The sequence below is a fragment of the Oncorhynchus tshawytscha genome, linkage group LG13 (assembly GCF_018296145.1).
Source record: "Oncorhynchus tshawytscha isolate Ot180627B linkage group LG13, Otsh_v2.0, whole genome shotgun sequence".
NCBI classification, from domain to species: domain Eukaryota; kingdom Metazoa; phylum Chordata; class Actinopteri; order Salmoniformes; family Salmonidae; genus Oncorhynchus; species Oncorhynchus tshawytscha.
The window spans coordinates 44555998-44628086 of NC_056441.1; the positions used below are offsets into that span (position 1 = coordinate 44555998).

At 42.2% G+C, this 72089-nt stretch overlaps 2 protein-coding genes across 5 annotated transcripts; both read right to left on the reverse strand.

The window, feature by feature from the left end:
- Positions 1-15066: 15066 nt before the first annotated feature.
- rffl (ring finger and FYVE-like domain containing E3 ubiquitin protein ligase) lies at positions 15067-28286 on the reverse strand. Of its 2 annotated transcripts, XM_024441943.2 has the most exons (7): positions 28071-28286; positions 25752-25937; positions 24676-25098; positions 24360-24446; positions 19797-20007; positions 18005-18028; positions 15067-16091 (listed from the first exon to the last, which is right to left on the reverse strand). In XM_024441943.2, exons 2-7 carry the CDS (start codon positions 25926-25928, stop codon positions 15910-15912), a joined length of 1104 nt encoding a protein of 367 aa, XP_024297711.1. In that variant the 5' UTR covers positions 25929-25937; positions 28071-28286; the 3' UTR covers positions 15067-15909. The 2 variants fall into 2 exon arrangements, with proteins under 2 accessions (XP_024297711.1, XP_024297712.1); XM_024441944.2 differs by lacking the exon at positions 24360-24446.
- A 10374-nt stretch (positions 28287-38660) lies between these two features.
- On the reverse strand, positions 38661-47505 carry eif4h (eukaryotic translation initiation factor 4h). Of its 3 annotated transcripts, none has more exons than XM_024441945.2 (8): positions 47352-47505; positions 44993-45180; positions 44841-44905; positions 43874-43970; positions 42923-42982; positions 42212-42367; positions 41661-41776; positions 38661-40641 (listed from the first exon to the last, which is right to left on the reverse strand). In XM_024441945.2, exons 1-8 carry the CDS (start codon positions 47414-47416, stop codon positions 40615-40617), a joined length of 774 nt encoding a protein of 257 aa, XP_024297713.1. In that variant the 5' UTR covers positions 47417-47505; the 3' UTR covers positions 38661-40614. The 3 variants fall into 3 exon arrangements, with proteins under 3 accessions (XP_024297713.1, XP_024297714.1, XP_024297715.1); XM_024441946.2 differs by having other exon boundaries at positions 44993-45174; positions 47352-47483; XM_024441947.2 differs by lacking the exon at positions 42923-42982.
- Positions 47506-72089: the final 24584 nt, after the last annotated feature.

Consider the following 72089-nt stretch of genomic DNA (forward strand, 5'->3'; position numbering starts at 1 on the left):
ACTCTCTCGGGATTGCGCATGAAAAAGCTCTGTGACACGTCAGGGTCCACTCATTCAGACTGCTCTTACTCCCTCATCTTACTCCCTCATTTATAAGAATACAAGCCTGAAACAATTTCTAAAGACTGTTGACATCTAGTGGAAGGCCTAGGAACTGCAAATTGAGTCCCAAGTCAATGGATACTGTAATGGCATTGAATAGAAGACTAAAAGAAAAACTTTTAAAAAAAACGTTTTCTCAGGTTTTCGCATGCCAAATCAGTTCTGTTATACTCACAGATACTATTTTAACAGTTTTGGAAATGTTAGAGTGTTTTCTATGCAAATCTACCAGTTATATGCATATCATATCTTCTGGGGCCGAGTAGCAGGCCGTTTAATATAGGCATGCTTTTCATCCAAAATTCCAAATGCTGTCCCCTACCCTGGAGAAGTTAACTCATGCTCTGGAATGTGGTCTCTTTAGGTTTTATCACCCAAAAGACAATGTAAACCTCCCGTCAGTGTTATCTCCCAGAGTCTCATCCTCAGTAGAACACGCACACAATAGTTATCAGAATCCTCTATTCTGTTGCATAAAACAACCATTTGATGCAATAAAAGTATTATAACATAATCTTGCAATTTTCCACCATAGGTGTTAAACGGGTGTCTTGATTCTCTTTGGTCACTAAAGATCCCATGGCAGTGTATTGGTGTTAACCGTGGTGTCCTGTCTAAATTCGCAATCTGGCCCTCATACCATCGTGGCCACCTAATCATCCCCAGCTTCCAATTGGGTCATTTATCCCCCTCCTCTTCCCCAGTAACTATTCCTCAGGGTGTTGCTGGAAATGAGAATGTGTTCTCAGTTAACTTACCTGGTAAAATAAAAAATGTGTGGTTATTACTGACAGTCGATATTGGCTAATATTGAACATAGTAATAGTAAGAAACAGAGAAAGTTGGGCACATAATTAAAACATTAGAGAGTGCCAAAATGAAAAATTTGGTTGGGCTGCCATTGCGCAATGCATTGCATTGCCATCACATGCTCCAGGCTGCAGTAGCCTACCCATTGTGCTTGCGTCTCCAAGTTTCATCATTGCAAGTTAAAAGGCCATACAATTAAAATGACGAATAAGGTTACAGCATTGTATACTTCACTGTGGGAAAGGGACGGAAATGTTTGTCATATTGATATGCTTTTCAGTTTGCTTCCATGACTGGTTTCACAATAGTGGAAGAGTGGAAACGTTTACTAGTTATGATATCACTGGTGAGAAGTCAGTAATTGTGGTATAGTGTATCGGAGGCCATGTGACCACTTAGTGGATGCGCAGCCCACACAGAGGAGTGGGAGAGTGGGAGATCTCAGCTCAATGCACAATAATTGTACGGCTCCGGTTAACTTGAATAAAGAAAGACTTGTGTTTCAAAGAACAGTTGATTTCTTTAGTATTTCTTAGACAAGAAGATACAACGGTAATGAACTTTCTGTTGAACGTGTAATGAGGGAGATCTCAGTTTGTTGTTTTGGAAAATCTGAAAAAGTGTTAAATTGAAAGTTTCGCTACTAGCTAGCTACTTATTTTTTGAGTAAGGATTCCGTGACACGGTTGGCATCAGTTGCTGGGACCGCTGCTATTTGTCCAGGTATCCTGCTGACCTAGGGTTGTCTGGTGAGCTGCTTGGCATAGCACCTAGACTAGCTGCCTATCAAGCTAGCAGGGTTTCCTTGAGGGCTTGAACGCAGCCCGTGATTTGGTTAGCCCTTGTGGCTGGGACCGTGGATTGTCCCGGGCTTGTAACTGTCTAGATCCCAGCTGTTTGTTGCTTTTTCCATCTTCCCTACGATCAGCATTCTAGAATTCTATTGGGGTCTAAATGGTTAAGAATAGTCTGATGGGTAAGAATATTATTATATTAAGTGCTTGTCAAATTGTGAATGAAAGACTGATGACGTGTGCAGCCTGCACAAGAAACAGAGCAGAGCTCATGCCTTTCTAAAGATGCATAAATAACTCTAAATTAAGCATATATGAGGATCTGTTTATTTGTTAACCACTAAACATAGAATAGCCGCATGTGTGCACTCCCTCAGAAATCTTTTGGAGAGTTCCTGAAAAAAATTGCAGAATGGCGCAAACCCACTCTTCATTCAAGGTGAATAGACTAAAAGGGAAACGTGTAACTCTCCTAGTCGATAAACGGTACATTGATAACCAACTTTACGAGACACTAAGAATTCTCTATGGCTATTCTAAATAATACAAAGTTCCCATAGAGGAGTCAAATAATGGAACACCCAATACTATCCATGGTAGGGATTGTAATTTTAAAAAACTGGGAAAAAACAAAAACAATTGATAAAGAAATAAATTACAAATACACTATACAATTCAAGATAGGGAATGTTTTAAAGTAAATTGTATTCAACTTTTATTTATAGTATTTATAAATAGATAAAAGACAGCATGAGAAGAAAGGATCATTATTGAAATAATATTTCTTCAAATATAAGGAACTGGAACAAAAATGAGGTAGGAATCAACATGGTAGGGATAAAAACACAGCAAACAGAGGACATAGAAGACACAGTATGTGGGTATGTGCAGGTGTATCTTGATGGAAGGTGGGGTGTGTGTTTGGAAAAGTGAGCGCAAATTGTTGCAAGTGCCAGTGCCCGTGTGTCTGCAAGCAGGTGTTGTGACAGAGAGAGCTTTCAATTTTGCAGATATGGTATATAAACTCAGCAAAAAAAAGAAACGTCCCTTTTTCAGGACCCTGTCTTTCAAAGATAATTCGTAAAAATCCAAATAACTTCACAGATCTTCATTGTAAAGGGTTTAAACACTGTTTCCCATGCTTGTACAATGACCAATAAACAATTCATTTACATGCACCTCTGGAACGGTCGTTAAGACACTAACAGCTTACAGACGGTAGGCAATTAAGGTCACAGTTAGGAAAACAAAAGAGGCCTTTCTATTGACTCTGAAAAACACCAGAAGAAAGATGCCCAGGGTCCCTGCTCACCTGTGTGAACGTGCCTTAGGCATGCTGCAAGAAAGCATAAGGACTGCAGATGTGGCCAGGGCAATAAATTGCAATGTCCGTACTATGAAACGCCTAAGACAGCGCTACAGGGAGACAGGACGGACAGCTGATCGTCCTCGCAGTGGCAAACCACATGTAACAACACCTGCACAGGATCGGTACATCCGAACATCACAACTGCGGGACAGGTACAGGATGGCAACATCAACTGCCCGAGATACACCAGGAACACACAATCCCTCCATCAGTGCTCAGACTGTCTGCAATAGACTGAGAGAGGCTGGACTGAGGCCTTGTATGCCTGTTGTAAGGCAGGTCCTCACCAGACATCATCTACAACAACTGTGGGCACAAACCCACCGTCACTGGACCAGACAGGACTGGCAAAAATGGTTCTTCACTGACGAGTTGCAGTTTTGTCTCACCAGGGGTGATGGTCGGATTCGTGTTTATCATCGAAGGAATGAACGTTACACCGAGGCCTGTACTCTGGAGCGGGATCGATTTGGAGGTGGAGGGTCCGTCATGGTCTGGGGCGATGTGTCACAGCATCATCGGACTGAGCTTGTTGTCATTGCAGGCAATCTCAACGCTGTGCGTTTACAGGGAAGATATCCGCCTCCCTCATGTGGTACCCTTCCTGCAGGCTCATCCTGACATGACCCTCCAGCATGATAGTGCCACCAGCCATACTGCTCGTTCTGTGCCTGATTTCTTGCAAGACAGGAATGTCAGTGTTCTGCCATGGCCAGCGAAGAGCCTGGGTCTCAATCCCATTTAGCACGTCTGGGACCTGTTGGATTGGAGCGTGAGGGCTTGGGCCATTCCCCCCAGAAATGTCCGGGAACTTGCAGGTGCCTTGGTGGAAGAGTGGGGTAACATCTCACAGCAAGTACTGGGAAATCTGGTGCAGTCCATGAAGAGGAGATGCACTGCAGTATTTAATGCAGCTGGTGGCCACACCAGATACTGACTGTTACTTTTGATTTTAACCCCCCCCCCTTTGTTCAGGGACACATTATTCCATTTCTGTTAGTCACATGTCTGTGGAACTTGTTCAGATTATGTCTCATTGTTTAATCTTGTTATGTTCATACAAATATTTACACATGTTAAGTTTGTTGAAAATAAATGTATTTGACAGTGAGAGGACATTTCTTTTTTTGCTGAGTTTACTTGGTAAAATAAATTATAATTATTTATTTATCATGGTGGAACGGTACCCAACCCTATACCCTAGACACCCACCTGAGCGATGCATACACTAAGAAGTCCGTATCTGTTTTATAGGCCTACTGAAAGTAGCCTATACACAGCCAAGACAGATAGATAAACGCGGTCAGAGATGTTAGGGACAATATAGGATGAATCACAATAATTGTCTGCCAAAATAATAATTGCTTGCAAAAATGTAATTCATGGAATGCAATCCTGGTTATAGGTAACAGTCCTTTGTATGAATTGCCTACATTATTACGCATATTATTTGTTAATTGTGGAAATAAATTAAGATATGCACAATTTTTTAAATATATATTGTTTTAAATGACTATGCAATACAATCGAGGTGAGGGCATTGGAAATGCTTTTGGCGGTAATCTGCTTCTGTTCTGTGGGTGGCACTGTGTGCTTTTTCTAAAGGATGGGTCACAATCTCTCAAAAGCCCTAGGATCCAGGTGGACAAGGGTGGTCTTCCAGTCACTGGTATGACAATCCAAATTGAGATGGGGGGAGGTTTTAGCGGGTGGAATAGTGGAGAACAATTGGAGGTTTACTTAGTAGCAGTGCAAATATCATGGTACAGCAATATGGACACTGAATCATTATGGTACTTTTTAATGGTAAGTTTACAAAAATATATTATGACAATTATATTTGAAACTTGTATCTCATTATGGTAAATGGTGAAATAAGTATAGCCAGTTAAAAATGTAATGGCTTAGCAGATAAAAACAAAAGAAGATTAGTATTTACCTGGCTAAAAGAGAAGGAATATTATATCTATTGTTTACAGGAAACTCATTCAACAATTTTAGATAGTTTTGTGGAAGGGACTGGGTGGCCAAATATACACAGATCAGTCGTCCTGGTCCCTTTGCAGAGAAACAGCCCCAACGCATGATGTTTCCACCCCCATGCTTCACAGTAGGTATGGTGTTCTTTGGATGCAACTCAGCATTCTTTGTCCTCCAAACACGACGAGTTGAGTTTTCACCAAAAAGTTATATTTTGGTTTCATCTGACCATATGACATTCTCCCAATCTTCTTCTGGATCATCCAAATGCTCTCTAGCAAACTTCAGACGGGCCTGGACATGTACTGGCTTAAGCAGGGGGACACGTCTGGCACTGCAGGATTTGAGTCCCTGGCAGCGTAGTGTGTTACTGATGGTAGGCTTTGTTACTTTGTTCCCAGCTCTCTGCAGGTCATTCACTCGGTCCCCCCGTGTGGTTCTAGGATTTTTGCTCACCGTTCTTGTGATCATTTTGACCCCACGGGGTGAGATCTTGCGTGGAGCCCCAGATCGAGGGAGATTATCAGTGGTCTTGTATGTCTTCCATTTCCTAATAATTGCTCCCACAGTTGATTTCTTCAAACCAAGCTGCTTACCTATTGCAGATTCAGTCTTCCCAGCCTGGTGCAGGTCTACAATTTTGTTTCTGGTGTCCTTTGACAGCTCTTTGGTCTTGACCATAGTGGAGTTTGGAGTGTGACTGTTTGAGGTTGTGGACAGGTGTATTTTATACTGATAACAAGTTCAAACAGGTGCCATTAATACAGGTAACGAGTGGAGGACAGAGTGAAAATAAATAAAAGTAGAATAAAATACTTGGGGTTATGGTTTTGTGTATGTATAACACTGTTCTCTTGATGAAGAAGTTACAGGTCTGTGAGAGCCAGAAATCTTGCTTGTTTGTAGGTGACCAAATACTTATTTTCCACCATAATTTGCAAATAAATTCATTAAAAATCCTACAATGTGATTTTCTGGATTTCTGTTTCTCATTTTGTCTGTCATTGTTGAAGTGTACCTATGATCAAAATTACAGGCCTCTCTCATCTTTTTAAGTGGGAGAACTTGCACAATTGGTGGCTGACTAAATACTTTTTTGCCCCACTGTACAATGCTCTACTATGCAAAGTAGTAATGGTTTCAAAACATCTCCTGCCATGTCACTGATGCATCGTGAAATAGTGTTGTTTGATGAAGTCATTGTCTGTATAGTTTTTTTTTGCCTTTTCCCCCAGCAGGAAGAATTAAGTCCTCCACAATAGTATGGGGCTTGCCTGTCCTAGCCACTAGGTAGCTCACCATATAAGACGCTTCTAGCCCCTTCTTATTAATGGTATCTGTTGCTTTTATACATGGGTTACTACTCAAAAGTCATCTTTATTCTCGCTCAAAAACTCCTGTGGCTTATTGGTCAAATTGTCATGTTACGTTTCTTAATGTCTGCTCAAGAGTGGTTTCCCGTGAGAGAGTAACAGTTAATGTGATTGGATGTTAATTATTTGACTAGGCTACCTGTATTTGACATTGTGCTGTTATTTTGCTGAACACCAGATGGTTTATTTTTTTATTTTTTTTTTTAAATTAAATTTGAATCATATTTTTATTTGACAGGCCCCGATGGCATCGTGCGTATCCCCAGTTTGGGAATACCTGGCATAGTCAACTTACCCCACCAGACATTACACCAGGGGTCTTTTCACAGTCCAGAACAAACCAATGTGGTCCAGAACAAATTCAAGAAAATGTAAAGTATTATACAGAGCAATGATTGCATGGAACTTCCATCCATCTCATATAGCGCAAGTCAACGCAAACCTGGTTTCAAAAAACAAATAAAGCAACACCTCACAGCACAACCTCTCTCCACCAAGTGACTGACTTTTGGTGCGTATGTACTGACAAGTATGTGTAACTGATAGATACATGTTTTTAAATATATGTGAATTGTAAAGTATTTTGTATGTAATGTATTTTTCGTTGTGTCAGACCACAGTAAGACTAGCTGTCGCCATAGGCATCGACTAATGGGGATCCTAATAAAATCATATTAAAAAAAATCAAACAGCACCTCCCCTCCCCCAAAAAACACCTTTGCCTTTCCTTTTATGCAACTCTCACTCGTCTTACTAGTACTGACTATACTGAGGAAAGGTTTTACTTACTATGATTGTGATATGTGGTTGTCTCACCTAGCTACCTTAAGATGAATGCACTAACTGTTAGTCACTGGAAAAGAGTGTCTGCCAAATGACTAAAATGTTTATGTAAATCATTGTTACCATAAGGTGGCACTAGTGTCTATTGGCTTAAATGCCCCCCATGTACCAGGATGTGGTTTGCTCACTGTAACCTTGCATTCATTGTAGATTGAAAGTAGAACATATGGCTGTCTACAAAATTATTAGTCTTTACACCAAATTGATAGTCTTACATTGTGTTGAAAATGCAGATACTGTTTGAATGAGTGAAAATGAAACCAGTTGCTGTCTGTCAAATCAGACAAAATACAAGTATATCAAATGATGTATGGTTACTCCGGCATGTGCTTGAGGGGTATAATAATGTGCATGACGCACTTCAGATTTGTAATAATCTATTGCATATTCAAATACAAAAACACTACATCCCTACAATTAGTTTGAAGGCATTCCCAGAAAAAGGATAATTCAAACTGTAAAACACTAGGACCAAATAATTTATTGAAGGCATACCATGAGTCCATTTTAAATACTTGGACTGCTTAGTTTAATTACTGATTGACAAACGTTTCACTATGGAGCAGAAAGCAACCATCTGTAACAAAATACAGCTGCTCCATCCTCTCAAAGAGCACTACATTATAGTCGAGGTCATTATAGGAATCTGAGAAGTTCCCTTTAAGTGAGGTGAACTCATGGGATTCCATCTTACCGTACATGCACACACACCCCAACCCGAGTCATCAGACTGGAAAAACCAGTTATCACCATTCAGTCTACTGTGACAATCTCTGGGTAAACAATAGGCCTAAGACAAAGAAAATGTGGAAATATTTTTATTAGAAGAAATTCAGAAGAATATACCTACAATTATTTGGTAGTTTTTATATTAAAGAGTCTTTCAGAGATGTATCAAAGCAGTTAAGAAAATATGTTTGGCTCAAAATGCTGTTAAGAGATCTGGTGGAAAATAAAGACAAGTCACATATGTAAATTCAAGGCCCGTAAATTCAATGGTATTTATGAACTCTTTTGCAGATGCTAAAAATCTAAATCGCAACCTAAAAATCAAAGTCAAGTAAATATAAATTCAAAAGGCCTCATTTATCAGTAAGAAAAATATGGTACCAGTCAAAATTTGACACACCTACTCATTCATAGGCTTTTCTTTATTTTTACTATTATTTTCTACATTGTACAATAATAGTGAAGACATCAAAACTATGAAATAGTTTTTGTAGTAACCAAAAAAGGGTTAAACAAATCCAAATATATTTCAGATTCTTCAAAGTACCCACGCTTTGCCAGCTTTGCACACTCTTGAAATTTTCTCAACCAGCTTCATGAGGTAGTCATCTGGAACGCATTTCAATTAATTAAACAGGTGTACCTTGTTAAAGCATTTGAGCCAATCAGTTGTGTTGTGACATGGTAGGGGTGGTATACAGAAGATAGCCCTATTTGGTAAATGACCAAGTCCATATTATGGCAATAACAGCTCAAATAAGCAAAGAGAAATGAGTCCATCATTACTTTAAGACATGAAGGTCAGTAAATCCAGATCATTTCAAGAACTGAAAGGTTCTTCAAGTGCAGTCGCAAAAACAATCAAGCGCTATGATGAAACTGGCTCCATTCATTAGAGTTCATTAGTTACCAGCCTCAGAAATTGCAGCCCAAATAAATGCTTCACAGAGTTCAAGCAACAGACATCTAATCATCAACTGTTCAGCGGAGACTGCGTGAATCAAGCCTTCATGGTCGAATTGCTGCAAAGAAACCACCACTAAAGGAGTAAGAAGACCTGCTTGGGCTAAGAAACATGAGCAATGGAACATTAGACCGGTGGAAGTCTGTCCTTTGATCTGATGAGTCAAAATTTGACATTTTTGATTCCAACCGCCGTGTCTTTGTGAGACGCAGAGTAGGTGAACGGATGATCTACACATGTCGTTTCCACCATGAAGCATAGAGGAGGTGTGATGGTGACAATGTCAGTGATTTATTTAGAATTCAAAGCACACTTAACCAGTATGGCCACAGCATTCTGCAGCAAAACACCATCCCATCTGGTTTGCACTTAGTGGGACTATCATTTGTTTTTCAACAAGACAATGACCCAACACACCTCCAGGCTGTGTAAGGGCTATTTGACCAAGAAGGAGAGTGATGGAGTGCTGCTTTAGATGACCTGGCCTCCACAATCACACAACCTCAACCCAATTGAGATGGTTTGGGATGACGAGGACAACTGCAGAGTAAAGGAAAAGCAGCCAACAAGTGCTCAGCATGTGGGAACTCCTTCTAGACGGTTGGAATAGCATTCTATGTTAAGCTAGTTGAGAGAATGCCAAGAGTGTGCAAAGCTGTCATCAAGGCAAAGGATGGCTACTCAGAATAATCTTTGTTTAACACTTTTTTGGTTACTACATGATGCCATGTGTTAGTTCATAGATTATTTTTTACTATTTTCTACATTGTCTTCACTACAAAGAAAAATCCTTGAATAAGTAGGTGTCCAAACTTGACTGGTACTGTAGGTCAAGTACACTTCTTTTCATCAAGCAATGCCGGTGTCCCAAATTGCACCCCATCCCCTATATATAGTGCACTATTTTGGGGAGAGGGTGAAATTTGGGACAAAAAGGAGCCATCTTAATTCCAGACTCCTTCCTTATGCTATACAGAGCTTAATTGATTTAATGTAGCTTAGTGCTCTATCATCTTGACAATACACATTCCATTCCATCTAACCGATCAAGCACACGATTTCACAACGTTGCATTCTTTTCAAAAGTACATTGTGTGCTCACTGTCATGAATAAAGGTGCTGGTTTTTGAAAGCCACTTATTAAGAGTATCTTTCATTATGGTCAGTAGGGATAGGGAGGGACTGGAGGTCTAGCACTGGAGTATGCAAACCACTCAACTACCTGTCATTAAATCAGAGTGTTATACCTATAGCTGGTCATGGACAATGCATTTGTTCAAGACACTTTCACCATTGTTGAACCTTTAGACTCATGCCAAACGGTAGCCAAGTTCCTCAACTCAAAGTTGAGCACAGACTAGTTTAATTGAACCTCCCAACTCACTATGCAGTCGATTCTTCAAAAATGTAAATTCTTAAACCCTTACCGTGTACCTATCTTTGTTGTTTCAGGCCTTTGTTTGCAAAAATGCCTACTTTTTAATTACACGTTAATCAAAATACAACCGACTGTTTTTTCATTGCTGTTGTTCTAAGATGGCAACTCAGCATGAATGCGCATGTGTCAATTAAATCTCAAAAAGGAAACAGTCAGTGGTTGTATTTGACTAAGTTTTATTAAAAAGTATGGATTTCAGCAAAGAAAGGCATGCAAACAGAGGACAAACATGGTACGGGATTTAAGAATTTGAAAAAAATGTAAGTATCAACTGCACAGCGACTTGAAGGAGTTGGAGGTTCGTAAATATATATATATTTTTTTTCTAAATAACTCTAGTCTGCACTCAACTCCATTAATTAAATCATCTTGGAGTTAAGGTACTTAACCAAACAGCCAAACAGATGAGATGTCTTTAAGAGTTAACCTTCATCTTGGGCAATGCCAAATATCTGCTTGTACTTTTGACAACTCATCTTTCATGTACATGTGTCAGGAAAACACATTATGCACAACTAGATCTAGCTATACACCAGGCTATCCTGACATGGTTGGATTTATCTCAATTCTAAATACTATAGTATGGGTAAGGGCCTTTGGTCAATGTTGAAAGATATCAATACAGTCAACGAGCGGTTGAGTATTGGAAGGATAAAGCACTTGGATATAGTTGGAGTAGAAGGACCACTGATCCACATATTCTCTCCCACTGTCAGAATAAGTAGCCAGGTCCCCGGATTTGTTTGTGCTTTATAGCCAACTCCTATGGTCGTTGTCATGCAAACCCCTTAGGTCAGAAGCTTCTTAAGTAATTCTGCCTCATTAGTTTGTTGCGCTGGTCAGGATGTCTCTGGTCCTTGTCACCTTCATGGTCCGCTCTCCTCGTTGGTGCATGGCACCCGTAGTGTGTACGTACAAAGTATGGTGGGTAGTGCCGTTTGCATGGGGAAAAAAGGCCTCTCCTTCAGGGTACTCTCGGTTTGACATGACAATAACCATAGGAGTTGGCAATTCAGCATAAACAGATCTGGGACCAGGCTAACGTGTAAGCACTAAAACCGTGTGTCCACCTGATTCCACAGCAGAGGGATTGAGTGAACGTCTGTCAACTTTGCTTATGTCAACTGGCTTAATTGAGAAACAATGTATGCAGTGTCTATGGGTTACAGAACAAGCACGCATTTCATTTCTGGCACACAGCAACACACTTTTGAGTTGGAGGCCCCAGGCACAAGCGGCACGCTGGGAGAATGTTAGCCAGCCAGCCCCAATCTGCAGGTATTTCCCTGGCCGCTGTAACTTATCAAGCTCTGAACCCTTAACAGACTTAAGGCTTTTAAACTCGACCACCACAGGGGACGTTGCTGCTTTTCCAAATGCAGAGAAACGACAGACACAGAGAAATCCTATGGATGTGTTCTCAGCTCAACCACTAATGTAACTGCTTTCCCTTTTACTGGGGTTCAACTCTAACAGTTACATGAATCCAATCTATTATTAAGGGCACTTGGGGCTTATACAATGCATTCGGAAAGTATTCAGGCCCTGTCCCCTTTTCCATATTTTGTTACGTTACAGCCTTATTCTAAAATGGATTAAATGAAATGTTTCTCATCAATCTATACACAATACCCAATAATGACAAAGCTAATTTATTAAAAACAGAAATACCTTATTTACATAAGTATTCAGACCCTTTGCTATGAGATTCGAAATTGATCTCAGGTGCATTTTGTTTCCATTGATTAATCCTATTCCTAAAACTTGATTGGAGTCCACCTTTGGCAAATTCAAGTTATTGGACATGATTTGGAAAGGCACACACCTGTCTATATAAGGTCCAACAGTTGACAGTGCATGTCAAAGCAAAAAACAAGCAATGAGATCGAAGGAATTGTCAGTAGAGCTCTGAGACAGGATTGTGTCGAGTCACCGATCTTGAGAAGGGTACAACATGTTTTTTTCTCAGCATTGAAGGTCCCCAAGAACACAGTGGCCTCCATCATTCTTAAATGGAAGAAGATTGGAACCACCAAGACTCTTCCTAGAGCTGGCCGCTCTGCCAAACTGAGAAATCGGTGGAGAAGGGCCTTGGTCAGGGAGGTGCCCAAGAACCTGATGGTCACTCTGACAGAGCTCCTCTGTGGAGATGGGAGAACCTTCCAGAAGGACAACCATCTCTGGAGCACTCCACCAATTAGGCCTTTATGGTAGAGTGGCCAGATGGAAGCCACTCCTCAGTAAAAAGCACATGACAGCCTGCTTGGAGTTTGCCAAAAGGCACCAAAGGACTCTCAGACCATGAGAAACAAGATTCTCTGGACTAATGAAACCAAGATTGAACTCTTTGGCATGAATGCCAAGCGTCACGTCTGGAGGAAACCTGGCACCATCTCTACGGTGAAGCATGGTGGCAGCATCATGATGTGGGGATGTTTTTCAGCAGCATGGACTGGGAGACCAGTCAGGATCGAGGGAAAGATGAACGGTGCAAAATAGAGAGAGATCCTTGATGAAAACCTGCTCCAGAGTGCTCAGGATCACAGACTGGGGAGAAGGGTCACCTTTCAACATGACAACAACCTTAAGCACACAGCCAAGACAACACAGGAGTGGCTTTGGGACAAGTCTCTGAATGTCCTTGAGTACCCCCAGCCAGAGCCCAGACATGAACCCGATCGAACATCTCTGGAGACCTGAAAATAGCTGTGCTGTAACGCTCCCCATCCAACTTGACAGAGCTTGAGAGGATCTGCAGGATCTGCTTGTAGAGTCATACACATGAAGACTCGAGGCTGTATTCACTGCCAAAAGGTGCTTCAACAAAGTACTGAGTCTGAATACTTGTGATATTTCAGTTTTATATTTTTAATAAATTAGCAAACTTTTTTTTTTTAAAGAAACCGTTTTTGCTTGGTCATTATGGGGTAGTGTGTGTAGTTTGATGAGGGGGAAAAAATAACTGAATACATTTTAGAATAAGGCTGTAACGTAGCAAAATGTGGGAAAAGTCTAGGGTTCTGAATACTTTCCGAAGGAACTGTGTGTGTGTGTGTGTATGTATATACACAGTTCCTTCATACATACAGTGCCTTGCGAAAGTATTCGGCCCCCTTGAACTTTGCGACCTTTTGCCACATTTCAGGCTTCAAACATAAAGATATAAAACTGTATTTTTTTGTGAAGAATCAACAACAAGTGGGACACAATCATGAAGTGGAACGACATTTATTGGATATTTCAAACGTTTTTAACAAATCAAAAACTGAAAAATTGGGCGTGCAAAATTATTCAGCCCCTTTACTTTCAGTGCAGCAAACTCTCTCCAGAAGTTCAGTGAGGATCTCTGAATGATCCAATGTTGACCTAAATGACTAATGATGATAAATACAATCCACCTGTGTGTAATCAAGTCTCCGTATAAATGCACCTGCACTGTGATAGTCTCAGAGGTCCGTTAAAAGCGCAGAGAGCATCATGAAGAACAAGGAACACACCAGGCAGGTCCGAGATACTGTTGTGAAGAAGTTTAAAGCCGGATTTGGATACAAAAAGATTTCCCAAGCTTTAAACATCCCAAGGAGCACTGTGCAAGCGATAATATTGAAATGGAAGGAGTATCAGACCACTGCAAATCTACCAAGACCTGGCCGTCCCTCTAAACTTTCAGCTCATACAAGGAGAAGACTGATCAGAGATGCAGCCAAGAGGCCCATGATCACTCTGGATGAACTGCAGAGATCTACAGCTGAGGTGGGAGACTCTGTCCATAGGACAACAATCAGTCGTATATTGCACAAATCTGGCCTTTATGGAAGAGTGGCAAGAAGAAAGCCATTTCTTAAAGATATCCATAAAAAGTGTTGTTTAACGTTTGCCACAAGCCACCTGGGAGACACACCAAACATGTGGAAGAAGGTGCTCTGGTCAGATGAAACCAAAATTGAACTTTTTGGCAACAACGCAAAACGTTATGTTTGGCGTAAAAGCAACACAGCTCATCACCCTGAACACACCATCCCCATTGTCAAACATGGTGGTGGCAGCATCATGGTTTGGGCCTGCTTTTCTTCAGCAGGGACAGGGAAGATGGTTCAAATTGATGGGAAGATGGATGGAGCCAAATACAGGACCATTCTGGAAGAAAACCTGATGGAGTCTGCAAAAGACCTGAGACTGGGACGGAGATTTGTCTTCCAACAAGACAATGATCCAAAACATAAAGCAAAATCTACAATGGAATGGTTCAAAAATAAACATATCCAGGTGTTAGAATGGCCAAGTCAAAGTCCAGACCTGAATCCAATTGAGAATCTGTGGAAAGAACTGAAAACTGCTGTTCACAAATGCTCTCCATCCAACCTCACTGAGCTCGAGCTGTTTTGCAAGGAGGAATGGGAAAGAATTTCAGTCTCTCGATGTGCAAAACTGATAGAGACATACCCCAAGCGACTTACAGCTGTAATCGCAGCAAAAGGTGGCGCTACAAAGTATTAACTTAAGGGGGCTGAATAATTTTGCACGCCCAATTTTTCAGTTTTTGATTTGTTAAAAAAAGTTTGAAATATCCAATAAATGTCGTTCTACTTCATGATTGTGTCCCAGTTGTTGTTGATTCTTCACAAAAAAATACAGTTTTATATCTTTATGTTTGAAGCCTGAAATGTGGCAAAAGGTCGCAAAGTTCAAGGGGGCCGAATACTTTCGCAAGGCACTATACATACATACATACATACATACATATATACATATACAGTAAGGGGTCATATATGTATTTACTAGTAGTAGGTCTCCAAAGGAAAAATACATATTTGTTATTAGGCACTCTTATTCTAATAATATGACATAATATCCTTATCGGCTTTAAGATATGAGCTGTAGGAGTCCAGTCAATAAAAGGAGGAAGTGCCCATGTCCAGTCATTGGGTTTGTGTGGTTTCTTGAAGGTATAACCTCCCCTGGTCATCCCTCCAGCAGGGGGAACCAGTACTCTGGGTCTCCAGGACCATCAGAGCAGTGGAGAACTGGAGGGAGAGGAGGTTAGTCCCCTCAAACTCAACTCTGGACCTCAAAAGCCATTTCCAATGCTTTCCCCTCTAATCACAGACTGGACACCAGGTAGATGCAAATATGTATCAGGTAGAACAGAAAACCAACAGCCTCCGGACCTCATATGGTAAGAGTTGAATACCCCTGGTCTAGCCTATTTTGTTTAATATAATTTTTTATTTTAATTTAACTAGGCAAGTCAGTTAAGAACAAATTCTTATTTTCAATGACGGCCTAGGAACAGTGGGTTAACTGCCTGTTCAGGGGCAGAACAACAGATTTGTACCTTGTCAGCTCGGGGGTTCGAACTTGCAACCTTCCGGTTACTAGTCCAATGTTCTAACCACTAGGCTACCCTGCCGCCCTATGGGTGGTAAGGCCACATGTAGCAAGTCCCTTGTTAATTTACGGGAGGTAGGTGGGGGGGAAGTGGGGGGGTTCCCAAGGCTTAGTAGGTCTCAGGCTCTAAAGATGTGAACGGCGCGCACCACATACTGCCTGCAGATGGGGCACTCGTTCATCCTCTTGCCACACTTGGTGCAGGTGACCATGTGGCCGCACTCCAGCAGGACACAGTCAATAGGAGAGTCCATGCAGATCTTACACAGGTTCTCTTCCTGGCCAGGGGTACCACTGGGGTCTGGGAGAAAGAAACAAGGGAAAAAACACCCTTACACAGAAACACATTTCATTAAATACTAGCTTGTACTCAGTTGACCAAAGACAGCTTGTTAAAACTTCTTAGGGCTGCAATCTCGTTAACGGGATGATATGACAACAGCCAGTGAAAGTGCAGGGCGCCAAATTCAAAACAGAAATCTCAAATTAAATTCCTCAAACATACATGTATCTTATACCGTTTTAAAAGGGTAATCTTGTTGTTAATTCCGCCACAGTGTCCGATTTCAAATAGGCTTTACAGCAAAAGCACCACAAACGATTGTTAGGTCACCACCACCAAGCCACAGAAAAACACAGCCATTTTTCCAGCCAAAGAGAGGAGTCACAAAAAGCACAAATAAAGATAAAAATGAATCACTAACCTTTGATGATCTTTCATCAGATGACACTCATAGGACTTCATGTTACACAATACATGTATGTTTTGTTTGATAAAGTTCATATTTATATAAAGAAATCTGAGTTTACATTGGTGCGTTACGTTCACTAGTTCCAAAAACATTCAGTGATTTTGCATAGCCACATCGATTCAACAGAAATACTCATCATAAATGTAGATGATAATACAAGTTATACACATGGAATTATAGATATACAGTGGGGCAAGAAAGTATTTAGTCAGCCACCAATTGTGCAAGTTCTCCCACTTAAAAAGATGAGGCCTGTAATTTTCATCATAGGTATATGATACTTATTTTCCACCATAATTTGCAAATAAATTCATAAAAATCCTACAATGTGATTTTCTGGAATTTTTTCTCATTTTGTCTGTCATAGTTGAAGTGTACCTATGATGAAAATTACAGGCTTCTCATCTTTTTAAGTGGGAGAACTAGCACAATTGGTGGCTGACTAAATACTTTTTTGCCCCACTGTACCTCTCCTTAATGCAACCGATGTGTCAGATTTTAAAATTGTTTTTACAGAAAAAGCAAACCATGCAATAATCTGAGACGGCGCTCAGAAAAATAATAAAATTAGCAGCCATGTTGTAGTCAACAGAACCCAGAAATCACATTATAAATATTCCCTTACCTTTGATGTTCTTCATCAGAATGCACTCCCAGGAATCGCAGTTCCACAATAAATGCTTGATTTGTTCGATAATGTGCGTTATTTATGTTCAAGTAGCTACTTTTGTACACATAGGTACACATATCCAAACGCTCGTGCAGGTCGAGCATTACTTCGGACAAAAACTTCAAAAAGTTATATTACAGGTCGAAGAAACATTTCAAACTAAGTATAGAATCAATCATTAGGATGTTTTTAATCATAAATCTTCAATAAAGTTCCAACCGGAGAATTCCTTTGTGTCTAGAGGAGCAATCATGTGCAGGTCGATATCATGTGGAATACGCGTGACCAGGAAATGGCTCTCTGCCAGTAACCTGACTCATTCAGCTCTTATTCAGTCCCACAACACAGCCTCATTCAAGTTTCTAAAGACGGTTGACATCTAGTGGAAGCCCTAGGAAGTGCAACTTCATACCCCACTGTGAATTCAATCGGGCCTGGGTTAAAAATCGACCAACCTCAGATTTCTCACTTCCTGTTTGGATTTCGTCTCAGGTTTTTGCCTGCCATATGAGTTCTGTTATACTCACAGACATCATTCAAACAGTTTTAGAAACAGTGTTTACTATCCAATACTATTAATAATAATATGCATATTTTAGCAACAGACTGAGGCCCCTGCAGCCATAAGAAGTTAACACTCAACCAACTTATTAAATCGGAGAGTTATAATACCTAAAGCTCATAATTGATTGTTCAAGGCACTTTCACCATTGTCATGCCAAGCGGAAGAGTTTCAGCTTTCATCTCGGGGAGCTTTGCATTGCCTTAAATGCGCGGGGGGGGGGGGCTCACCTGTGCCGTCATTTGTACTTGAAACTGGAGGATACAGGAAAGAATAAAATAAAAAAAAAGCATGTTAAACACTTCCTTGAATGATGCAATTCATTTTCAAAAATGGAATAATAAAACCAAAAAATGTCAATTAACAAATTCCCTGTTGTTTTACAAGATATAAACTTCAGTAATAGTAAAACATTTAATTTGAGAGGTATTTCATGTTGCATGTGTCAAGCCTCAAATCAGACAAACAAATGCACATGCCATATCATTAGCTGCCTTTCCATAATTTGTGAATTTTCACAACAATTTGTGAAACTACAAACATATTGGGGTGGAAGATGCAACACCTGCAGTGTTGCTGCCTCAGTTTAAGTGGGAATCGGAGGTTCTAATAATTATATACAGCGGATTTGGAAAGTATTCAGACCACTTCACTTTTTCCACATTTTGTCATATTACAGCCTTATTCTAAAATGATTATAATTGTCGTCCCCCCACCTCAATTTACAAACAATACCCCATAATGACAAAGCAAAAACAGGATTTTAGAAATGTTTGCAAATTTACACGGGAATATCACATCACGTATTCAGACACTTTACTCAGTATTTTGTTGAAGCACCTTTGGCAGCGATTACAGCCTTGAGTCTTCTTGGTTATGACGCTACAAGCTTGGCACACCTCTATTTGGGGAGTTTCTCCCATTCTTCTCTGCAGATCCTCTCAACCTCTGTCAAGTTGGATGGGGAGCGTAGCTGCACATCTATTTTGAGGTCTCTCCAGAGATGTTAGATCGGGTTCAAGTCCAGGCTCTGGCTGGGCCACTCACGACATTCAGAGACTTGTCCCGAAGCCACTCCTGTGTTGTCTTGGATGCGTTCTTAGGGTCATTGCCCTGCTGAAAGGTGAACCTTCACCCCAACTCTGGAGCAGGTCTTCATCAAGGATCTCTGTACTTTGATCCGTTTATCTTTCCCTCGATCCTGACTAATCTCCCAGTCCATGCTGCTGAAAAACATCCCCACATCATGATGCTGCCACCACCACACTTCACTGTAGGGATGGTGCCAGGTTTCCTCCAGACGTGACGCTTGGCATTCAGGCCAAAGTGTGCAATCTTGGTTTAATTAGACCAGAGAATCTCGTTTCTCGTGGTCAGAGTCCTTTAGGTACCTTTTGGCAAACTCCAAGCGGGCTGTCATGTGCCTTTTACGGAGGAGTGGCATCCGTCTGGCCACTCTACCATAAAGCCTGATTGGTGGAGTGCTTCAGAGATGGATGTCCTTCTGGAAGGTTCTCCCATCTCCACAGAATAACTCTGGAGCTCTGTCAGAGTGACTATTGTTATTTATTCTAAAATACATTTTAGAATAAGGCTGTAACGTAACAAAATATGGAAAAAGTCGAGGGGTTTGCACTGTATATTAGCCTTACAGTAACCTAGCTAAGTGAGTAAGCGAAAACAGTGAGCTTCTGTAATAGAAGTTCAAACAGGATGTCTCATATTACAGTCCTCTAAATTTGAGTAATTTAGCATACACTCTTATCCAGAACAACTTACTATCCGGGGTGTATTTATTAGTGCACATCGTAGTAAACTGCTTTGCAACAATCTTTTTTTCAACAAAAACAAGGTTCTTATTGGACAAATTCAGAATGTCCCGAACAGCTTCGTCCTATGTCCCTCCCAGTTACGTCCTGTTTGATTCCGTTTCATTCCTAGTAAATACACCCCAGTTCAACTATGATGCCGGTAGGGAAAACAACCATATATCACAATCATTAAAGGTAAAACTTCCTTTACCCAGATTCTGGAGGTCCTTCTGGTCATGGTAGAGGCGGGTGACCCTCTCCATTAGCTCCCACTTCTCGCAGCAGCCCTTGTAGTTGACAAAGTTACGGGCTAGGATCTCCTTGAGCTGCCGGACGCTGAGGGCCTCGATGTCATCTGCCGTGGCCAGGTCTGACAGCGACGCCCTGCGGCCTGGTGCCAGCACCTCATCTGTGTCTGAGGACTGAGCAACAGCATAACAAAATCAGAGTTGCATTCAATAGTGAACAATGTTGTGGAACGTTCAGATACATTGTGTTAAGGGCCTGTAAAACGGACATGCATTGATCTATAACCAACTCGTGTATTTAAGAGTCAGGTATCAATTCAGCTCGATTCCTGACATTTAACAGCCATGTTCAGTACGTTGCACCCTCCTTAACGCGCGCTTGATTGGCATAAAATAAAAATCTAGTGAAAAAGGTTACAGGTTCATTAGAAAGGAATGACACAAATGATAGGCTATTCCTGATTTTCTAAAGTCAGACAGAAATCGTGAACAATCACATCACATTGACAGCCATCATGTTTGAATGTCAGAATTATTGATTAAAGGGATCCATCCATACACTAACTGTGAACAGGGCCCATATTCATAAAGAATTTCAAAGTAGTGCTGATCTAGGATCAGTTTAGCCTTTTTGGAACCTTATTATTAACAACACGGGGGAACTGATCCTAGATCAGTACTACTGCTCTTAGACACTGAAGACGGGCCTAGAACCTACACCACAAGATGGATTTTGGTTCTTTGAGATCTATTTCTAGGTCGACAATTTGCGAACATCAACTATCTTGTTTAGCTACCCCAACCCAAACTGTATTAAGAGGAACAGTGTCAGTCACATGGGGCATTCACAGCCACAGTGCAGGAAATGGCAACACGCCACATTATATGCCAAAGCTGAAATCCATCAGTGGGGATAAGAATAGATTACTGCTTGGCTACAAGGGCCTACATTTCTGACAGACATGTGAATAATGGGGCACACCATGCAAACATGGAGAGCCAGCCATCAAACAACAAAACACTGCTCTACAATGGGACTCTGTTTGAGCACAATGGCACTGGAGGGTCTAAAACAGTCATACAGTATGAGTAAACTAAATATATCTAAACTCACCATATGTCAAGATGAAAAAATAATTTGAAAGGGTCTCAAAAGTCTGAAATTACACTTGTCCTTCAGCAAACGCAGAGCATATCTTGACCCCAACCCTTACTCTATCCCAGCCGTATCTTAACACTTTCAATCCTCCTATAGCCTAATGGCATGTGCCAAAGTTTAATACATTAAAACATGTGGTGTAATACATTTGTAATGCATGTTGGCAAAAATTTACAAAAATATGGTAACCTCTTAAAATGACATTTTAAATTAAAATGATCAATTAAAAAAGGTAAAATTGTTTTGAAACCATTATCCTTGGTCTATCTCCACCTCGTATTTTACCAAAACCTAACCAACCCTGGCCTTCTGACACCCATTCAAAACCCTTACCCCATCACCACCAACATAACAGGCGAGAATGATAGATTAACAATGAACAGACGGCAGACTGGCACAGAAGCCAAGAACAATAAACACATACAATACCAGTTAAAAGTTTGGACACACCTACTCATTCAAGAATAATAGTGAATACATCAAAACTATTAAAATAACACATATGAAATCATGTAGTAACCAAAAAGTGTTAGACAAATCAAAATATTGTATATATTTGAGACTCTTCAAAGCAGCCACCCTTTGCCTCGGTGACACCTTCGCACACTCTTGGCATTCTCTCAACCAGCAACACTTTCCCAACAGTCTTGAAGGAGTTCCCACATATGCTAAGCACTTGTTGGCTGCTTTTCCTTCACCCTGCAGTCGTCCAACTCATCCCAAACCATTTCAATTGGGTTGAGGTCAGGTGATTGTGGAGTCCAGGTCATCTGTAAATAAGGATTTTTCTTAACAGACTTGCCTAGTTAAATAAAGGTTAAATAAAAAAATGATGCAGCACTCCATCACTCTCCTTCTTGGTCAAATAGCCCTTGCACAGCCTGGAGGTGTGTTTGGTCATTGTCTTATTGAAAAACAAATGATAGTCCCACTAAGTGCAAACCAGATGGGATGGCATTTTGCTGCAGAATGCTGTGGTAGCCATAATGGTTAAGTGTGCATTGAATTTTAAATAAATCACTGACAGTGTCCCCAACAAAGCATCCGTGGATCCTCCTCTATGATTCACGGTGGCAACCACACTTGCAGAGTTCATCCACTCACCTACTCTGCGTCTCACAAGACACAGCGGTTGGAACCAAAAATCTCAAATTTGGACTCATCAGACCAAAGGACAGACTTCCGCCGGTCTCATGTCATTGCTCGTCTTTCTTGGCCCAAGCAAGTCTCTTCTTCTTATTGGTGTCCTTAGTGGTTTCTTTGCAGCAATTCAACCATGAAGGCCTGATTCACACAGTCTCCTCTGAACAGTTGATGTTGAGATGTCTTTTACTTGAACTCTGTGAATCTTTTAATTGGGCTGCAATCTGAGGTGCAGATATTCTAATGAACTCATCCTCTGCAGCAGCGGTAACTCTGGGTTTTCCTTTCCTGTGGCGGTCCCCATGTGAGACAATTTCATCATAGCACTTGATTGTTTTTGTGACTGCACTTGAAGAAACTTTCAGTTCTTGAAATGAAATGAATTCTTCCAGATTTACTGACCTTCATGTCTTAAAGTAATGATGGACTGTCGTTTCTCTTTGCTTATTTCAGTTCTTGCCATAATATGGACTTAGTCATTTACCAAATAGGGCTATCTTCTGTATACTGGCCCTACCTTGTCACAACACAACTGACTGGCCCAAATACATTAAGGAAAGAAATTCCACAAATTAACAGGGCACACCGGTTAATTGGAATGCGTTCATGAAGATGGTTGAGAGAATTCCAATAGTGTGCAAAGCTGTTAAAGGCAAAGGGTGGCTATTTTGAAGAATCTCAAATATATTTTGATTTGTTCAACAATTCTTTGGGTTACTACACGATTCCATGTGTTATTTCATAATTTTGATGTCTTCACTATTATTCTACAATGTATAAAATAGTAAAAATAAAGAAAAACCCTGGAATGAGTAGGTGTGTTTTGACTGGCACTATAGGACACCTCTTTCTAATATTTACAATGATCCAACAAACAGTTTCAATTCCAGTTTCCACCATTAACCAGAGAGGTTGTGCGGATTTGCTAACAAATAATACAACGGTCAACTTCCTTAATTGAGTTAATATTTAACATAGTAAGTCGTAGTAAATCCGTCATATCAACCTTTACCCTTTCTGAGAATGCTAGCCTTCAATAACTTCCTGCCAAAGCAGGTTCTAGCCATCACAGTTAAAAGCTTCTAGGAAGGAAACCCATCTTGCGTCAATGGAGGTCAAATCTGGGAAATGTCACAGGCCTCTATTTCACAGAATGTTTGTTCTCATTCTGTATAGGGCACACATAGTAAAAACAAAAATATATCTAGCAACCTAAGCAGGTTCTGAGACCCATATGAGATCAGGGCCTGTATTCATGAAGTGTCTCAGAGTATGAGCCAAGAACTGAAATACTTTTCTAGACAAAGGGACCATGAAAACCCTTTTAGCAGCATCAGTGTAGCCTCACTTTGATTTTTGGTTGTGTGCACTACCTGGTACTGTAGAGTGGTTCCCCAAGTTCATCAAGAACAACCTACAGACAGCTCAGAATAAAATGTCAAGGGTCATTCTGAATCTTAGACCTTGGGCTCATGTTGTACATCCTCAGCTCTGTGAACTACAGCGGCTATCAGTTGATAAAAGGGTCATTCAGTTGAAGTTGGCCCATAAAATTGTGTAGGGTACAGTCCCCCCCCCCCAATATCTGAAAAACTATTTTTATGTGGTTAGGGACTAATTCCTACACCACCAGAGGCAGTGCCACAGACTTTGTGCCATATAGATTCAAGAACTTTACTGGTCAGAACACATTTTTATATACAGCAGTGGTAGAGTGAAACAAACTCCCATCAGATTTTTGTTTTAAACTGTTTCTGCCAGTCGTAGGTTCAAACACTCCTGCAAGACATGGTTAATGTTGAGATAGCCTTTATATTTTGTACACATTTAAATATTTGGCCACTGTATGATTGAATGAATCTATGGCAGTGCCCATGTCACTTGTTTTTTTAACTGCAGCCCTTGCCTCCCAATAGAGGACCACAATGGAAACAAGTATTTAGACTGTGTTTATAATCCTCTGAAATGTTGGTATATGTATCTGGTGCCTGGTGTAACATTTTGATGTATTTTAAAATAAAATCAAGCACTGATCTAAAAATCATATAATTGTTTTGTCTTTTAGACTAATGAATCAGGCGGGAGCTGATCCTAGATCAGCACTCCTACTCTGACATGCTTTATGAATAAAGGCCCAGGGCTAAGGAGAGGATTCCCATCGCTGCTATAGTAGTACCATGGCTAGGGCCATCAGTACTACTATAGCAGGGTCAGGCTGTAGTACCTGCAGCTCCTGCTCTCCCTGCAGCTCTGTATCTCCCTCAGTGTCCAGTGGCTCCTCAGGACCCAAGGGCAACAACACAGACGGGGTCTACGAGCAAAAACCCACCACACACCAAAAACACTTAATTAGCAAGCTAGAGTTAGCCATGCTCTAACTGAAGGGGCCATACAGAAGGTTAGTAATCTATTCTCAAGCTATTGTTAATGCTACATAACACAAAAGGTGAGGCGATGGACAAAATTGTAAATTAATGGTTGACAGACAAACAAGGGTAAGGGGTTAGTCGTGTGTAGGTTCTCTTGGGTTCGGGCCTCACCTGACTGCCCTCCTGAGTGGGTGGCAGCTGTGAAGGGACATTGTCTGTGGAGGTGGGGTCAGGGTGTGTGGAGGGTGCGGTGGTGGTGGTAGTAGTAGTGGGGGCTGGAAGAGGAGTTGTCTCATGCTGGGTCACGGTGGGGGTCTGTGTTTGGGTCAGAGGGTTTATGATTGGGCCAGAGGATGATGGTGTCTGCTGTCCCAGGACCAGCTCCACCAGTTCCTCTTTCTCACGGCACATCTGTGTTGAGACCTCGTGCAGGTGGAGGTAGTCGCGCAGGTCCTTCACCTTGAGCTTCATCAGCTCGGTGCGCTCGAAAAGCGTGCCGTGAAACCGCTGGCAAGTGTGGCAAAGGCGTTGCCGGGGCTCAAGCTGGGCCGAACAACTGCCGCAGTAGTTCTTCTTGCAGTCCACGCAGACATGCTGCGGGGGAGAGACGACCGACACACAATCACGTGTCTGTTAGCATATTTTCCCTCCCTGGCTGTTATAATTCAGTAAAGTATGGGACCAAAAGAGTTCCTTTTAAAACTTGTCCCAGGCTTTGCTCCAACCGGACACTGACAACGTAATGTCTAAATATTGAAGACCATGAAGCATAAATGCTCGTCTTGTTCAAATCTTGCCCTGAGGCTAGTTCCGGTACATTAAAGTACATAACCATTGCAATTGGTTTTTACCCTTTTCATGCCTCCACTAGATAATGGAGGTATTGTAGAGTGTAGAAAAAAGCTAAGAGCAGCATGGATAGTCAAGAGTCGAGCCTTGAGGTCTGCAGTATTGCTGGTTCTCTTTTCTCAGCAAGCTAGCCGTTCCGGTAGACTTCCGGTCATTGCACTAACACTAGTTAGTATGGGCTCACGAAACTACCTCTAACTTCATTCATACTGGACAGATACATAAAAATGATATCCATGAGTTCACCTGTCTCTGGATAAGTATTTTATCAATGTTGATCAATTTCTAATTGGCCAGGTCTGAATTAACCACTGATTAGAGAGAATGGATGAAAAACCTGCCGTTCTACAGATCTCAAAGGCCGGATTTGGGAAAGGGTTGGGCTGAGAGTGTTTTACCTTTCTGGCAAGGGTGACGAAGCGGCTTCCGCAGGCTTTGCATGTGTGTTCCGGGAGTGGGGGCGATGGGTAGCTGCTGTAACCTGAGTTAGTATAGGCCTGGTGACGCATGCTGCTGTTGCTCTCCTCCACCGTGGCAGTGTCCAGACAGAACCAGTTACAGCAGGACGTCCACATGCTCCACACCTGGAAACACACCAACTCTTAAATGGTCTCACCACCTGGACACACCCGTGTTAATATTGAGAGTGGGTTAGTGAAGACAGACCACTGAGTTAAGAGTTTGTGGGAGAAAAAGAAAAGAGTAAGGATTGTGGATGTGTTGAATGGGCAAGATCATGAACAGAGTGAGTAGTGAGTGACTAAAGAGGCAGGGTATGTATGAGTGGGGCAAACTTTAGAGCTATTTGAAGGGCATGAGCAAGGGCTGGGGTAATGCAGTGGAGAAAGAGCTGTAAGAGAGGTTGAGTAGGTAGGCTAGGATATATCAAAAATAACTGAAGTGCTGATGTTACAGTGCATTGGTGGTATTATGTTCGGACGTGCAATGTCATATACAGCTCAATCAATGACACTGGGATTGCAATTGAAATGAGAGATGTGAAGTGAATGGCGTTGGCCTCAAACTTTTGTCAGTAAGGAGAGCAGGTAGCTGGCTTTTGGCTACCAGAAGTAAGGCTCCCATCATTAATTCAGAGCTTGTTTTCAGTCAGAGCTGCAGGAGCACAGGCTGGTGGGGCGGTATGTGAATTGGAGTGGGTCCAGGGGGTCTGGGATAATGGCATTGATGTGAGCCATGACCTGCATTTCAAAGCATTTCACAGCTACAGATGTGAGTGCTACGGGGTGATAGTCATTTAGACAGGTTACCTTGGCATTCAGTAGGAGTGCTGATCTGGGATCAAGTCCCCCTGTCCAAGCAATATTTAAGTAATAAGGCCTGAGGCAGTGTGGTATATGACTACACGTGCCTGGATACAGCCATTATCCGTGGTATACTGGTCATATACCACAAACCCCAGAGGTGCCTTATAAACTGGTTAGCAACGTAATTAGAACAGTAAAAATACATTTGTCATATACCAAAGCTTTTCAGCAAATATGCATTCAGGGCACAAACCATCCGGTTTATAATATTCATTATGATCAAAAAGGTCAAAAGGATCCTAGATCAGCAATCTTACTCTGAGACGCTTTATGAATACATACAGGCCTTACAGCATGTAAGGTGAGGTCTACTAACTAACTTTAGGCTACACCCTCAATCTCTCAAGAATTGACAATAGGATTGATCAGTTTTCAACTACTGCAGGGCCAATTCTCAGTCACTTGTTTTATTCTCTGGTTCCACTGTGGAACTTAATAGCTAGGCTACACACAAACACACTGCCATAGAGACCAAAACAAGACAGAACTAACAGCGCCTACCAAACAGCAAGGCAGATCCACAACAGCTGCTGCTAAGGAAATGCCTGCCACCAGGCTGCATCAAGTGGAGAACAGCTGAGGGAAAAGGGACTTGGTGCCTCAGGCATCCAGGGGCCAACTGCAAAGGTTTCACACCTGAATGCAGTGCAGAGTTAAGGAAGCCTAGTTGTACAATGAAGGAATCACTTGTAAAACTAACATTAGTCTGACCATGTCCATGTAATGTTACATTTTCTGATTGATAATAATACAAAGTGAAAGACAGCCTGAGAACTGAGAAACCAGAGTAGACTACTCAAAACCCCACACAGCAAGTGTGTCTCAATTGTCACCGTTTGCACTACAATAGGCTTTACGTATACCTAGTTAGTTAGGTTTAGTGGACATTAATTCAACTTCTGTAACTTACATTACACTGTGACAGCAATAGTTGCAGGGTCGCAAAGTCCAAAACAAAGACATAGGGTCCACAATCAAACAGATATAGCCACCCATATATACGGTATGTAGTTAGCCACCACACTCAGAACGAGGCACAGAACCAAAACAATTGTGGGGGATGTCCCCGTACAGATGGACACGCCATCATCCTCCCAAATAAATATTTAGTAAGACCGGAAAGAAAGCTGTAACGTTAAGACTCGAAATCAATGTAGCTAGCTTTTTTTCATAATACGTGTTCCCATTAATCTGCTGTTGTCAGTCACTTGTTTGCCTACTAACAGACCACAAAAAGTAAATTCACTACGTTGAGTTACCAATACATTTGAGCTGTTCAGATACTAGCGAACGCAGACCATCTGCCCATACTAGCTGGCAAGTAAACTAACGTTAGAAGCTAGCTAGCTCCTGCTGCTAACTTTATCGAGTTGAAATGATCGACATAGCTACCTCGACACGAAGCCCGGGGTCGTGAAACGCGTGCTAGCAGCAGCTGGCAAGTAGCTCGCGAGCTAAGGATGACTTTTGTGGAGCTAATGTTCTCCGACACTCACAAAATGACAAGGAATAAATCGAAGTTAGCTAGTTGGAGTGAAACAGGAAGAAAGTGCTTCTAGCCAGTGACACTCCCCCGGCCAGTTTCTATCGCCCCAGAGAGTTGCTGATGCGTGTGCACGTACATTTCGACTCGCTAGTTGAATGCAGACACGCACGAAAGTTTTCATAAATTTTGCAAGCATTTTATTTCCAGGGAAGTAGTGTCCTCTGGTGGACACTAATAAAACGACGCGATTAATGAATAGAGTCTTCAACAATTTAAAGTTATTACATGCCATCAATTACATTGCAAATAAATATCACACATTGTAAACCCATTGGTTTATCCAGAATGTCTCTGCCACTATTTGGTTGTAAAAGCAGTAAAACATAGTACTGCAAAGGATGATTATCACGGGTATCATATATCCCCATCATACAGTGCCTTCAGAAAGTATTCATACCCCTCGATTTATTCCACATTTTTTGTTACAGCATGAATTCAAAAACCATCTACACCCAATACCCCATAATGACAAATTTAAATTGTTAAGATACATTTTTGCATTTACAAAAATATCAAATTTACATAAATATTCACACATTTGGCAGCGATTACATATGTGAGCAATGTTCTCTCTAAAGGTAGCCCCGAGACTGCCGCGCAGAAATATCTCTCATCCAACAGAGAGAAGCACGAGATTAAACTTTTACTCAATTTTCTAGAGCAGTGGACACCAACCGGTCGATCTGCAAACCATTCCTAGTTGATCGCCAAACATTTATGTAAAAAACCCAACGAAAAAGCCATGTGCTTCTATATATATATATTTTTTTCTTCTCTGCCTGTTGACGCTAGGTGCACGGGATTCAGCTGCCCTGAACTGTTGACATTTTGAACCATTTCATGTCTGAAGGTACAAACGTTGCCTTCCCGGCGGGCCCAGAGAGCAAGTCAAGTTCACTATAGTGCAACCGCTGGCCAAACCGATGGCTCAGAAGACGGTGTCTGCAGTAACGTAGCAGGCATAAAATAAAGCTACAGCAAAGTTGTTACTGTGAGATTTCCAAACGTTTAAAAACATGACTAGAGGGAGACTGTCATGGACTACAGCAAAGAGATTGTGTATTTCTAAGTGAGTTTATGTTTAAGTTCTTACTCAGCACTGTCAACACTTTTTATTCAACACTTTTATAAGCCATAAAATGTACATTCTTACTATTTCCACTCAGCGCTACAACAAGCACTGCAGCAGTAATGAATGAGTAGTAAAGTGTATCTATAGGCTTGCATTGTTGTTATTATTAGCGGCTTGGTTCTTTTTTAATATCAAGGAATATTTCACTTTCTCTGTTCATAGGAGTAAACAGCATGAATTTGTGCATGATGCATATATAATTTGGTGCGACTCGAGTTATGCCATCAGCTGGAAGTCGGTGTCCCTTTTTGGTCAGTGGAGGAAAAGGAGAGTGGAGGGATGTTGAGTGGCAGACCCTTAGTCTGCTGCTCTCTCCCTCCACTGAGACTGACCAAGCACCACCAGCCCAGTAACATAAAAAATATTTAAATGTATACTCACTCAGCTGTGCTTCACAAGTAATACAACAAAAAATATGTTACCGGTGTGATCATAGAGCCTACCTCAAATTTTGAAATATAATTTAAAAACATGTCCGTAATTCAACAATTCAAGCAAAGCCAATATGTGGGGATAATGTGTTGGGCCTGTAGCTTACTTCACAAACCTAATTGCTACAGTACTGTTTTTAATTGGTTCATGTTGAATACGTTTTAAGTCAAGTCAAAACTAAATCTGAGCGGTAGATCTTGGCATGCATTTGACTCAGTTTGTTTACAACTGTTCTAGAGTTTTCCTTGTTAACACTATCAACGTTTCCCTTTACAGTGGTAATTGCGATTCAATCAATGAAATATTAGCCACTGCAACATACCGAAACATAACAAAGTATGCAAGAGATTTTGTTGTAGGCAGAACGCATCTGTGTTTTGAGCTTCCTATACAAAAGCACAAAACATTTTTAGATATCTTTGAAAAGTGAGTCAGGTAAAGAGCTTTTTAATTAAAAAAAAAAATAGTCTTGAATAAGCTAAATAGCCAATAGGCAGGGGGTAGCATAATTTGTCTGATTCTCTGTAATAATTTTATGGGAATAATAATGCATTTTATTTTGTAAAGTGATTTCTTGCACCACACAACACAACATTTTCAATCACTTACTTGTCTAAAGGACAAGTTGATAAACAGGTTAATGTCAAGCCCTGCATGTTTTTTTCAAAAGTGTCATGGAACGTAGGCCTACATTGAAAACCACACATTGGCTGCTACTGTAGGCAGAATGATAGAACAGCTATATCCATGTTAAAATGTTATGCAATGCATTTTCTCCATTGTTTTTAATGGTAGGCCACTCTGGTAGGCCTGCATTATGATCAAATTGCCACAGTAGTGTTATATCTAGCTTAGCTGTAGAAGAACGCACATCTACACGGTTTCACATTGTACATCACTCTGACATTTAATGACATGTGCCACTCATTCTGACAACCCATTAGTACGTAAAGCAGCACACTGTCGTAAACCATAACAACGTACAGTACGACGTACAGCACGTCATACCATACATAACATTTCCCCCCTTTTCCAAAACCAGGGACTGATACCATATATAAAAAATTCCATAGGGAAAGAACCTAGAGTGATACCTGTGAGAAAAACATTAACCCTTAAATGGAAGAGGTAAACAATGACTCTCCAAACTAGACAGGCTAAGTTACCTAACGGAGCCTAAGAATGGAAAGAGGTTAAGTAGTCCTCCAGATGAGCAGGGCGAGTTCGTGCCCGCATAGGCCGTTCTTCAGCCACCACCGCTTTTGGCTCTGGCCCTTGGGGAGCCCACAGAGGCTGGCGCTTGGGTGGTAGTAGTGGGTGTATGTACAAAAACTGTATGCACTCACTACTGTAAGTCGCTCTGGATAAGAGCATCTGCTAAATTACAAAAATGTAAATGTGAAATGTACTGGAGGAGATCCATCAAGGGCTGTCCTTGGCCTGTATGTCTGTTTTTTACTGGCCTGTGAAAGAGGAGTGGGAATTTGTATTCCTTGAGGGCCAGGGACTTTCCTGAGGCGGCTGGCGTGCCAGCGCAATCCATTGCTTAGCATGAAGGTGGCGGACCCCAGTTGTCGACTGACCTGCAAGGGGTCCGACCAGAATGAGACCATTTTGTTGCACCGCTGAGGCAGTTGGGCCCAAACCCAGTCTGACACTTGGATGATCGGATTCTTCACCCTGTGTGCCTTGTCGAAACGCTGTTTCATTGCTCTTTGGTGCCTGGTTACTACCTGCTTTGCTTGGGAGACCTAGTCGCCGGTGCAGCCATGCTCTGTGTTCTGAGTCTGTACAGTGGAAGTTCCATCTCCCAATCTAGCATTAGAGATGCCGGGGAGACCTGTGTTGCTGTGTGTTTGCTTGCTCTGTAGTGCATTAGCGTTTGGTTTAAGGCAGTTTGGAACGTGCACCCCTGGACCAGGTGCACTTTGATACCATTCTTCAGTGTTTGGTTGAAGCGTTCCACCCCTCCGTTAGCTTGTGGGCTGTAGTAGGCAGTGCAGATCTGTTGTTGCTGAGATAGGAGGAGAACTCGGCAGAGGTTAGTTGGGGCCCATTGTTCATGGTGAGGGTGAGGGGTAGGCCCCACCCTGTGAACAGGCTGTCTAGGATGTCCACGATGGCCTGTGCTGTGACAGTTCCAACACAACTTCTGGCCACTTAGAGTGGCGGTCATACGCCACCACCAGGAAGCGCTGATAGTGAGGGACTGCGCGTCCATGGATCTTGCCAAAGATGTTCAGCTGTATGTGTTTATAGCCATGGAACAGCTTTGTGAGAGGCTGCATGGGGGGAGGGGGACTTTCCTGTATTTCCACTGAGGAGACATACAGCACAATCCCCGACCAGGGCTTCAATGTCGTGGTTGATGCTTGGCCACCACACAAGGTCTCAACATTGCTGCTTGACCTTCACCATGCCCAAGTGGCCTTTGTGCGCCATGGATAGAACATGCGCACGCTGGCCACTCGGAACTACAGTGCAAAACCCTCAAGAGACACAGAACTCTTCCCAGCAAGAAAAATCATGCTTCACCCTGGCGAAAGGTGCCAGGGAAATAGTGCAAGCTGTACAAGCTCTGTTTCGTTGTCGTCTGGCAAGACGGTTGGAGTAGGAGTGTCGATTGAGCGTGAGAGATGGTCTGCAGCCGTGCTATCCCTCCCCGGAGTGAACTTCAGCTGATAGTCATACTGTCTGAGGCGGTCATCCCATCTGTGCAGCTGAAGTGGCTTGTGGGCCAGTTCATGAGGCTGACAGTAGCGTCGTGAGGGACAGGTGGTCGGTTCGGAGCGTGAACAGCCAGCTATACAGGTAGAGGTGCCACCTTTTGCACGCCCAGACACAGGCCAGTGCTTCTCGTTCACCAACAGGGTACTGTTGCTCAGTGGGGCTCAGGGCCTCGAGGCGAAGGTGACGGGCCTCTCAATGACATTCTGCAGCTGTGAGAGGACAGCTCCTAGTGCTCCAGCTGAGGAATCACAGGTGGCATTGGTGGGACAGACGGGGTCAAAGTGAGCCAAGACTGGGGCTATGGTGAGCTGGCTCTTCAGTGAGCAGGCCGCAGTCCAAGCCCATGGCTCGTCCTTCTTGAAGAGCTGGCGAATGGGAGCTGTGGCCTGAGAGTAGTGGGGCAGAAACCGGAGGTGGTAGGCTGTCATGCCCAAGAATGAGGCCACCTGAGAGGCTGAGGTAGGTTCCAGGATGTGGTGAACTGCTTCAATGTTCGGCATGAGTGGGGCCGACAGGCGGAACCACACAAACTCGACGGCTGGAGCTGCAAGGGTGCACTTGCACCATTCAGGGTCAGGTTGTTCTGCAGTAGAGTACTGAATACTCTGTGGAGTCGATGGTCATGTGGAGGTCGGGGCCATGGAACACGGTGTCGTCCAGATAGACTGCCACCCCGGGTATTCCAGCGAGGATGATACTCATCACCTTCTGGAAGCAGTTGGGGGCGAAGCTAAGTCCAAAAGTCATGTGTGTGTATCTGGACACACCAGCGTGTGTGACGAAGATCTCTGCGGGCTGGGTGGAGGGGTACCTGACATCATCACACAGTGCAAAGGCGATACACCGCAGTGGCTGCATGACTGGGGTCACGTCCAGGTTTAGTAGGGGCCTGTGAGTAAAGGTTGTGATGCAGCCCAGTCCATCAAACAGAGCTGGCCAGTTCTGTTGCCAGGTGCAGGTAGCCTGGTCGATAGCAGACCCACTGTCATCTCTCAGTCATCTCCAAGCCTGTGAAGTGGTCGAGGCCCAGGAGTTTGGCACTATGCTTTGCAATGTAAAATGTGAATGGAGGTAGATGCTTGGCACCGTAGTACACTGGGATATGGAGGGTGCCTGCAATGTCTATCTTGGAGCTACAGTACCCACACAGGGAAGTGGAGAGCTGTTGGAGTGGTAGGTTACTGAAAAACTTGTAGTAAGTGGCAAGGTTGAGCAATATCCAGTAGCAAAGGCAAACCCACCTCGCTCAGCTGCACAGTGCATGTCTTGAATGACACATGATTGGTGGAGACAGTTCGGATTTCTGTGTGTTCATATTGAGAGCGAGTGGAGAATATGAACCTGTTCTGAGTGGAGCTAGTACCTGGGGCAGAACAACACACTTTTGTAATGATGGTATTTTGAACAGTTCTTGCATATCTTTCCATGGGCTGGGCAGTTTGGTAATCCATCCGTCTGGCCCAGTAGCCTTGTGAATGTTGACCTGTTTAAAGGTCTTACTCACGTCGGCTACGGAGAACGTGATCACACAGTCGTCCAGAACAGCTGCTCTCATTGCATGCCTCAGTGTTGCCTCAGTGTTGCTTGCCTCGAAGCGAGCGTAGAAGTGATTTAGCTCGTCTGGTAGGCTCGTGTCACTGGACAGCTTGGCTGTGCTTCCTTTCGTAGTCTGTAGTAGTTTGCAGGCCCTGCCACATTCGACGGATGTCGGAGCCGGTGTAGTACGATTCAATCTTAGTTCTGTATTAGCACTTTCCTTGTTTGATGGTTCGTCGGAGGGTATAGTAGGATTTCTTATAAGCTTCCGGGTTTGAGTGCCGCACCTTGAAAGCGGCAGCTCTACCCTTTAGCTCAGTGCGAATGTTGCCTCTAATCCATGGCTTCTGGTTGGGGTATGTACGTACAGTCACTGTGGGGACGATGTCCTCAATGCACTTATTGATAAAGCCAGTGACTGATGTGGTGTACTCCTCAATGCCATTGGAAGAATCCCAGGACATATTCCAGTCTGTGCTAGCCAAACAGTCCTGTAGTTTCGCATCTGCTTCATCTGACCACTTTTTTTTATAGACCGAGTCACTGGTGCTTCCTGCTTTAATTTTTGCTTGTAAGCAGGAATCAGGAGGATAGAATTATGGTCAGATTTGCCAAATGGAGGGTGAGGCAGAGCTTTGTGCTCATCTCTGTGTGTAAAGGTGATCTATACTTTTTTCCCCCCCTGGTTGCGCATTTAACATGCTGATAGAAATGAGGTAAAACTGATTTCCCTGCATTAAAATCCCCGGCCACTAGGAGCACCGCCTCTGGGTGAGCGGTTTCCTGTTTGCTTATTTCCTTATACAGCTGACTGAGTGTGGTCTTACGGATTCAGTCAACAATCATTCGTCATTGACTGAAACCCTCTGGAATAGACAAACACATACATTTTATAGGCCTATTATGAAAGCCACCGCTATTTAACATAGAACAGATCAGTAACTCAAATATTTTACATATTGGTGTGTAAAAGAAATGGGGACAGAATGAATTAAGTAAGTAAAGTAAATTATTTTTCAGTCAGATAAAGTGAATATTCGTTTGGGTGAGCTGATGCCTAGTTGAAGTCCAGACACTGAGAAGAAGAGTGTTGGTTTGGGCCCTTGCTCACAAGTTACAGAGATTAGTGTCTAACAGCATTAGCAGCCTACTGGTACCTGTATTATGACACCATCAGAAATAGTAGAAAAACATTTAAACATTTAACTTACCCACAAACGATGGCACTACAGAACCTATTCTTTCATTGTTGCTGAAAAAGCTAAAGCAAATCTGGTTTTGTTTGTAATTATTTATTTATTTTACCTTTATTTAACCAGGTAGGCAAGTTGAGAACCAGTTCTCATTTACAATTGCGACCTGGCCAAGATATAGCAAAGCAGTTCGACACATACAACAACACAGAGTTACACATGGAGTAAAATAAACATACAGTCAATACTACAGTAGAAAAATAAATCTATATACAATGTGAGCAAATGAGCAAATAAGGGAGGTAAAGGCAACAAAAAAAGGTCATGGTGGCGAAGTAAATACAATATAGCAAGTAAAACTCTGGAATGGTAGATTTGCAGTGGAAGAATGTGCAAGGTAGAGATAGAAATATTGGGGTGCAAAGGAGCAAAATAAACAAATAAATAAATAAATACAGTAGGGGAGAGGTAGTTTATAGATGGGCTATGTACAGGTGCAGTAATCTGTGAGCTGCTCTGCCAGCTGGTGCTATAAGCTAGTGAGAGAGATAAGTGTATCCAGTTTCAGAGATTTTTGTGTTAAACAAATTAAAATAGATTTTATATAGTAGCCACCCTTTGCCTTGATGACACCTTTGCACACTCTTGGCATTCTCTCAACTAGCTTAACATGGAATGCTATTCCAACAGTCTTGAAGGAGTTCCTTCCTCAAATTTGGACTCAACAGATTTGCACCGGTCTAATGTCCATTGCTCGTGTTTCTTGGCCCAAGCAAGTTTCTTCTTCTAAGGGGTCTTTTGGTAGTGGTTTCTTTGCAGCAATTCAACCATGAAGGCCTGATTCACACATTCTCCTCTGAAAAGTTGATGTTGAGATGTCTTTTACTTGAACTCTGTGAATCTTTTAATTGGGCTGCAATCTGAGGTGCAGATATTCTAATGAACTCATCCTCTGCAGCAGCGGTAACTCTGCGGTAACTTTCCTGTGGCGGTCCTCATGCGGTCCTCATGTGAGACAATTTCATCATAGCACTTGATTGTTTTTGTGACTGCACTTGAAGAAACTTTCAGTTCTTGAAATGTTCCAGATTTACTGACCTTTGTGTCTTAAAGTAATGATGGACTGTCGTTTCTCTTTGCTTATTTGAGCTGTTCTTGCCATAATATGGACTTAGTCATTTACCAAATAGGGCCATTTTCTGTATACCACCCCTACCATGTCACAATACAACTGACTGGCTCAAACACATTAAGAAGGAAAGAAATTCCACAAATTAACTTTTAACAAGGCACACCTGTTAATTGAAATGCATTCCAGGTAACTACCTCATGAAGCTGGTTGAGAGAATGCCAAGAGTGTGCAAAGCTGTCATCAAGGCAAAGGGTGGCTACTTTGAAGAATCTCAAATATAAAATATATTGCTTAACACTTTTTTGGATACTACATAGTTGGATACTATGGATACTACATAGTCATAGTTTTGATGTCTTCACTACTATTGTACAATGTAGAAAATAGTAAAAATAAAGAAAAACCCTTGAATGAGTAGATGTGTCCAAACTTTTGACTTGTACTCTATGTATACTGTAGCTAAAAAAGTAATACTAAGTGTATGTTGTGTAGTAAGCTGTTAGTAGCCCATGTGCCTCACCCTAATAATTTGCTCCTTTTTAATTTAGCCTACTGTTCTGACTTGGTGTTGCACATGTAGCCAATAGCATGTTTTAGAGAAATGTCATTGAATATTGTCAGAGCTTTCTTTCTCTGCTTATATAGCCCCTTTATTTATCCTATGGTTCTTACTTGGTGTGCAGGAAGAATACTGTAAGAACGGCCCATGTTCTGAATTCTGTCACTGTACATTTCAAAAGTGTTGAACAAATAGTTATATTGACAAATCGAAATTGCGTATTGCCTCTTATCCGATCATTGTCTAGTTATGCCATAGTTTGTACATCTCAATTGTCAGTAGATTAAGCCATATCAGCTATGGTTTTTTAAAGGCAGTAAATGAGACTGAATGAACTGTTTCGATGCCAGTTAAGGCTCTGCTGATAACAAGGTGTAACAGTGGTAAGTTGTTGGGACTGCTATTGGGACAGCTTTATGTAGGCCCTAACAGTTTGTGCACACTTTTTGTCACCGTTATAGTCCAATTAATATGTTATGTAGTGGCTTTTCTGGCATGCATTTAAAAAAAAGACTGCTCAATAAATAATTTCTATTGAACGTGCTATATCCAGGAGTATTTACTCTAGGTACAGGAAACCGTGCACCAAAACGTTTGGGTTAAAATAAAGTTATGTGGTCATATAGTCTTGCTTACCTCCGTTTCCACTGGCTGGATCTGGGTCCACCTCTGTATCCATGCCTGGCTGACCAAAGTGACTGAGCCAAAGAAGCAGAACACTTCCTCTTTCACATTGAACTCCACGCTACATCTGTGGTCCACTACAGAGCAGTCTCTCTCAGATACATCATCAACTGTATGTGTACCTGCCTAGTTTGATTACCAAAGGACCTGCAAATTGATCACTGCACCAGCAGGCTATAAAACTCCCTGCACTTTTATTCAAACACACTGTTGTGGGGTTTACCTAGAGGTTGCGATGCATCCCCATACATCTCATTGGAAGTGTGGAGTCTGCCTTTTATGGCAATTTCAATTCCAGGCTGTCCACCATAGCCGATGACAACCGGTTTGCATTCAGCAGGACACAACGCGTTGTGCCACATTCAGATGGAAATACAGCATGTAGAACAAACATCTTTCTTGGATATGTAAAATAAAAGTGTCAGACCTATTCATGACATTTGTATCAGCACCCTTCCACGTTTGCCTATTTGTGGCCCTGGTATTGTGCATACAAATGTGAGTGTTCACATGGGTTAGGCCTATATTCACCATAGGCTTATTGAAAGGGTTGAAACTAGCAGAACATAAAGACTTCTCATGCGGAATAGAAATCTGTCAAACATTTCCATCTAGCCCGGTCCCAGATTTGTTTGTGATCTTGCCAATGCCAACTCAATTGCTGTATATTTTGTCATGACAATGAGTTAACATGACAGCACATACTGGCACTCAGGCTAATTTCCATCTGCAAAACTGAAATATTTGATGCTAAATATGCATTAGGGATGCATCTTTCAGAACATTGTAGACAGGAATAAATAAAAATATAGCAAGACAAGTTTATTTCATACTACCTCAACTCTACTGCATCCTTCCAGATCTTCATTGGCTCCTCTTTCAGAAAGCCATTCAGTCAAAGGTTTGACAGAACATATCAATTCTTAACATTACAATCTCAGTAAGGTCCACACTCAGACAGACATCGCCAAGAACACAATGACAATATGCATGACAAGCCATGTAGGTTATTGGACAAAGAGTCAGCAGGCAATGAAATGTGTTGTACTTGACACACCAAAACGTGTTTAGTGAAGATTTATTGACAAAAATGTGGTCAACACAGTGGCCTAATACTTTGACCTTTTTCAAGATTGTTCCCCAAAGGACTAAATGTGAAATTGTTTTTCATGCTAGATTTGACATTTGATACGGGTACTTCCTTCAGATAAAACAAATACCCAACCTTTCCATGTAAGCAGTGACAGACAGTTCAATTGTTTTATTAAAAGATTGTTCAAAATACCAAACCCTGTTTTTTTCCAGCTGTATCTACTCCGCAAAACAAATGGCCAATTTAAAACATATTGGGTTATTCAAAATAAAGCAAACATTCTTGCTCGGGGGCTTATTCATTACACCGATTGTTGCAATACGTTTTAAACAGAAGCAAATAAAAACAGGGTGGGACCTACCTGAAATTTGTCCAATAGAAACAATTGTTTCTCAGTTTGCTTCTTAAACAGTTCATAATGAATACACCCCTGTTCTCAAAGTTCAACTAACCATAAATTCAGAACAAAGATTCTGTCTGGCATTCAGACACACACTGAAAAGGATCCGGTCCCTGCACCTCGAGCATAACAGGCCTCCAAACGGTATTCTACATATACTCTGCATTATGTTGTAATCAGAAAGCATTGAGGATGAGGAATTAGGTTCTCTGCATGCATGCAATACATTGTTTCTAATGTGGGCAGAAAGACACTTGCGAACATAGAAAGAATTTGTAGGGAATACTCAATAATAACTTAAAATGGACATATATGCATGTTCCATACAGAGTTAACTTTTTCAAAACACCTGCCCTGCTCCATTAAATTAAAATGTTTTTCTTCTATGTTCACATTGCTTTGTGTTCTCAGAGAACTACTTCATTGCCTTTACTTATTCACCCATCCCATTCAAACACATTAAGAATTAATGTAAGATACATTTTATTGCCATAAACAGTGTAGGAAAAAAGAAAAAAACAGATCTTTCTATAATACAGTAAGAACAAGGTATCACTTACTAAAATTTCATAACCAGTAAAATGCAAATAAAAATGGTTGCAACACATTCTCAAAAGCATCCTCCCACACAATCTACTGGTAGGCAGACTAGATTTAGCCAGTCTCCATGGGACAAATGAGAGCAATTGATTTATTTTCAGTTTCCTGTTAAAGTAGTACATTTTGCAGTGTCTAAGTGATCCATTTTTTTGATAAAATGCATATAACTATTAAGATGTGGAAGTCAAAAGTTGCCAGACATCGAGACCGTTGCAATAACCCATGTTTCTGATTTAATCTAGTGTGCGCTTCAGCCGCTCATCTAAAACACTTTCGGCATCACTCCATTATGCAGGAAGCCATTTTGCCTGGATTTAACAGACTAAGATCAAAAATCTTTCAAAATCAGGTTCCAGAAATACACATTGAGAGACAACAATAAGGATTCAGTTCTCTTGGCAATGTTATCATTTAATATTTAAGACAGTGGAAATTTGAAGCTGAAATGATAATCATTTCACAAATAGAGCAGAAATTTAGGAGGAAAAGATATAAAAGACACCAAAGGAACAGCCTTTTGACAGCTGTATGTCTAAAACTGCAAATCATTTGGTGAACACAAAGGATGCCTTGGGAAAGGTAAGAGAAAATGACACATCAAAGTCCTTACCCAAAGGCAACAGAACCAAACTGAAGCCCCTGTCCCGAGTTCCTTTTGATGTGTGTGGGGTACGGGTCAGGTTGACATAGGCCTGGCCCCTGCCCCTCACAGCAGCCTTGGATCCAACTGCTTTTTTACCAATTAGATGAAGGCCTGCTTTGTGTTAGCAAGCAGAAAGAGGAACCCAGCGCCTGACTCCCCAGCGAGCTCTTTGGGAGAAGTCTTTGAAAGATTTTTGGTAAACAAAGCCAGTAGATCCAGAGTAGACTTCCAGAATAATGCAGCCACGTGGATATATCTATTCCTTATCTGCCTCTTTTTCAAGCTTTGAGAATGGGAAACAAAACAAAAAAACATTATGGTTAGACAGGTTCAATTCCAGGGGAAATGTTAAATGATTTAATAGTTGAAACAAAATAGTTTTAACAACTTCTACACTACAATTGGATAGTTAAGCAGATACAATGACCTTAACAGCTCCACTAATAACAATTGTGTGTTACTTTCTGCACTGTTCCCAAACTGAACATATGGCTGAACAACGCGTTTTAACATAACGCCAATTTATATTTGGAAGTCAAAGGGGTAAAACTTAAACAAAAGCAGCACATTTCTGACCAAGGTTTCTTGTTGGTGTGTGTGTAGGAGGGGAGCAGACAATGAAGGTGTTATGTAGACCAACAGTGATAACAAAACCTTCTGGACTCCCTACAGAAGCTCAGCCACAACTGCCATGAACCAAACCATCAGCGCAAACCGTTCTATTCTAACAATTCATGTTATATTGACTTTGTAAAGAGGGGCAGAATTCTTGTGGGGATCAATGCCTACCCACATGGAAGCATAACAACCAATTCAGAGTTGGAGTCAAGACACACTTCAATTCCAACACAGAGGGTCAAATATCACAGTGAAATACACTACTAAAAATACTGAAAAGTTGTTTACTTTCCAGCTCAATTGTATTAATTCTTTACTGCAATCAACATGTGAATGGACCTTCCCAACAGAACTACAGACAAAGCAGGCACTAGTCACAGAAGCAGAGATGTACGTAAAAACCATGTTAACAGTTGACATGCATTCACAAGCTGCTCTTTGGGTGTTGGTGTGTTGTATTATTTTTCCAAGAGTATGTGTGTTCTCATCTTGTTTTTATTCCGCCTCGAATAAATATTTCACTCAGAGGGTTTTATTCAGTTTGTCATCTCCGATAAAGGATTGCTAACGAAAGACGTTAACGTATCCCGTTGGCATCGTTTCAGTTTTCTACACCTCCCCCTGCCCTTCCCTCCCGGGCTCTGAGGCCTGGTCAATCTCTTAAGGTTTGTCTTTCAGAATTACCTCCTCTCTCGGCTTGGCTCCGCCAAATATGGCAGAGTTGGGGTTGGCAACTTGGTTTAGCGGAGCAGCCACCGTGCGTGGCTTCAGCTGAAGCCGTGGTCTCTGTGCCCTCTCCTCTGTGGAAAGCAAAGGAAAAAATTACTAACATGATTAACTGGTCAAGTCAAATGTTATCACATCAAATAGGTGGCCACTGGGTTCAGGGCTTTTTGGGAGATTAAATGAGGGGGTCAATATTGACACCTTCACAAAAGCTGTACTGTAACAAAACAAAGTCATCAAAAATCCCTTTCAATGGATCCATTCTTCCATGACTAAACATTGCCTAGGGTGCTTTTTCCCTGAAGCCAGAAGTACTGCTTATTTTCAATATTCTCCCCTAAATCAGGGACGAATTCAGGCTTGGGACACCAGTTGAGGAGTCTGTCCAATCAGTGACATCGATCAATCAATTAACCAACCACAGTGGAGAAAAAAAAAGGAAAAAACTCCACACTTGGGAGTACCTCTGGTCTAGAGTATTTTATATGAGATAAGAGAGATTGTGACACCGTCAGAGGGTTCTCTGAAGTCATCCGCTCCAGCGCGCGGTGGTGGTCCGCCGTCCCTGTAGCGTCCCCCCATGCCTGCTCCTCCACCGCCCCCCCTTCGGTCACCACCGCGGCCACCTCCTCGGCCTCGTCCGAAGTCGTCATCTCCTCTGTAGCCTATACGAGGAGATGCAGAGGGAAAATACATTTTAGACCGCCTTGGGCTCATGCAGGAGTGCAATGTTACAGAACGTTCAGATAAAGTTTTGTGTAGAACAGACATGATTAGCTCGTAAAATAAAGATAAGGAATCTTGTGAGCTCTAAACACCATATTCCTATCAGTAACATTCTAAACATTGCAGATCTAACTAAATTAAATATCCGTCCTTGCCCAGCACCTGGAACAGCCCTGTAAGGTGACAAATGAGAATGAGGAACCTCCTGTATGAGTGATAACAGAGGGATAACAAACAAAATGCACCAAGGGACAAAATACCTGTGTAAATCGCAAAAAAAAACTGAATTCTTATGGGGGAGGAAATTACATACTGCTTATATCAAACTATTCTGCAGATTCAAGCATCAAAAAATGGGAACAATTGGTTTGCTTCCTTAGCTTGGTACCCACTCTACCAACTGCACTGCTTGGCTCTTAAACTGCAGGATTCAAACTGGGCCTGATCTAATGACCGGTTGGGGACTGGCTAAACCAGCGGAATGCTCATCCCACCTCCTTCATAGTCGTCTCTGGAACCTCCTCTGGGACCACCTCCACGAGAGCCCCCTCGGCCTGCAGGGGACAGGGCTTAGTTTTAACAATAGTGGTGAGTGGTGCTTAGGGCTAAGGCAGGGGTGAGGAACCCAAGGGCCTAGTGCTGGTTAGCCAAGGACCTAGGTTAGTAGTACTGCTTCTAGAGACAGCTAGTTGAAGTCATTGGTTAGGAAATTAAAGGCAGAAAATATTTAGTTTAGCTGCTCAAATTTGTAGGGTTGTAGAGCTAAACAGGTCAAACACTATTACTACAGAAAAGGAAGCAGGAGAGAAAGGTGAGTGAGTAAGTGTGAATGGATACATTATGAAAAGTGCCAGAAATTCTCAAATCCCAGTATGTAGTGACATACAAGAATAAGGCCACAGAGGCAACAGTAGTGGTAGTAGTACTAGTGCAATGCACACTTATAAGGACTGATGATTTGATTATAGCAGATTCCATAATCCATTGATCTATAAATGTGATGCACAAGCATCTTGTCATGTTTTTATGACCACAAATGTTTGATTCTTCCGTTATTCTTATAAGTGGAATGCACTGTATGCTTAGGAGGTAGCAAACTCAAACAGAACAGCAAAACTTCTGATAATTGAACGATTTTAAGACAGCCTTGGATTTAAGTATGATGGTGAAAGATGAGTCTCAGGGCAATATTAAAGATGTATAATTATTCAAATCTAGGCCAAGAGTTATTGCTACTTCATATTAATATTTACAGTTAAGTCCATCCACAAATCAACTCATCTTGACTCATTAGAGAATGTAAGAGATCAACACTGAATCAGCTGACGTAAGTAATTGACATTTCTTTGTAGTTGTAATAATATACTACATATTAATAATTAAGAAATATACTAAGCAGTAGGAGGAACAAACACGTTAGCATTCCAGTGAGTGCGAGCAGGTACCTCCTCTGTCGTTCCCCCGGAAGCCGAATCCACCGGCACCCCTCTCTTGCTTTCGGCCCTCTGCTATGTCAACCCTGAGTGACCGATCTCCAAGGAGCTGGGGAGGGGGAAGGCACAAGTCAGCACTAGGAGGAAATGAAACAACATGGTCCCCTTCTCTGATAATGCTTCCAACAATGTTTATGTCCTACAAATATATCACTGTTGGACGCATCACTGTATTTAATTGTCCCTTTTATAAAATTGTCCTACAAATATATCACTGTTGGACGCATCACTGTATTTAATTGTCCCTTTTATAAAATGATATTTGTCGTCACTGTGCTAATTTTTAAAGCACTTTGGACAGCAATCTATTTTATGAAAGGTGCACAACAAACTAAGTTGATCATAGGTGGAGACAATTTTATTTGTTTGATGAAAAAAACAGCATCATTTATTCCTTTGTCACGATACCCATATCACAATACTCAGATTTTCTATACGAAGCAGACTGAACTGTACGGTCATTTTAAGGTATACTCAGCAATGCATGAATAAACAGAAGTATCGGGATGATTTGCAAAACAAAAAAAGGGCAATACCAGAGGATAATCTCCTCCGCGGTTGTCACACAGCCATCACGTTGTATGAAAGTGAAGTGACCTCCTATGCACATGCGCAGATGCTGTGTGAATGCTCACAAGCGGAGCCTCTTGCATCAGTTCCACTCTGCAATAACTTTGGTTCACATTGCTGCTCATGGCCACGTCATAACGCTGAGGTCTCAGTTTAATAAGAACTTGTTTACATGTTAAATAGTTTGTGCTATAGCTTTAAAACATACAGCTGTTAGTTTCCATAATTTCGACTGGAAATTCAGTCCTGTGATACTGAATATTGTGACAACACTGAACCACAGTATCCCTTTTACATTTATGAACCAGATACAAATGAGGACCTGAGAAAACTAATTGTGGGTACTCACAGCACCATCATACGTCAAAGCTTCTTTAAGGGATTCCAAGTCATCAAACTCTACATAACAAAAACCTGAAAGGAGAAAATTGGTTACGAAAAACAAAAATGTTGCCGTGGCTTGTGATGTTTGTTACTCTATACAAATGGGTGCTTGCTCACCTTTAAACTTGTCTGTTTCTTTGTCTCGGACTAGTCGAACACTCCTGACATTGAGGTCTTTGAAAATGGCGTCTATGTCTCCTTGTACTGTGTTGAAGGGCAGGTTGCCCACGTAGGCTGTGTATGGGGGCTCTGTGGGTAGATCCTTCTGCTTGCGGGGTCCACCAGGTCCACTGCCACCTCTGGGTCTACCAGAAACAAACACTTCCATGAGAGAACAGACTACAAGAGATAGCCACGCCCCACGTACAGGACCCTGAGTTTTTCCTGGTCAAGAATTACTTAGGACTACTGCATCAATGGCTGAGAGTCTGAGCTGGAGATTATGGTTGATAATTGGGACATTAATTGAGTCACAGGCAAAATTGTGGCAGAGGTAGTGCAGTGATACTTTTCAGCTGACTTTAACTGAGCCTTCCATAAATTATGTACACTTGGACAGATCCATTAACAATCAAAATACCAAAGATCTACAGCTCAGATACCATAGGAAAATACATGTTGCACATACAATACAGGAAATAGGACAAGGCTGTCTGGAAACGGGAGAAAGAATTGACAAAGAAAAATAATATTTTTCTCAATGAACAGCAGAAGTTCCTGTGCACTGATAACAGCCATTTTGAAAAAAGGTCTACTTGCAATGAATGTTCTATGTAATTGTTTTCCCTACTGAACTTTTTTCCCTATGAATACACTGGATAAGAGCGTCTGCTATAATGATTTAAATGTTTTTTTAAAAATGTATGCTCCTCATGAGGAGTGGTGGGGCACTGCCAAAACTTCAAGGAACATGTTCCCTTGCTGGCAACAGCACTCCAATCTGACAGGGTTGAGAGAAATGCAGATGGGGTACTGCATGCCTGCAGCATTCCTCGGGTGTCAAAGCAAACTGAGCGACCAGGCTGAAACAAGATGTACAGCCACCTAGCTATAGGCCCCAACAGGGGAAACGGGATATCAGTTGCATAACTGAATGCATTCAACTGAAAAGGGTCTTCCAAAGAAGAGTTTGGGCATATAGATCTTTCCCACAATTAGCAAGGAGAGCAAGTGATTTTTTGTAAAATAACCATGTTGGCTGTTGTGATCTTACATAGCAGTTGATAAGAGTTAAGGTGATCATCTGTAGTTATTTGGCCATGGTGTCAAATTAATTTATGCCAAGTAGCCCAATAGATACAACACTAGTTTCGGTATTTCAGGATCAGGGGCTCCAACTCCTTTCCTGTATGAATCAATTAAAGCAGAATATGATTACAACAACTAACGTTAAATGTTATGAGTCACTGACAAGTGTTGGCAGACATAAAACCCAGATCATATTTACCATATTTGACCATATTTACGTTTATCCTATCCAAGGGATAATATTTTAACTTGATGTAATGCCGGTAGTAACCTAGTTTATTTTCAAGTGTTTTCGTTGATTAGGCTACTTTTAATTTCTGGCTAAATGACCTAGCTGGATTGAGTTCCAGAACATATTTTAGTATTGCCGCAACATCGTCAGCACTTAACGTTTACAATTTTCTGTATTGAATGCCTGGTGTCAATGCACGAGTTAGCACACGTTATGTTAGTTAAATTCATTGCTAATCGTTCAAACCTAGCTAGCTAGCTGACGAGTGCGCGCATCAAACTAGATAGGAATGGATGCAGGGTGCACTGGGCCCAAACTAGACTAGTTAGCAGAGGTAGCTAGCTAGTTCTCCGCATAAATCGTCATGCAATTATCACAAGCTAATCTAGCGAGCGCACTAGCTAGCTAACGTGACCACTAACTATGCATCAAACGACTTGTGCATTGAATAATGATTGCTAACCAACTAGCTAAACATGCTATGTATTGATAATGATTTCGGGGAATGGCGCATGTTGACATCTCGAGCTGTTATCACCCGATTTGGCCATTCAACGCAGTCCCTGACTTGCTAGTAGTAGCACAACATGTAGCCCATGTGGGCTGCTTTTTAACAAGATGCTGGCGCCAAGTGCCATGCTGGCAGTCTGAGAATTATAAAATGTCTTGCAATCATAACCATGTCATAATATGCATTGTCAAACCGACATAAATAAGTCGCTAACATTCTGTAATGGAAAATCTCACACGCACATCTGGAAGTAGCTAACTATGGTCAATCCACGAGTTTTCCCCGCCCTCAATACCGGCTTCCCATTCATCAAAGCAGCGGTGAGAGGCTAGCCACTGGCACTGTCTGGCCCGTGTTCTAAACCCAGGCCTATCTTCCAGAAGAATTTCGAACAAGCCCCTGCTTAAAAGTGAGGCATCGGTGCGTTTTCTTGCATCACCATACGGTACTACTGACACATTCTATTCGTCCAGGTATTTTCTTACCCTCTGCCTCCACCAAAACTACCGTAAGCCCGATCTCGGTCATCGTAGTTATCGTAATCCGCCATTGCCGAGATTGCTGTCGGAGAAAGCAGTTGGGTGTCGAAAGGTCCTTCAATATAGGGGTAGCTGAATTGTAGTTGTCCTTTCAGTGCCTGAACCATAAAACACTTTTGCACAGTCAGATAGATACTACAAGTTAGCTACCCTCAAATCCCCCAACTAATTTAAAATAACAAGATCCAACCCCAGTGTCATTAGTTTTTTGTATCTGGATATTGGTATTTATCCTGGCTGGGCATACTACTACTGTAAGAAACAGGTGCATATGATGTTAGACAATTTGTACAGAAGTATAGGCCTTTAGCCAACACTATCTCCGTGCTATTATCCAAAGGAATATCAATGTGGCCTACCATCAACCCAGCCCATGGTGTCAAATTAATTTATGCCAAGTAGCCCAATAGATACAACACTAGTTTCGGTATTTCAGGATCAGGGGCTCCAACTCCTTTCCCGTGTGAATTAAGTAAAGCAGAATATGATTACAACACCTAACGTTAAATGTTATGAGTCACTGACAAGTGTTGGCAGACAGATAAAACCCAGATCTTCATTATGACCATATTTACGTTTATCCTATCCAAGGGATAATATTTTAACTTGATGTACTTTATGCCGGTAGCTACCTAGTCTATTTTCTATTGTTTTCGTTGATTAGGCTACTTTTAATTTCTGGCTAAATGACCTAGCTGGGATTGAGTTCCAGAACATATTTTAGTATCGCCGCAACATCGTCAGCACGTAACGTTTACAATTTTCTGTATTGAATGCCTGGCGTCAATGCACATGTTTGTATGCGGTTTTATTAACAATGTATATATATATTTTTTTACATTGTTTGCAAACTGATATGTGACACGTATTAATGTCAAAATAACATGCAAAACAGCCCCCCCCCCAAAAAAATATATATAACTCTGCCCCAAGTACCCTGAAGGACGCATCGCCACTGTTTGTATTTGACACCATGATCCCTGCTCCCATTCAACACTCATTCTAACATTACACCTTTCAACCTCCTTTTTCAATTCTTGATTGCCTTTTTTGAACGTTGAATGAAGCCTCTAGTGTGATGTGGGACCGGACGGCAGCTATTTGAGTCACTGGTCTGGCAGAATGCCAGTTCCTGGTTACGCAGAGTAGTCATTATATCGCCTTACTCTGTAGACAAAAACGAATGCTCCGGTTGGAACGTTATTGGATATATATGATAATAACATCCTGAAGATTGATTCTCTACTTAGTTTGACCAGTTTATTCGACCTAGAATATAACTTTTTGAAGTTTTCGTCCGAGTTCGCCTGGACCAGCGCCAGCTTTTGGACATGTGAACTGAACGTGCTGGCAAAAGTAGCTAATTGGACACTAGTAATGGACATTATGGAACAAAACAATGATTTATTGCGGAACTAGGATTCCTTGCACTGCATTCTGATGAAAGATCATCAAAGGTAAGGGAATATTTATGATGTAATTTCGTATTTCTGTTGACTCCAACATGGCGGAGAAATATATCTACGTCTGAGCGCCGTCTCAGATTATTGCATGGTATGCTTTTTTCGTAACGTTAAAAAAAAATCTGACACAGCGTTTGCATTAAGAACCAGTGTATCTTTAATTATATGTAAAACATGTATCTTTCTTCAAAGGTTATGATGAGTATTTCTGTTATCTGACGTAGCTCTCTGTAAAATTAGTCCGGATATTTTGGAGGCATTTCTGAACATGGCGCCAATGTAAACCGAGATTTGTGGATATAAATATGCATATTATCGAACAAAACATAAATGTATTGTGTAACATGATGTCATATGAGTGTCATCTGATGAAGATTATCAAAGGTTAGTGATGAATTTTATCTATAATTCTGCTTTTGTGACTCTATCTTTGGCTGGGAAAAGTGGCTGTGTGTTTTTTTGGATTTGGTGGTGATCTAACATAAATATAACTTTTTTGCCCGCTTTGAGGACAATACAGTGCCACTGACCGGCCTGCAACCAAAACATGCGGCCTCTCCTTCACTGCAGCCGAGGTGAGTAAAACATTTAAACGTGTTAACCCTCGCAAGGCTGCAGGCCCAGACGGCATCCCCAGCCGCGCCCGCAGAGCATGCGCAGACCAGCTGGCTGGTGTGTTTACGGACATATTCAATCAATCCCTATCCCAGTCTGCTGTTCCCACATGCTTCAAGAGGGCCACCATTGTTCCTGTTCCCAAGAAAGCTAAGGTAACTGAGCTAAATGACTACCGCCCCGTAGCACTCACTTCTGTCATCATGAAGTGCTTTGAGAGACTAGTCAAGGACCATATCACCTCCACCCTATACACATCACAGACAAACTGAATTGGTCCACCCACACAGACAGCATCGTGAAGAAGGCGCAGCAGCGGCTCTTCAACCTCAGGAGGCTGAAGAAATTCGGCTTGTCACCAAAAGCACTCACAAACTTCTACAGATGCACAATCGAGAGCATCCTGGCGGGCTGTATCACTGCCTGGTACGGCAACTGCTCCGCCCACAACCGTAAGGCTCTCCAGAGGGTAGTGAGGTCTGCACAAAGCATCACCGGGGGCAAACTACCTGCCCTCCAGGACACCTAAACCACCCGATGTTACAGGAAGGCCATAAAGATCATCAAGGACAACAACCACCCGAGCCACTGCCTGTTCACCCCGCTATCATCCAGAAGGCGAGGTCAGTACAGGTGCATCAAAGCTGGGACCGAGAGACTGAAAAACAGCTTCTATCTCAAGGCCTGTTAAACAGCCACCACTAACATTGAGTGGCTGCTGCCAACACACTGACTCAACTCCAGCCACTTTAATAATGGGAATTGATGGGAAATGATGTAAAATATATCACTAGCCACTTTAAACAATGCTACCTAATATAATGTTTACATACCCTACATTATTCATCTCATATGTATACGTATATACTGTACTCTATATCATCTACTGCATTTTTATGTAATACATGTATCACTAGCCACTTTAACTATGCCACTTTGTTTACATACTCACCTCATATGTATATACTGTACTCGACACCATCTACTGTATCTTGCCTATGCCGCTCTGTACCATCACTCATTCATATCTTTATGTACATATTCTTTTTCCCCTTACACTTGTGTGTAAGACAGTAGTTTTGGAATTGTCAGTTAGATTACTTGTTGGTTATTACTTGTTGGTTATTGTCGGAACTAGAAGCAGAAGCATTTCGCTACGCTCGCATTAACATCTGCTAACCATGTGTATGTGACAAATCAATTTTGATTTGATTTGATTTGTTTTTGCTGTAAACCATTTAAAAAATCGGACACGATGGGTAGATTAACAAGATGTTTATCTTTCATTTGCTTTATTGGACTTGTTAATATGTGAAAGTTAAATATTTCAAAAAAATATTTTTGAATTTCCCACGCTGCCTTTTCAGCGGAATGTTGGGGGGAGTTCTGTTTGCAGAACCTGTGTCCTAGACAGGTTAAAAGCTGACAGTGTTTTTCTATACTTTTATTTTATTTTTGAATCCTGCGGTTCTGTTGGGATAAATGACTGAGAGCACTGCTATCTGTCCTGGGATCCTGCCAGATTCCGCATAGGGGGAGAGATGCGAAAGCCCAGTTAGCCTAGCTGGCTCAGCGGTCTCAAATGGAGGCCGCTATTGAACGTTTCCAGCATTGTAGGAGCTGTGTTTACTTTGCTTTGTTCCGGGACAATGTGGACCGCACTGACATTCAATGTAGCAATTACTTGCTTGCAGAGGACCACAGGAGCAAAGTAGCTACTCTTAGGAAACAAGTAGCAAACCTTTATAAGCTACTGGGGAACCCATGCCCACCTACTTTTTATTTTTCTTCCACCCCAGTAGCCGGATGCCGCACTGGTTTCGCCGCCGTGTCAGCTCCACACAGCCAACTGGCTGACGCTAGGCAGGGTTCCATCCCCGAAGGGGTCTCCCCCTTCCCTGGAGAACAGAGCTGTTCTCGACCCAACCAACCAGCCATGGAGGTATGTCACTCGCCGTGGAAGTCAAAAAAGGCGTCCTCTGGCAACGGGGGTCTCTAAGGAGATGTTGAGCCCAGAACTGACACAGATCAGATAAGATGGCGCCGAAGAACATGGCTGACGTTTTACATTCTCCCAACCAATTGTGCTATTTTGTTTAAAAAAAATGTAAAAAAAAGCTTTTTGTGTAACTTATTTATTTACTTATTGTGTACATAATGTTGCTGCTACTGTCTTTTATGACTGGAAATAACTTCTAGACATCAGAAAAGCGATTATTCACCTCGGACTGGAAGAAACGATGAGAAGGATATCCTGCTTTCACTGGAACCGTCCTCTTTTCCAGCATCTTTTCTTCACTCAAAAGGCGTGGATCTGGCTTTTTGAGTGAAGAAAAGACGCTGGAAAAGAGACCGCAGATAGGGCACCCTTCTGAGAATCTGGAGACGAGCGAGTAAACTCCCATTGCCTTCCATTCTTCTTGCTAAAGTGCAATCATTGGAAAATAAAATTGTTAATTGTTGAAGGAATTTAATTCCTCTGTTTTAATTCCCTATTAAAATTAAACACTCTGTCAATTCATATGGATTTGTAAGACCCTTATTTTATAGGAATGGACAGAGTCCAGGTCTTAAAGTCAAGTAACAGCCTTTATTCAAGAGAGTACTGAGTTCATACACATTTTACCACAGGTTATAAACTGAAAATGACGTCAGCGTTTTCTAAATGTTCCGTCTCTTCTTGACACTGGTAGAAAGGCCCTATAGCTCTCAAGCCTTCCCTCCTCGCCTAGAGCCAAGGTCAGTCAGTGTAGATAAGCATTCTAGACAGTCTGGAGATAGTTAATTCATTTGTACCAAGGAACAGACCGTCATTGTTCTAACTTTTGCCCACGTTCACACACACACATTATTTTCAGTACTGGGATCAAGAATGAAAACTCATACATATACAGTAACATTTAGTATTCTGATTAGTACATGTATAGAAACATAATAGTATTCGGATTAGTCAGTCTTGATTGAAATGTATACATAATTAGTCATCATTGATAAAAATTCCCTTAACATATCCACCCTTTGATTAAATATTATACATTCAATCACACATTGTAGTTATATTGTAATATTAAAAAGCCCATTTCTATTTTTATTAGAGATATTTCTTGCCATCAAAACATCACCTAAACATAACCCAACACTTGCATTCGCCATAATTGTCTCTCAGGCCTACATCAGAATCATAACTCTTCTTATCAGGATTTTCGTTACAATCTTCATAAAAAACAGTCTATTATTGAAACGGGATACAACCTAGCCTCCCTAAACATCAAAAATGGTCTCTTCAAACATAAATTCCCCGCAACTGAAGGATCCAGATTTGTCCACTTGTCCTGTAGACATACAATCAGCACTCCGCGGGTCAGAACCTGGAATCCCCTGGTACCTCACCATCTATTGTCATCGATTTCTCCAGAGTCCTGGAAATAAGGCCTCATACACAGGGAATTAGACAACAGCCCCATAAAACTAAAACAGTCACACAGGTGAATGTAGCCCATAATACAGTTGATCATACTATCAAACCAATTAAACAGAGAAGTATCCACCCCAGAGTTTTCTGCCGCACTGATTCGTCCGGAGCTGTGTTATTTGGGATGTAAGCACAAACATGGTCCCGATAATCACGCATACTTCTCCCTTTTCAGCCAATAACATATCTAATGCAATTCTATTCTGCCAAGCCATCAGGCTGGTTGCTTCAGTCTGTTCTGCAAAACCTTTAATAGCATCTCTGGTATAATTGTTAAAGTGCTGTTGATTATAATAAATATAATTAATCCAGTCCACGTCCGTGGAACCCCAATGTTATCAATGTATACTTTGTCAATAAGAGACCCAGATGGAGTAGCTCTTTTCTCCCATTTGGCTAAACTTCATGTCTTGGTGTTGAATGAGTGTGAAAGGCATTCCCAAATGTACAAGGGAGCATAATCCTGTCCAATCTGTCGGTAAAACCTCGCCCTGACATAATTTCCCAAGAGTACTGTACCGGGCCAAACGGTAATAATCTACTCCGGTCACTGTAAAGGGAGGAAGTCTTGATTTAAGGGGAACCTGGGGATATAAATAGTGCAAATCAATACAACTGTCATTATCTGGCATTCCTGCTTTCGTGAACAGCTTTAGCATACCGGCCTAAACTCCTCTATCCAGAACCGTACTAGGGTGTCGACCAAGACCTGGTCATATCCATACCACAACCCTAGATCCTCCTTCATTTCTGTTTAAAGGGTTAGGCGTATCTTTATGCAATACATCCCTCTCTCCTGATCAATCAAAAACTCTCACCTTCACTATATTCTACCTTCTTCCATACTGGGTGAGTGGATTCATATAGCCCTCTCTCTCCAAATGAGCTATGACCTGTGTCCACGATCAATATGGGAACCTGCACCGATATATGCCATAATGGCTCAGAGTCCTAGACTGCCATGTAGTTAGAGACTCCATTTTGGTCTACATAAAACTCAATTGAGAGATCCTTCCCAACCTCTACTCTAACTTCCTGTCTACCCAGATCTAGGGATCTCTTATGCTTATTTTGTAACAAAATCCTCATCGTCTAAACCATGGGTCAAATTACCACTCTCCGCATACTCAAGTAGGACGTGCTGTATCAGGAATATGTCACCCACGATAAGACAGCTCAGATGAACAGCTTCCATGTGAAGCCCCACCCTCTCCCCGAGAACACATCACTAGCAAGAGCCAGACACATCTTCACTTCTATGAACAAAAACAGGGGTGATAGGACAGGTAGGATTACTTCATTCGAGAGATGGCCCCCGGAATTCTGTTAATTCCAGTTCTCCTCTTGAACACTGTTTATTGTTCGACACTGTCAGTGTGTCTTACCCTCCCGCCGTGCGATATGAATCCGGGTAGCTCTTTCAGCTAGCTGTCACCAGGAGTCCTTGGTATGGTCCCCCCAACAAGCCTCTGGGACTGGATTGAGTGACTTCACCTGTAGTTCACCTGTAATGCATAAAATCCTGGACATACAGGCTTGGTTAACAAACAGTTTCTCATATGTTTTATCTGATTATATCTTTAACTTATATGCCTATTTGTTAGCTAAAAATGTTTTTATTTTATTATTAGTTTCTTATCCAATAGGTCACTAACTTACCCACCCCCTTTTGATACCTGGCTCTGCCCAGGTAACAACCTTATATACCCTAAATAATGACTTAGGTAGGATTAGTAAATTATCCATATTTTCTGACATTATCATGTATGTCCAATTCTCCCTTTTGTCTCCATTCAGTAACTGTTATCTACACATTCTGTATCTTTGCTCGTCCTGGCTCCCCTTCTAAAACTTCTCCTCTCTGCTCTCAAAATGCCATTAAGCATCTTACTGCTTGACTATCTAAAATAATTGATTTTAGAAAAAACAAAAAAACAAATGCTAACCGTATTGAAATCCTTCCTACACTTTACAAGCTCTTTCCTTCAGGGATCCTCAGTATCCTATCTGACAATAACATGAATTTAATATATGTTGCATAGTGTGGAATACCTTATCTACAGTAATTTATCACCCCTATTTATTCTCAATGTAAAATATAACTATTTTCTGTTGTAATATCAAATCCATAATAGCCAATTCAAAAACTTCACAGCTAATATTGTAAATCAGCTTCAGTGATTCAAACAATAATTCTAAACCCCAAACTAAAACTCCAATATAACTAATTTACCTTAAAATTAGTAACCCAACTGACCACAATTCATTATACAAATGACTCTCCCCCGGGGCTGATCAGACCCCAAAAGATAGCCACGATAAGGTCAAAAGGTCATACCACCCTTTTATAGTCATGTTCCATACCATATTAGACATATTAAAGAACCCTTTATCCTTAAAATAAAAAAAATCACTTGTGTAATTAAAACTCATAAAATAAAAACTCAAAAGGTTCCATATGCCTCTTTAAAATACCTTTGCACTAAAACAAATAGTCCTAACATATGTTTTATGTGTATATATTTGCAAAGCTTAATCGATTAATCAAGACTTCCAGACCTTTTTCAATTTGGTCATTTATGGCCGCTCTCTCCCCCACTCTCCCCAAGATTATAATCCCAGGAGGCTTCTAAAAGTGAGACACAACACACCTAACTAGCATTCACTATGCTACTTCGATTCAGAAACTCAATAAGTGAACTATAACTAAACCTAATGATAATTCCCCTTTGACTCAAATCATAAATCATAAGTTTTAAACATCGTCTACGTATATGTTTACTTAAATGAACATGCTACCCTTAGATACAATGAACCTGATAACATTATTATCCAATGTATTACTTTTTCCCTCTGCCGCAAATGTCATACATTTCTCAGTGTAAGAAATCCGTAATTTAATCCCAGATATTTAATAAAAATGCAGTCGCATTCTCCCATGGCTCCTTTAATTTACTTATTTTAGATAACTCCCATCCGTCCCGGAATAAAGAATCCTACTTAAACACGCCAGAACACAATGTTTAACTAAGTTAAATCAAACCCTAAAATTGACCATAACCAGTAAACAAATAAACAAACCACTTTTATCAGCAAAAAACAAACTATATGAAAACTCACTACTATAATGCTTCAGATGACAAAATTACTCAGAGACTCATGTTTACATCTGTTAGTTCCTCAAGAAAAAAAACACAACTTGCCCCTGTTACAGATGTCTACGTATCAGGGGAAAGGCTCGAATAACCAAATTCAACCTAGCTAATTTCCCGAAACATATGCAGTTATGTTTTTCTATAGAGGTTGCTTTTCAACATTAAATACCCTAACATGGTTCCACACAATGGAAACAGTGCTCAAATTCACTGGTGTTACATAAACAATCAAACCTGGAATCGACAACCATCAGAATCCATTATCACAATGTTTTACGATTCAGACATCCAGTCTCCACAAACGCCACAAATCTTATGATGCCTACCTAGCGTATCAGCTGCTAGTTTTTAGCATCTTTCCTGACTATCCTGGCGACTCTCAAATTACTTTTAAAAATGTATTTTGTAATTTTTATCAACTTCTGAAAAGTGACTCGAACCAATAATGCACACATTTTCCTTCTAAAAGACAAACAATTTTCTCCGTTTACCCCCAGTCACAACGTAATTTCCGTGGCGACCAATAGTGCTTTGCTAGTGATGTCATCAACAAGCGCTCAACCTCGGCCCAATTCGTAGCGACTTTCAATGAATTGTAAATAATTGTTGTTCGATAAACCAAACCTAATTTACCACATCTGTTCAAATCTTGAATTATGATTTATCACCCCAACCAATATCTCTAAATTCGCTAATTTTATAAAACATTTCGATGGGTATAAATCGTAATTGTCTCTTTGTTATTATTTAGAATTCATTTTGATCTAGTAACTGTCTCGTCTTTGACTTAGTATTTTAATTACGACTCTATTCCCAATACGTTATTCACATGTCTAATTAAAACTCATAATAATCCATATGTGAGTGTACCCCTTTAAAATACCTTGTCACTGGGAACAGGGAAATCCCCTTAACCCAAACTTTTACTACAACAACGAAACCCAATAATTCTGATAATCCCTTCACATCGTTTGTTTTAAATCTCTCGATGTTTCATGTAACTCATTCAGTCAATCTTCAAATTGTCGTCCCAAAATATCTTATACACTGCCATACCCTCAAACCACTGTGATAAACATGCACTGTCCCTTTAAGATAATACATTTACTTGTTCCCCGTGAAGAAAAACGGATAGTATTTTTAGAATACGTTAACTTCTTGTTCGAATTCACTGGCGTTACCTAACCAAAAATCAATACTCGGAAAAACAATTACAACTTTTTACGATTAAACTATTCTTACCTATTTTATAGTCCAAAGCGTTCCACTATATAGCCCCATTGATTGCCTAGAGCACTTCCGTTGCAAGCTGTAGCATCTTTTCAGACTATCTTTACGATACTTCTCCTTCTCCAAAATGTATTTGGTCCTTTTAGCCACTTTTGAAAAGTAACTCTAAGCTATAATGCATGCATTTTCCCTCTAAATGCCACAACCCATTTTCTCTGTTTAAATTTGAGGAATGATGTTGTTCAACGTGAAACGACGACGCAAATCTGCCTGCCTCTGTAAAATATATATTCCCTATTCAGATTGAGTTCAGTTTTAAATTCTAATCGTCAAAGTAAACCCAACCAAACTTCTCAACTTTCTATACCCTAACATTTCTGTTATTCTGATATTCTGTGCTAAATTTATCGTTTGTCAGTCGATTCATAAAGAGCAATAACATTCGGATAGCACGAAATTGTATCGTATCTCTCCGTTATTCCCTACATTTAACTTTAGGTGACTTTCTCTTTTATGATACCTTTATTTAAATACAACTCCCATCTCAATACATTATTCCACCAGATCATTTTGGGCAAAATAGCGTATTACATCGAAATTGTCTCGCCATTATTTTTAATGACTTCTTTTTTCAATTCTATCTAAAACACATTTTAACGTTTCAGTTCATATTTTATACTAACACTGTAAGACTGTACTTTTCGGGCAAAACATGCAAATAGGTGAATTCAAATCTAAAATCAATTTTAGTCTATCGGTTTCAAAGCTGAAGTACGTACCTTGGTGTCCCGCTATTAAAATGATTGTGTTTCCCCGCCAATAATTATATTATTATAATTGTCCGTAGTCGCAAAACTTCGACACCGGGAATTCCCAGAAAATCGTCCTAATTTAAAACCCTTCCTGGCTATATTAGTAATATCAGCTTCCATTCAGGTTCTTTGTCTGAGTCAGATTTTGGACACCTCCCTTCCATTCTCTTTGTGCTCCTATAACGGTAATCTCCCGCTAGTTTCCGACACTTCTTTTGAGGAATTTCTAAACATCCTTACCGTTACTTAGCTATGGTATTTAATCACTTATCTATGCCTTTCTTTATTTAATTTTACATTATATGTGCGTGTACTTCTATAAATTTGCAATTTACCGTTACATAGTTACTTTTCTGTCTGACTATGTGTGTGTCTTCTTTTATGGAAATCTTATCAATAGCTTTGACTGTTGAATCAGATATTAGGTCTTACCTTACAACTATAAGCCCAGGGGTTGTAAATCCCTAGTTAATATCTTATTTTCCGGTTGTGTCAGAGGGCTTTTAAAGAACGCTAATAATCGTTATCTCACGCCACTATTTTTCAGGCTTCCCTCTCGCATGGAACTTTCCTGTCTATAGATTTGGCTTTTATCCCATTCCTTTAGATTTTGGTTCCCTCTCCTCCTTATTTGGATTTTTCAGTAGTATTAGTTGAATCGGAACGATGATCAATACTGCCACAATTCAAATGACCATTCCAGTTATCTTGCGCATTCCCTTCCTGTCTCCTGACGCCTAGTATTTGTACAAGATCACCGTCCTATCCCCCAGCACCTATTTAATATCCCGTCTTAATCTCGGGCGGATGTGCCTCTCATGATTAAGTTTAGTTTATTTACGGTAGTGCACATTACCACAGGTTATTTTCGAACCTGCTCAGTGTATATCGGTTATACAAAACCCAGTGTATGTTGGTCATACAAAATCAAATCGAATCAAAATCAAATCAAATGTATTTATATAGCCCTTCGTACATCAGCTGATATCTCAAAGTGCTGTACAGAAACCCAGCCTAAAACCCCAAACAGCAAGCAATGCAGGTGTAGAAGCACGGTGGCTAGGAAAAACTCCCTAGAAAGGCCAAAACCTAGGAAGAAACCTAGAGAGGAACCAGGCTATGTGGGGTGGCCAGTCCTCTTCTGGCTGTGCCGGGTGGAGATTATAACAGAACATGGCCAAGATGTTCAAATGTTCATAAATGACCAGCATGGTCGAATAATAATAAGGCAGAACAGTTGAAACTGGAGCAGCAGCACGGCCAGGTGGACTGGGGACAGCAAGGAGTCATCATGTCAGGTAGTCCTGAGGCATGGTCCTAGGGCTCAGGTCCTCCGAGAGAGAGAAAGAAAGAGAGAAAGAGAGAATTTGAGAGAGCAAACTTAAATTCACACAGGACACTGAATTGGAGGAGGAGGCTGGAGGCTGAGACAGGAGGGGTCAGGAGACACTGTTGCCCCATCCGAGGACACCCCCGGACAGGGCCAAACAGGAAGGATATAACCCCACCCACTTTTCCAAAGCACAGCCCCCACACCACTAGAGCGATATATTCAACCACCAACTTACCATCCTGAGACAAGGCCGAGTATAGCCCACAAAGATCTCCGCCACAGCACAACCCAAGGGGGGGGTATGAAAGAGCCCCAGTAAGCCAGTGACCCTGTAATAGGGTTAGAGGCAGAGAATCCCAGTGGAAAGTGGAAAGAGGGGAACCGGCCAGGCAGAGACAGCAAGGGCGGTTGCTCCAGAGCCTTTCCGTTCACCTTCTCACTCCTGGGCCAGACTACACTCAATCATATGACCCACTGAAGAGATGAGTCTTCAGTAAAGACTTAAAGGTTGAGACCGAGTTTGCGTCTCTCACATGGGTAGGCAGATCATTCCATAAAAATGGAGAAAGCCCTGCCTCCAGCTGTTTGCTTAGAAATTCTAGGGACAATTAGGAGGCCTGCGTCTTGTGACCATAGCGAACGTGTAGGTATGTACGGCAGGACCAAATCAGAGAGATAGGTAGGAGCAAGCTCATGTAATGCTTTGTAGGTTAGCAGTAAAACCTTTAAATCAGCCCTTGCCTTGACAGGAAGCCAGTGTAGGGAGGCTAGCACTGGAGTAATATGATACAATTTTTTTGGTTTTAGTGCTTTATCCGGGTAGCCGGAAAGTAGAGCATTGCAATAGTCTAACCTAGAAGTGACAAAAGCATGGATACATTTTTCTGCATCATTTTTGGACAGAAAGTTTCAGATTTTTGCAATGTTACGTAGATGGAAGAAAGCTGTCCTTGAAATGGTCTTGATATGTTCTTCAAAAGAGAGATCGGGGTCTAGAGTAACGCCGAGGTCTTTCACAGTTTAAAAAAAACACCTTATGGAACAGCGAGGACTGTGAAGCAACACAAACATTGACACAGACACACACACATACGATAACATACGCACTATACATACACGTGGATTTAGTCATGTAGATACATATGTGGTAGTGGTGGAGTAGGTGCCCGAGGGCACACAGTGTGTTGTGAAATCTGTGAATATATTGTAATGTTTTAAAATTGTATAAAGTGCCGTAATTTTGCTGGACCCCAGGAAGAGTAGCTAATGCTTTGTCAGCAGCTAATGGTGATCCATTATACATACAAATACAAATACAAATGGGGTTGAATAATCTCTGACCTCTGTTCTGAATTTCTGATGAGGCCTGGTCACCCTCACTAGAAAGGCTAGAGATATTGGGTAAGATGTAAATGTAATATGCAAACACTGATCATTCTGAAAAGTTCATCAATAGTCCTACAAGTGATTGGGACCACGAGAAAGCGAGAGAGATCACTGCCCCTGAATGAGGGATACCTGCCTCTAGTCTATTTTACTCTTACCTTATAGCAGCTATTCCCAAACTGGGGTACGCCTAACACCAGGGGTACGCACATGCCTTCGGGGATACGCCCCCAAAAAATGTATTTATATTTAAATATATACAGTTGAAATCGGATGTTTACATACACTTAGGTTGGAGTCATTAAAACTCGTTGCTCAACCACTCCACAAATTTCTTGCTAACAAACTATAGTTTTGGCAAGTCGGTTAGTGTCATGAATTACTAAGGTGGGTGGAATCAGGCGCAGAGAGCAGGTTTCAGTTATTAGAACGTTTATTCTCCGGCGCACAAAACAACAGTCAACCCAACACACAGGGTGAATAATCCAACGCAGGACCAAAATAGTCCAGAGAATAAAACTCATGAACACCACCAAATAACAGGAATACAAAAACAATCCCGCACAAAACAAGGGCGGGACAACCTACTAAATATAAGGACGCTAATTAAACTAAAATACACACAGGTGAAACTAATAAGACAAAACCAACAGACAAACGAAAAAGGGATCGGTAGTGGCTAGTAGGACGGTGACGACGACCGCCTAGCACCGCCCGAACAGGCAGGGGAGCCAACTTCGGCGGAAGTCGTGACAGTACCCCCCCCTGACGCGCGGCTCCCGCAGCGCGCCGCCACTGGCCTCGAGGACGACCCAGAGGACGAGGTGCCGGGTGATCCGGGTGGAGGCGGTGGAAATCTCTCAGGAGAGAAGGGTGCAAAATGTCCCCCACCGGAACCCAGCATCTCTCCTCCGGACCATACCCCTCCCAGTCCACGAGGTACTGTAGGCCCCTCACCCGGCGTCTCGAATCCAGAATGCCCCGAACTGTGCACGCCGGAGACCCCTCGATGTCCAGAGGGGGCGGAGGGACCTCAGGCACCTCACCTTCTTGCAGGGGACCAGCCACCATCGGCCTGAGGAGAGACACATGAAACGAGGGGTTAATACGGTAATACCTAGGAAGTTGTAACCTGTAACACACCTCGTTTATTCTCCTCGGGACTTTGAAAGGCCCCACACACTGCGGCCCCAGCTTCCGACAGGACAGGCGGAGGGGCAGGTTTCGGGTCGAGAGCCAGACCCTGTCCCCCGGTGCAAATACGGGGGCCTCACTGCGGTGCTGGTCAGCGCTCCTCTTCTGCCGTTCTCCCGCTAACCGTAGTGAGTCCTGAACGGCTTTCCAGGTGTCCTTGGAGCGCTGTACCCATTCCTCCACCGCAGGAGCCTCGGTCTGGCTCTGATGCCATGGGGCCAGGACCGGCTGGTAACCTAACACACACTCAAAAGGGTACAAGTTAGTTGAGGAGTGGCATAGGGAGTTCTGAGCTAGTTCAGCCCAGGGAACATACCTTGCCCACTCACCAGGCCGGTCCCGGCAATAGGACCGCAGAAACCTGCCCACATCCTGGTTTACGCGCTCCACCTGTCCATTACTCTTGGGGTGAAAACCTGAGGTTAAGCTGACCGAGACCCCCAGTCTCTCCATAAACGCCCTCCACACTCTGGACGTGAATTGGGGACCCCGATCAGCCCCCTCAAGCCAATGTCTCCACACCTTCAGAGCCTTGACTACAGCTAACAACTCCCGGTCCCCCACGTCATAGTTTCGCTCCGCTGGGCTGAGCTTGCTCGAAAAGAAAGCACACGGGCGGAGCTTGGGTGGCACGCCCGAGCGCTGGGACAGCACGGCTCTGACCCCAGCCTCGGACGCATCCACCTCCACTATGAACGCTAAAGAGGGGTCCGGATGCACCAACACGGGCGCATTGGTGAACAGCTCTTTCAAACGACTGAAAGCTCTGCCCGCCTCTGCTGACCAACGCAAGCGCACCGGTCCTCCCATCAGCAGTGAGGTGATGGGAGCAGCCACCTGACCAAAACCCCGGATAAACCTCCGGTAGTAATTGGCAAACCCTAAAAACCGCTGCACTTCTTTCACCGTGGTCGGAGTCGGCCAATTACGCACGGCTGTAACGCGGTCATCCTCCATCACCACCCCGGAGGTGGAAATACGATACCCCAGGAAGGAAACGGACTGTTTGAAAAACTCACATTTCTCCGCCTTGCAATGCTCCAGCAGTCGCCCAAGTACCTTACGCACCAGAGACACATGCGCCGCGCGTGTGGCAGAATAGATCAAGATGTCATCGATGTACACTACCACTCCCTGCCCGAGCACGTCTTGGAGAATCTCATCTACGAAGGATTGGAAGACGGCTGGAGCATTCTTCAACCCATATGGCATGACGCGGTACTCATAATGACCAGATGTAGTACTAAATGCGGTTTTCCACTCATCTCCTCCCCGGATACGCACCAGATTATACGCGCTCCTCAGGTCCAGTTTTGTGAAGAAGCGCGCCCCGTGAAATGATTCCACCGCCGTAGCGATGAGAGGTAGTGGGTAACTAAACCCCACTGTGATGGAATTTAGACCTCTATAATCAATGCACGGACGCAGACCTCCATCCTTCTTCTTCACAAAAAAGAAGCTTGAGGAGACGGGTGATGCGGAGGGCCGAATGTACCCCTGTCCCAGCGATTCAGCAACAAATGTTTCCATCGCTACCGTCTCCTCCTGGGACAATGGATACACGTGACTCCTAGGAAGTGCAGCGTTCTCCAGAAGGTTTATCGCGCAGTCCTCTCGACGATGGCGTGGTAATTGAGTCGCCCTCTTTTTACTGAAGGCGATTCAGAGGGAATGCGCACGGTGGAAACTTGGTCTGGACTCTCCACCGTAGTCGCACCAACAGCAACTCCTATACACCTACCTGAACACTCCTGTGACCACCCCTTAAGTGCCCCCTGTCGCCAGGAAATCACAGGGTTGTGTTGAGCTAACCAGGGATCCCCAACACCACTGAAAACGCAGGTGAATCTATAAGGAACAGACTAATCTGCTCCTTATGATCCCCCTGCGTTACCATGTCCAGCGGCACCGTAGCCTCCCTAATTACTCCTGACCCTAATGGTCGGCTATCTAAGGAGTGCACGGGGAATGGTAGGTCTAACGACACCAGGGGAATCCCTAGCCTTAACGCAAGCCCACGATCCATGAAATTCCCAGCTGCGCCTGAATCGACTAGCGCCTTATGCTGTAGAGAGGGAAAAAACCCAGGGAAAGAAGTCAACACATACACATGACCGACAGGAAGCTCTGGGTGAGTCTGGTGCGTACTCACCTGGGGTGATTGAGCAGTGCTCCGCCTGCCCTCCCGACTCCCAGACGAGTTCCTCCAGCACCGGTCGGACGTGTGCCCTCGTCGACCACAACTGGTGCAGGAGGACACTCCTCCTCCGGTCCCCCTCGAAGCCGCCCCTCCTAATTCCAAAGGGATAGGGGCAGGAGGGCTGGGAAGTGGAAACGACAGGGCCTGATCCGAACGCCCGCGGGCAGCCAGCAGGTTGTCGAGACGGATAGCCAAGTCAATGAGTTCATCCAGTGTGAATGTGGTGTCCCGACATGCCAGCTCCCTGCGAACGTCCTCCCTGAGACTGCATCTGAAATGATCGATCAAGGCCCTGTCGTTCCACCCTGCTCCTGCGGCCAAGGTCCTGAACTCCAGAACAAAGTCCTGTACGCTCCTCGTCTCCTGACGCAGGTGGAACAGCCGTTCACCCGCCGCCCGACCCTCTGGTGGATGGTCAAACACAGCTCGGAATCGGCGGGTGAACTCTGGGTAATTATCCCTCGCCGAGTCCGGACCATTCCACACTGTGTTGGCCCACTCGAGTGCTCGCCCAGTCAAGCAGGAGACGAGGGCGCTCACGCTCTCCTCTCCGGAGGGAGCAGGACGCACGGTAGCCAGGTATAGTTCCAGTTGAAGAAGGAAACCCTGGCACCCAGCCGCCGTTCCGTCATACTCCCGTGGGAGCGTCAGCCGAAGAGCCCCGGAGCCAGATGTGGTCGCAGGAACAGGAGGTGCTGAAGAAGGGGGTGCTGGAGATGAGGTGGGAAGGCCACTCCTCTCCCATCGATCCATCCTCTCCATCATTTGGTCCATGGCCGAACCAATCCGGGTGAAGCACGCTGGTGTGATGGAGGACCCTCTCTTCCATCGAGACGCGGCTGCTCCTGCTGATTCCATTGTTGGTGCGGGATTCTGTCACGAATTACTAAGGTGGGTGGAATCAGGCGCAGAGAGCAGGTTTCAGTTATTAGAACGCACAAAACAACGGTCAACCCAACACACAGGGTGAATAATCCAACGCAGGACCAAAATAGTCCGGAGAATAAAACTCATGAACACCCCCAAATAACAGGAATACAAAAACAATCCCGCACAAAACAAGGGCGGGACAACCTACTAAATATAAGGACGCTAATTAAACTAAAATACACACAGGTGAAACTAATAAGACAAAACCAACAGACAAACAAAAAAGGGATCGGTAGTGAGTGGCTAGTAGGACGGTGACGACGACCGCCTAGCACCGCCCGAACAGGCAGGGGAGCCAACTTCGGCGGAAGTCGTGACAGTTAGGACATCTACTTTGTGCATGACACAAGCAATTTTTCAAAAAATTGTTTACAGACAGATTGTTTCACTTATAATTCACTGTATCACAATTCCAGAAGGTCAGATGTTTACATACACTAAGTTGACTGTGCCTTTAAACAGCTTGGAAAATTCCAGAAAATGATGTCATGCCTTTAGAAGCTTCTAATAGGCTAATTGTCATAATTTGAGTCAATTGGAGGTGTACCTGTGGATGTATTTCAAGGCCTTACCTTCAAACTCAGTGAACGTGGTACCAGACTTGTGGAGGTCTACAATTTTTTTCTGAGGTCTTGGCTGATTTCTTTTGATTTTCCAATGATGTCAAGCAAAGAGGTTGACATCATTGGAAAATCAAAACAAATCAGCCAAGACCTCAGAAAAAAAAATTGTAGACCTCCACAAGTCTGGTTCATCCTTGGAAGCAATTTCCAAACACCTGAAGGTACCAGCATGAACACCATGGGACCACCATGGTACCACGCAGCCGTCATACCGCTCAGGAAGGAGATGCATTCTGTCCCCTAGAGACGAACGTACTTTGCTGTGAAAATTAAATAAAAATTTTAATTTTACCTTTATTTAACCAGGCAAGTCAGTTAAGAACACATTCTTATTTTCAATGACGGCCTGGGAACAGTGGGTTAACTGGCTGTTCAGGGGCAGAACAACAGATTTGTACTTTGTCAGCTCGGGGGTTTGAACTCGCAACCTTCCGGTTACTAGTCCAACGCTCTAACCACTAGGCTACGCTGCCGCCCCAAAAGTGCAAATCAATCCCAGAACAACAACAAAGGACCTTGTGAAGATGCTGGAGGTTACTTTTTAATGTGGATATAGATACTTTTGTACCTGAGTCCTATATCGACATAACCTGAAAGGCCGCTCAGCAAGGAAGAAGCCACTGCTCCAAAACTACCATAAAAAGCCAGATTATGGTTTGCAACTGCACATGGGGACAAAGATCGTACTTTTTGGAGAAATGTCCTCTGGTCTGATGAAACAAAAATAGAACTGTTTGGGCATAATAACCATCATTATGTTTGGAGGAGAAAAGAGGGAGTTTTGCAAGCCGAAGAACACCATTCCAACCGTGAAACACGGGGGTGGCAGCATCATGTTGTGAGGGTGCTTTGCTGCAGGAGGGACTTGTGCACTTCACAAAATAGATGGTATCATGTGCGAGGAAAATTATGTGGATATATTGAAGCAACATATCAAGACATGAGTCAGGAAGTTAAAGCTTGGTCGCAAATGGGTCTTCCAAATGGACGTTGACCCCAAGCATACATCCAAAGTTCTGGCAAAATTGGCTTAAGGACAACAAAGTAAAGGTATTGGAGTGGTGTTAGAAATTAGATATGTAGACGGGCGAGTCGGTCAAGGATCGATTCAGACAAGGTGGTAAATTGTATGACAAGCGACAGTTTATTCAGAGTGAAGATATCTAGAACAGCGTAATTACGGCTCCTCCGCTAGTTCGTACGGAACTGCAGGCAAAGAGACCGTTACAATCAGTACACCACTTATATATAGAACAGAAAGTAGGTTGATTCTGGAAGATCGGATCTTTGGATTGGTTCAGCTGGGGTGTGGTCTGTAGTCTTCCGCCATTGGCTCAGTTGTCTGTCCGTCATCGTAGAATCCTCTTCGGGCACACAATGTTCAGCTACAAAGGAGATTATGTGTGTGCGCTGGTTTTGGCAGTTAGTGTAATGCGGGAGCTATCCTGTAGGGGACCCCACAGACTTTACTTTAAGTTGTAGCCCTGTATTAGCAATAGGTTGGTCACCTGCATAAGAAATAGCATTTCTCTACAGTGGCCATCACAAAGCCCAGACCTCAACATTTGTGGGAAAAACTGAAAAAGCGTGTGCGAGCATGGAGGCCTACAAACCTGACTCAGTTACACCAGCTCTGTCAGGAGGAATGGGACAAAATTGGGACAAAGTCTGATGCTTGTGGAAGACTACCCGAAATCCTTGACCCAAGTTATTAAACAATTTATAGGCAATGCTACCAAATACTAATTGAATGTATTTAACTTCTGAACCACTGGGAACGTGATGAAAGAAATACAAGCTGAAATAAATCATTCTCTCTACAATTTTTCTGATATTCCACATTCTTAATTAAAATAAAGTGGTGATCCTAACTGACTTTTAAGACAGGACATTTTTACTAGGACTAACTGTCAGGAATTGTGAAAAACTGAATTTAAATGTATTTGGCTAAGGTGTATGTAAACTTCCGACTTCAACTGTATATATTTTTTTCTCACCTGAGAAGCCTCGTTTCACTGCCAAAAATAAAATAAACCATCTAGTGTTCAATGAAATAACAACACAATGCCAAATACAGGTAGCCTAGTCAAACAATTAACATCCAATCACATTAACTGCTACTCTCTCGCGGGAAACCTTCACTCTTGCGCAGACATTTAGAAAAGAAACATGACAATTTAAAAAATAAGCAACAGGAGTTTGTTGAGCGAGAATAAAGATGACTTTTGAGTCGCAAGACATGTATAAAAGCAACAAATACCATTAATAAGAAGGGGCTAGAAGCGTCTTATATGGTGAGCTACCGAGTGGCTTGTCCAAGGAGACAGGCAAGCCTGTCCAAGGAGGACTTACAGTATTTCTTCCTGCTGCCGTGGATATGGCTGGGACAACGGGGGCGGCAGGTAGCCTAGTGGTTAGAGTGTTGGGCCAGTAACTGAAAGGTTGTGGATCGAATCCCCGACCTGACAAGGTTGCCTCGAGCTGACATCTGTTGTTCTGCCCAAGGCATTTAATCCACTGTTCCCTGATAGGCTGTCATTGTAATTAAGAACTTGTTCTTAATAACTGACTTGCCTCGTTAAATAAAGGTTAAAAAAATGCTGGGGGGAAAAGGCCCAAAAAACTATACAGACAATCACTTCATCAAACAATACTGTTTCACAACATGACATGGCAGGAGATGCTTTGAAACAATTACTGCTTCACATACAAGCCAGTGAAATATATGCATTACAGCTGGATGAGTCAACAGCCTGGCACAGCTCCTGGTATATGTCCGTTGCGTTTATGGGTGGTCAATTAAGCAAGACATCCTCTTCTGGAAACCAGGACAACCTGAGGGGATATTTCTAAACTACTGGACAGCTTTGTGACATCAAAATGGACTTTGGTCGTCAAGATGTGTTGGTATCTGTACTGACAGCGCAAAAGCCATGACAGGGAGATGTTGTGGAGTGGTAACACGTGTGCAATCAGTTGCGATGGAACAGTAGTGGAGAGGGTAGCAAGTTTTAAGTTCCTCGGCATACACATCACAGACAAACTGAATTGGTCCACTCACACAGACAGCATCGTGAAGAAGGCGCAGCAGCGCCTCTTCAACCTCAGGAGGCTGAAGAAATTCGGCTTGTCACCAAAAGCACTCACAAACTTCTACAGATGCACAATCGAGAGCATCCTGGTGGACTGTATCACCACCTGGTACGGCAACTGCTCCGCCCTCAACCGTAAGGCTCTCCAGAGGGTAGTGAGGTCTGCACAACGCATCACCGGGGGCAAACTACCTGCCCTCCAGGACACCTACACCACCCGATGTTACAGGAAGGCCATAAAGATCATCAAGGACATCAACCACCCGAGCCACTGCCTGTTCACCCCGCTATCATCCAGAAGGCGAGGTCAGTACAGGTGCTTCAAAGCTGGGACCGAGAGACTGAAAAACAGCTTCTATTTCAAGGCCATCAGACTGTTAAACAGCCACCACTAACATTGAGTGGCTGCTGCCAACACACTGACACTGCTGGACAGCTTTGTGACATCAAAATGGACTTTGGTCGTCAAGATGCTCAACTCCAGTTGTTGTTACTTACCCTACATTATTCATCTCATATGCATACGTATATACTGTACTCTATATCATCGACTGTATCCTTATGTAATACATGTATCACTAGCCACTTTAACTATGCCACTTTGTTTACATACTCATCTCATATGTATATACTGTACTCGATACCATCTACTGTATCTTGCCTATGCTGCTCTGTACCATCACTCATTCATATATCCTTATGTACATATTCTTTATCCCCTTACACTGTGTATAAGACAGTAGTTTTGGAATTGTTAGTTAGATTACTTGTTGGTTATTACTGCATTGTCGGAACTAGAAGCACAAGCATTTCGCTACACTCGCATTAACATCTGCTAACCATGTGTATGTGACAAATAAAATTTGATTTGATTTGATTTGATTTATGACGCCACTTGGGTACACTGCAGCATCTACCAAGAGGCTCTTGCTGCCAAGGGAATGCCTGACAGCTTGAAATATGTTTTGGACACTACAGTGAAAATGGTTAACTTTGTTAAAGCAAGGCCCCTGAACTCTCGTGCATTTTCTGCATTATGCAATGATATGGGCATACAGAAGTGCGCTGGTTATCAAGGGGCAAAGTATTGACACCTTTTTTTAAATTAAAGTTTTCTTTACTGACCATAATTTTCACTTGTCTGACCGCTTGCATGATGATGAGTTTCTCACACGACTGGCCTATCTGGGTGATGTTTTTCCTGCCTGAATGATCTGAAACTAGGATTACAAGGACTCTCCGCAACTATATTCAATGTGCGTGACAAAATTTCTGCTGATTAAGAAGTTGGAGCTCTTTTCTGTTTGCATTAACAAGAACAACACACAGGTCTTTCCATCATTGTATGATTTTTTTGTGTGCAAATGAACAAGCTCATGGACAATGTCAAATGTGATATAGCGAAGCACCTGAGTGAGCTGGGTGCGCAAATACGCAGGTACTTTCCCGAAATGGACAACTCAAACAACTGGATTCGTTACCCCTTTCATGTCCTGCCTCCAGTCCACTTACCGATATCTGAACAAGAGAGCCTCATCGAAATTGCAACAAGCGGTTCTGTGAAAATGTAATTTAATCAGAAGCCACTGCCAGATTTCTGGATATTGCTACGCTCAGAGTTTCTGGCCTTGGCAAGTCTCATTGTTAAGACACGGATGCCCTTTCCAACCATGTACCTATGTGAGAGTGGATTCTCGGCCCTCATTAGCATGAAAACTAAATACAGGCACAGACTGTGTGGAACATTTAAGACTGAGATTCTCTCCAATACAACCCAACATTGCAGAGTTATGTGCATCTTTTCAAGCACACCCTTCTCTTTAAGGTTTTATATGTAAGATGGCTAAATAAAGAGCAAAATGATTATTTTTATTACTTGTGCCCTGGTCCTATAAGAGCTCTTTGTCACGTCCCACAAACTGGGTTGTGATAAAAACTCACACTCATTCTTATGTTTAATAAATGTATCGTATAGTGTGTGTGTGTTGAAGGCTTACAATGATGGCAAAAAACAACATTTGAGAGTGAGCTGACCCTGGTGCTAGAGGGGGTATGCAGCTCGAGGTTGAATGTTTGAAGGGGTACGGGACTATAAAAAGTTTGGGAACCTCTGCCTTACGGGATACAGTTATTTCCTTATGGAGTTATCAAGAGTTGTAATTCTAATTTGATTTGTTATTCTAATTCATTTACTTTTCATTTAACTAACAGGGTTTTTTTGGACGCATGAATCACGATGTGAGTCATCCGTCCAAAGGGGAAATTACCAGCCTTCTGGGGCCCTTTGGTAACTATGGAAATCGATTTAGTTCACATGCCCAGTGGTTATTTTAGCATGTACATCTTGATGGGGCAAACTCTCCCCCAATTTTTTTTTAGATGCATGCTAGCAAAGCCACTACACAACACAACACTAAACAATTCATTGTACTATAACGGCAACAAGCGGTGCCCACAAACATTTAGGCCCTACATAAAGCTGTCCCAACAGCAGAGCTTTCTTTCCAGCACAATAGAGTGAATCCTTACCACCGGTGCACCTGGCTTTTAGCGGAGCCTTGTTTGGCAGCAAAACAATTCATTCAGCCTCGTTTACTGCCTTTTTAAAAAACAAAGCTAATGTGGCTGACCATATCTCCCTGGCATATTACATAATTTATGCAGCAAGCATATAAGACATTTTTGGACTCACCTTGTTGTGCGTGACAGTCCTTCTTTGACAAATTTTGTCATCAAAGAAATATATTTACAATTTCGAGTTGGATGACCGTTCAACACGTATTTTCCCAGTCTGACTTTCCAGTTGCAGTGCTTGCAGTTAGCCAGTCTCGCCAATTCCTTCCAATCGTCTCATTGTTGAATTTGCGATTTCCAACTTGTTTTGTAATGTTTATGTCCAATGGCCGATGAGCACCGATACGCTTTATCTATATTTTCTCTTCATTATTTCTCTTCATATGACAAGGATTAAAAAGGATTTGCCAGTAGACTTGATTCATAATTATGACTGCTACCTAAGATTATGAAAGTAAGATGTTGACATGATCAGTCCAATCAAAGCTACTGTACATATAACGTGATTTGACGGCATTTCTGTGGCCAATGACCTTAATATAATATAACTCTATGGTAGGACCCAAAGGGCTGAAATTTTGGATGTCTACCATTACTAAAGGACT

Excerpts from the sequence above, each read along its gene's own strand:
- eif4h (XM_024441945.2), bottom strand. The coding sequence starts at position 47,416 with ATGGCGGATTACGATAACTACGATGACCGAGATCGGGCTTACGGTAGT. Across the intron at positions 43,971-44,840 it reads CTTTGACGTATGATGGTGCT|CTCCTTGGAGATCGGTCACT; the intron begins GTGAGTACCCAC and ends CCCCCTCCCCAG. Across the intron at positions 40,642-41,660 it reads GAGCCAAGCCGAGAGAGGAG|CTTGAAAAAGAGGCAGATAA; the intron begins GTAATTCTGAAA and ends CCATTCTCAAAG.
- rffl (XM_024441943.2), bottom strand. The coding sequence starts at position 25,928 with ATGTGGACGTCCTGCTGTAACTGGTTCTGTCTGGACACTGCCACGGTG. Across the intron at positions 25,099-25,751 it reads TCGTCACCCTTGCCAGAAAG|CATGTCTGCGTGGACTGCAA; the intron begins GTAAAACACTCT and ends TCTCCCCCGCAG. Across the intron at positions 20,008-24,359 it reads AGGGAGAGCAGGAGCTGCAG|TCCTCAGACACAGATGAGGT; the intron begins GTACTACAGCCT and ends GCTGTTGCTCAG.